Here is a 72,089-nt window from a genome sequence, read left to right as displayed (position 1 = left end):
CACAAACTCTGTCCAATTAAATATGATAAAAATTAATTATTTAATTTACAAAACAAACATACAAAATTATAAAAATATTTAAATTGACACACACAAGAATTCAGGATAGCTTGGTGCTACCGGGCCTCAAATATCGAGCCTGGAATCCATATGTATATACTCTGTCCATTTAAATATGATAAAAATTAATTATTTAATTTATAAAACAAATATACAAAATTATAAAAATATTAAAATTGACACACACAAGAATTCAGGATAGTTTATTGGGCCTCAAATATCGAGTCTAGAACCCATAGGTATATACTTTGTCCAATTAAATATGATAAAAATTAATTATTTAATTTATAAAACAAACATACAAAATTATAAAAATATTAAAATTGACACACACAAAAATTCAGGATAGTTTGGTGCTACTGGGCCTCAAATATCGAGCCTGGAATCCATATGTATATACTCTGTCCAATTAAATATGATAAAAATTAATTATTTAATTTACAAAACAAACATACAAAACTATAAAAATATTAAAATTGACACACACAAGAATTCAGGATAGGTTGGTGATTTGGTGCTACGGGGCCTCAAATATCGAGTCTGGAACCCATAGGTATATACTCTGTCCAATTAAATATGATAAAAATTAATTATTTAATTTATAAAACAAACATACAAAATTATAAAAATATTAAAATTGACACACACAAGAATTCAGGATAGCTTGGTGATACTGGGCCTCAAATATCGAGCCTGGAACCCATAGGTATATACTCTATCCAATTAAATATAATAAAAATTAATTATTTAATTTACAAAACAAGCATACAAAATTATGAAAATATTAAAATTGACACACACAAGAATTCAGGATAGCTTGGTGCTACTGGGTCTCAAATAAGAAATTACCCTGCTAGGAACAAACTCTAGAGAACCCCTCCATTCAACCTTCGGCAACCCCGGCATCGTCAACATCACAGTTTTTGCGTGATAGTCCAGAATAGCATGACATGGAGACAACCAATCCATACCCAGGATTACATCGAAATCAACCATACCAAATAATAAGAGATCAACCCTAGTCTCCAGTTCCCCAATAGATACCACACACGACCGATACATACGGTCCACAGTAATAATATCGCCCACCGATGTAGATACACAAACAGGTGAAACTAAGGACTAACAGGGCATATCCAGATAATGAGTAAAATATGATGATACATATGAATAAGTGGAACCAGGGTCAAATAAATAGAAGCCTCCATATGACACACTGAAACAATACCTGTGATCACTGCATCTGAAGCAACATCCAACCTGGCAGGAAAAGCATAGAATTGGGCATGACCGCCACCTGATCGGCCTCCCTCTCTTGGGCGACCCCTAGCTGTTGACCCCCACCCCGAGTTGGCTGGGCGGGTGGTGGAACTGCTGGTCTTGGTGCCATCAGCCGAGGACTCTACTGCGGAGCCCCACTCAACAGCCTAGGACACTCTCTCTTGAAATGACCAAATTCCCCACACTCGAAACAACCCCTCCTCTGACGGAACTGCTGCTCCTGATATCCCGAGGAATTACCTGTAGAAGCCTGAGCGGACGAGGCATGATGAGAATTCTGTGCTGGTAGTGCACTGAATGAAGACTGGCATGAATGAGCACTGTAAGAACTGTGGCTAGCTGATGCGCCACGATGAGTTGGATGACCCGCCTGAGTGTGTCTGTAAGAACGACCCCTACCGTGGTAAAACTGACTCCCTGAAGGAATACCGTTGTAATTACCTGGACCACGAGGCCTTTTAGCCTCCCCCTCTCCACATTCCTGGCTACGAACCATCTCTATCTGCCGAGCAATATCAACTACCTCATCAAAAGTAGCACCAGACACCCTCTCCCTAGTCATAAGTAACTGCAGCTGATATGTGAGGCCATCAATGAACCTCCTAATCCTCTCCCTATCAGTGGGAACCAACCAGACTGTGTGACGAGCCGACTCAGAAAATCTCATCTCATACTGCGTCACCAACATGCCATACTGACATAACTGCTCAAACTGTCTGCGCAGCTCCTCTCTGCGAGACTGTGGCACGAACTTCTCCAAAACGAGAATGGAGAATTCCTGCCATGTAAGTGGTACTGCACCAAATGGCCTGCGCCTCTCATAAGTCTCCCACCATCTGAAGGCAGTCCTAGAAAACTGGAAAGTAGTGAACGAAACCCCACTGGTCTCCAGAATACCCGATGTCCGAAGCATCCGCTGACACCTATCAAGAAAACCCTAAGCATCCTGTGACTTAGTACCGCGAAATGGTGGAGGTTGAAGCCTCTCAAATCTCTCAAGTCTCCTCTGCTCATCATCTGCCATAACAGGAACTACCGGGGCCTGAGCAGTTACAGTCGGTTGGGCTGGAAGTGCCCCCGGTATCTGAAGACCCTGTACTACCTGGTCTGGAGTATGCGCAACAGGGGTATGAGTACCTCCCCCGTCCGGAGAAGTGGCAGGTGCGGCTTGAGCCGAAACCACCTGAGCAAGACCAGTGCAAGCTACCAGTATCTGGGCCAAAGTCTCCTGAAGGCCTGGAATCTCAATGGGCACAACTGGTGCCTGAGCTGGTCCTGTCGGCTCAGCTATAACTGGAATCTGCTCCTAACCTGGAGCAACTGGTGGTACTACAGATGAGGATCCAACTGTGGTGCGAGCTACACCTCGATCTCTACCTCGGCCCCGGCCTATACCACGGCCCTGGCCTCTCACGGCTCTACCTGGTGGCACTGGTGGCTGACCGTCCGATCCGATAATACGTGTCCTCACCATCTGTGAGAGATTATAATAACAGAAATTTAGTTTTCGGAATCAACAAATTCGCACGACAGAATATAAGAAAGTGAAATTTTCCTAAGGGTTCTGCAACCTCTCGAAGATAAGTACAGACGTCTCCATACCGATCCGTAAGACTCTGCTAACCATGCTCATGACTCGTGAGACCTATGTAACCTAGGCTATGATACTAACTTGTCACGACCCAAAATATCAATCGGTCGTGATGGAGCCTATCTCAATACTAGGCAAACCAATAATCTCCATAAACCATAATTTCTCTTTAAGTTTGAAAATACAATAATTAAATACTATACAAAATCTCACAAATACTTATACGAACACACCCCAAAACCTGGTGTCACTGAGTACATGAGCATATAATTATGAATACAAGCTTGAGACCAAATACATTAAATAAGGAGATAGGGAAGGAGAAGCAAGGTCTGCGAAACACGGCAGCTACCTCAGGATCTTCGGAAAATCAGCTGTGCGGAAGAATCAACACCCGCTATGTCCAGGAACACCTGGGTCTGCACACGAAGTGCAGGGTGTAGTATGAGTACAACCAACTCAGCAAGTAACAATAATAAATAAGAAACTAAAGATAATGACGAGCTACACAGTTACAGTTCATTTCCAGCAATTCCAGCAAAGAATAGACATGCTTTCAAATACGGCAGTTTAAGTCAAATCAATTTTATACTGTTCAAGTTCATGTAATCCGGATATAAAATCTTTCAGAGAATTTCACAACAATGACAAATAGCAACTAGGTGTAACAACAAATGAAAAGCAAGTACAGCCTCTCATGCAACAGATACTCAACTTATCACAACAGCTCAACCACTCGACCCTCAGCCCTCAGCACTCACACTCAATTGGTACCCGCGCTCATTGGGGTGTACAGACTCCGAAGGGGCTCCTACAACCCAAGCGCTATAATCTGCACGGCCAACTCACGTGCCATAGTATCAATATCTGGATCTACACGGCCAACTCACGTGCTACACGGACAACTCACGTGCTATAGTATCAATATCTGGATACTGCACGACCAACTCACGTACTGCACGTCCAACTCATGTGCTATAGTATCAATATCTCACAATCAGGCCCTCGGCCTCACTCAGTCATAAATCTCTCCAGTCTCTCGGGCTCTCAATAATCATAAAATCAGCCCAAACAACAATGATATGATGCATCAATAATGAACAATAGAGACTGAGATAAAATAAACAAGTAAACTATGACTGAGTACCAAACAATAATTTAGCAAATAATTCAACATGTACACGACCTCTGTGGGTGCCAGCAATACCAACATATAGCCTAAACATGGTTTCTAACATGTCTTACAGTCAAATTTTCACAACACATAGAGAGCATATAGCTAACAACAAGTTATTCAACTTTACAGTTTCACGGGACAGACCAAGTCACAATCCCCTCGGTGCACGCCCACACACCTGTCCCTAGCATGTGCATCACCTCCAAAGTAATCGCATGATACAAAAGAATCCGGGGTTTCATACTCTCAGGACCAGATTTAAAACTGTTACTTACCTCAGAGCGTGAAATTCTTTATTCCGCTATCCCTTTGCCTCACAAATCGGCCTCCAAATATTTTGAATCTAGTCACAAATAATTCGTTTCAGTCAATAAAATTTATTGAAATTAATTCCATAAGAAAATACTAATTTTCCATAAAAATCCGAAATTTTGCACAAAACTCGCCCGTGGGGCCCACGTCTCGGAACCCGATAAAAGTTACCAAATATGAACCTCCATTCCACCACGAGTCTATCCATACCAAAATTACTAAATTCCGATAACAATTCGACCCTCAAATCCTCAAATTTATCCAAGAGGGTTTTCAAACTTTTCCAACTTAATTCACCAATTAAATGATAAAAACAACCACGGATTCGGGTAATTTAACCAATATTGAGTTAACAACACTTACCCTGTTATTTTCTATGAAAATCTCCCAAATATTGCCTCAATCCGAGCTCCAAATCGTTAAAAATGGTGAACTTAAATTTTCTGTCCAGACCTCTCTTCTTCGCGAACATGACAGGTCCCTCGCGTTCGCGAAACACAACTCGACTGCCCACAAATTTAACCCTTCGCGAACGCGACCGTGGCTTCGCGAACGCGAAGCTTTATGAATCTTACCCTTCGCGAACGCGACCACGGCTTTGCGAACGCGACCACAACTTCGCGAACGCGAAGCTTTACCATCTCAGACCTTCGCGAATGCGACCATCACTTCGGGAACACATAGAACAAGGACTTGGGGTCCCTAATAGCCTCACTCCTCTTCGCGAACGCGACACTATTCATGCGTTCGCGATGCACACACAGACCATACCTTCGCGTTCGTGTCTTCCCCTTCGCGAATGCGAAGAAAAAAACCTCACACTCAGGAAACACTCTTCGCGAACGTGAGGTCCCACTCGCGAACGTGAAAGAGAAAATCAGACAAATGCAGCAAATATCAGCAGCCTCACCAAGGCCAAAAATGATCTGTTACCCCATCCCCCAGAACTCACCCGAGCCCCCCGGGACCTCAACTAAACATACCATCAAGTCCTAAAATATCATACGAACTTAGTCGAACCCTCAAATCACCTCAAACAATGCTAAAACCATGAATTACACCCCAATTCAAGCCTAATGAACTTTGAAATTTCTAATTTCTACAAACGACTCCGGAACCTATCAAACCACGTCCGATTGACCTCAAATTTTGCACACAAGCCATAAATAACATAACGGAGGTATTCAAATTTACAGAATCAGATTCCAACCCCGATATCAAAAATTTACCCCCCCCTCCCCCCGGGTTAAACTTCCCATATATTCAACTTTCGGCATTTCAAGCCTAATTCCACCACAGATCTCCAAATAATTTTTCGGACATGCTCCTTAGTCCAAAATCACCACACGGAGATATTGAGATCATGAAATTTTAGATCCGAGGTCGTTTACACGTAAGTCCACATCCGAGCAACTTTTCTATCTTAAAATTTTTAATTATGAGACTAAGTGTCTCATTTCACTCCGAATTCCTTCCGGACCGAACCAACTAACCCGGTAAGTCATAAAATAACTGTAAAGCATAAATTGAGCAATAAATAGGGGAACAGAATTATAATACTCAAAACAACCGGTCGGGTCGTTACACTTGTTTTCCTTGTTGCTAATAGCTAACCATTATTTCGGATGAGTACATAAACATGCATTCAAACTTAGCCTCATCGGGTATGTACGCACTCCAACTTTAGGAGTGTACATATAGACACTTCAACTTGACACAGGTATATCTCGTAGATACTCGGATCTCACATGGCGCTATGTGTGTGTTGTCTTCACATTTGAGCGCGTGAGATGTTATTCTAAAGCCTTTTCCAGTTGAAAAAGTTAGTGATATTCTATTTTTACCCTTATAATCTACTTAGCGGGGTTTGATCATGACTCATGAGAGTGGGTTTGGGGTACTAAAAACAAGAATATAAGAGATATTCAATGACTGGATTTTGGGATGAACTTCGATTAAGAGGACCTATTGTTGCGGCCAAACGCACACGTAAGTATACGCTGTCGTCAAGTAATAAAATGACTAAAAGTCGGATGTCGAACCCACGAGGACTTGTGATTAACTATTAACTATATTAGACTATCCTAATTATCTAAACAAGAATTAAACCTAAAAATATTTGATTCTAAACTAATTAAATAAAAAAATATAAATAATGAACTTTGAACAGAGAAAGAGCAGATTTTTATGATATCAATGTAATGAAAACGATCTAGGGTTATGGGCTATCTAACAATCATATTGTATTCTTAAATTGAATTGACCGACTAATTTATCTAGCTTATTGGTTGACAGGGTTAATATTTCTCATAAGAATCTGTCGAGTTCTTACTCGCCTATTCAAGCTAACCTACCGCCTATATGTCTATGGAGTTAGAATCAACAAGAACGCATTTATAATTCCTGTAAATCAACCAAGCAAGGCAATTAGGTATATGTCTATCCTAATCACAAATCCGTTTCCCGATGCCCGAGTTCAAGAACTTGCCCTACTCAATCCTGTATGCAATATAGAATTCCCACTTTCGAGTTCAATTCTAGATTCGTAGATAATATTCAATTGGTGATCAAGCAATTAAATATTTAAGCGCAAGATTGAATAAATAAACTAATATGATAAATCAAGAAGGCAAAATCAATATCCGAATAACAATAGTCATGAAAGAACCACAACCCTAGAACGTGAAGTTTAGCTCCATATAGACATGATAGCAAAACAACAAATCATACAAAGAAACATAAAAATTACTAAGTTTGGTGGAAGAAAAGATGAAACCCGGCCTCCACAGCTTTATCGTGGCTTTTTTCCCCTTCCTAATATGTTAGATAACCTAAAGGAGAAGTTTTTTGCTTATATATTGCGTACAAAAGTTGTGGGCCAAAGCTCTCCTATTCCTAGTCCAAATCGGCTTCAGGGATTGATGCTAAGGTGGAGGCGACGCATCCACCTCGTCCTCCATTTCTCAGCTTCACATGCGAGGGTGGATGCGACGCATCCACCCTTTGTTCCTCCATCTCAGCTTTGCCCAGGTGCGGATGCTATGGCGGATGCTATGGGCCGACTTCACTGCTAAGGGTGCACGAAATCTGATCTTTTTCTAGATTGGATGCGATGCATCCAATCTCTCTTCCTCTACCTAGAGCACCTTTTCTTCATATTTTTGCACTCCAAACACCCTAATTCACCACACACAACTCAATTAGTCATAAAACTAATAATTAAACCATGTTGGGCATTTTAAAGATCAAATAACATCAAGAAGCGGTTAAAACATGGGTAAAGTAACATCAACACATATCGAAATATGCCAAACATCACTACCCCACACATAAACCTTTGTTCGTCCTCGCACAAACCATCCTATAGTAGACGAAACAAAATTAAGCTCTTATCATTCAAAGCACACTACACATATGACCATGGTTATTTGCTACAATTAGGCTCTAGAATATGCATCATATACACTTCCCTTTTCTTATGTCATTCTTTAAAAATATTTAAATAAAGACAACATGCTCACAACAACCCTAACCTCAAAAACTGACTTAATGTCACTATGCACTCATGGCTTGAACACCCAACATCATAGAGAAGTCTAATAACGTTACCTATCCCTCGTGAAACCATGTGCCCTCACAACAAGAACAATAGAGCGAGTTCAATCCACACATTCGAATCTCATGATCAAATATATTTTAATGACTCACATATATCAAAGAAAATCGCTCACTCTCACAAAGAAGTCACATGCATGCAATTGGTACCATAGGCTTGCCCTTAATGTAAATCTCTACTAATGTAAGCTCGCTCGATCTAAAATCAATTAGGACTTTTTCATGATTGTAATGTGGGCTAAGGGAAGGGTAGGATATATTTTAGGAATAGTGACTCAACCTCCTAAGCACTTTAACACATCATCAAATAACTTAAGCGCAAATTCTTCAACACCACTTTAATTTCACAAATAATATCACCCCCAACAATATTTTCTCTTTCTTTAAGCACTACTTTAATTCATACCCACTAGCAAGAACAAGACAACAATTTATTCATCTATATTTTTCTTTCTTTTTTTCCAGATTTTTCTCTTCTTTTTTTTTCTTTCAATTTCCGCTAGTGGTGTATTATTTTACAAAATAAGTGCACCCTTCTTTCTTTCATTGGTTCCACTCAAAAGTCACCTCACACTTAGTCCCTTCTTACTTCTTTTAGCGTTCATCTAACAATTAAAGTACTTTAAGAGGTAAAAGGATCAAAACAATATCAATTAAGAATAAAAAGGGTATAGACTTGTAATGTGGGTACCAAATAAAAGTCAATAGGCTCAAAATGGTTAACTAGGGATAAATTTTATTTGTGATAAGCAATAAACTCAAAAAGATCAAAGAAAGCCTAAAATTATTTTTCAAACCGAGCATCACCTCAAATTTCGCTTCAACTCACATACCGGGCAAGTTCTAGACACAAGTACAATACATGGACTACACAAACATTCTCACCACACATGGCACATGACTCACTAAGGGACGGTCCCATTCCGACCCTCAAATAATGCAAGTATTCACGGAGCCACGAGATATTAAGTATTAAGCGCAAAGTGAACACAAGTCAAGAAAACGAGAAATAGTCATCACAAAACATGCTATCCAATATATAAAGGCATCAAGATTAATATCAAAATATAGGGGAGATACTACGCATGCCAAAGCATAAATATGCTACTATCAAACAATTCAAGGGCGCTTAGGTTCATCATTCTTCCTCCTTTTATTTCCTAAATTCCTAATCTACTCGGAAAGAAAAAAACTACCCGATTCAAACTACATCCCATGGAAAAGAACCGAAGCACAAAGAAAAACCACGGGGGATTATTGCTACAAAAAAAAAACATGTTTTTGGATTTTTCTATTTTTTTATTTTTTTTTTTGTTTAGATTTTAATCCCTCAAGAAAATTGTCTAGGAGATCCATCGTCGGGAAAAGTCCAAAAACAAAATTTTAATTTTTTCTCAATTGTTTTTCTGTTTTTTTTTATATTTTTTAATTAAGGTACTAAAACTACTACTACTACTACTATACTACACCATTAATTCTACTAACTATGCTATTAAAAATAAGAAGCTAGCTAACAATAAAAAGATAAGAAACTAACAATATACTAATATAATACTATAGAAAGAATAGAGAATCATCCACCCCACACTTAAAATTTTGCAATGTCCTCAATGCACACTATAAATAACAAGAGGGTAAACGAGACTCCCTAGTAGGCCAAAAGCAGAAGCAATAGCGGCTCACGAGGTACTCAGACTTCCCCCAGGCATCGTCCTTTGTGTGGGCACCCCACACTTAGTCCTCACCATCTAGCTCGCTTTTGCACTCTTCTAATGGCTTTGCTTCCTATGCTCATAATCCTACAAAATAAATATAAATACTATAAAATAATAAAAATAAAATAAAATAAAAAGTAAACAAAAATAAAAGAAAGCAGTAAAGTTGGGTTGCCTCCCAACAAGCGCCTGATTTAACGTAGCGGCACGACGTGAACCACTTTTTGCCTCCACCTCGAACTTATGAATTGAGCCCCTAACATGGCATCCAGTTTGCGGCTATGCTCCAGTGCTGGGGCTACAAAGATAACCAGGCCAAGTAATAAATTTTTTACTCTACACTTCTCGGCCTTTAGATGAGGAATGTATTTTTTGCTTTTTGGCATGACAAATTCAAGAATACAAGCACTCTCATCCTCACTCTTTGACTCCCTCATAGGCTCAGATGGCTTGATTACTATCTTACTATCTAAACACAATGTGGAAAAATGATTGGAATGAGGACCAATACGCCCTAACTCTAGAATTGTATTACTCTTTACATCCTCATATTTACATACACAAGAATCTTCAAATATAACATTATCTACTTCCTCACATGGCTCTAGTGTACTTTTCTCAACATGGTCATCATCAACAAAAAGATGCTCGAGTGATTGGCTCTCCACTTTTAGCTCCTCAATTTGGCGTATAAGCTCATTTTCAGCTTTACACAACTCATTACTGTTTTGTTGGGCATTAGACGCATCAACCTTTGTATTCAATTGAGCCTCTAAGTCGTGAATAGTAGTGCCAAATTTATTGATCTCTTGTCCCAATTCTGCTCTTCCTTCTATAAAGTATCTCATCTCATTTGTAATTTCCTCACGTTGAGCCTCATATATTTCTAATCTTTCGGATTGTTCCACCAGCGACATATGGCTCAAAATCTCCACTTTTTCAAAATTATCTTCTTGCTGGTACTCGCTCTCTTTATTCAATTCTTCCATATTGGCCTTCATTCTTGTGATTGCTGCCCTCATTCTTTTCATATCTTTTTTGAGTTCATCATGTTGCTCTGCTACTTGCCTCAGAATATCCCTAGTATATGCATCAGGTTCCATATCCTGCACTTCATTGCCCCTATCAAACTCAGAAACATCATTAGAAAGATCATAATAAAGGCTCAGAGAAGGATGAACAGGATTAGGACAACCATCCCAATGGCTATCTTGACCACCACACATATTACAAATATTCCACTCAAAGGATTGAGATTGTGCGGACAAATCGATCCCAGAAATATTCTGATAATTTTTCCACCAGTGGGGTCCTCCACAATATGGACAAGGATCATCAAAATAGGAATAACCATCATTCGAATAATTTTCATTCTAAGATGCCATGTTAAAATAAATAACAAATACTAACTAAACTAAAAAAAAAATGAATAGATAAAAAAAATGTCTAATCTAGAAAAATAGCTAATTTCTATGTCCCCGGCAACGGCGCCAAAAACTTGTTGCAGCCAAACGCACACGCAAGTATACGCTGTCGTCAAGTAATAAAGTGACTAAAAGTCGGATGTCGAACCCACGAGGACTTGTGATTAACTATTAACTAAATTAGACTATCCTAATTATCTAAACAAGAATTAAACCTAAAAATATTTGATTCTAAACTAATTAAATAAAAAAAATATAAATAATGAACTTTAAACAGAGAAAGAGCATATTTTTATGATATCAATGTAATGAAAACGATCTAGAGTTATGGGCTATCTAACAATCATATTGTATTCTTAAATTGAATTGACCGACTAATTTATCTAGCTTATTGGTTGACAGGGTTAATATTGCTCATAAGAATCTGTCGAGTTCTTACTCGCCTATTCAAGCTAACCTACCGCCTATATGTCTATGGAGTTAGAATCAACAAGAACGCATTTATAATTCCTATAAATCAACCAAGCAAGGCAATTAGGTATATGTCTATCCTAACCACGAATCTGTTTCCCGATGCCTGAGTTCAAGAACTTGCCCTACTCAATCCTGTATGCAATATAGAATTTTCACTTTCGAGTTCAATTCTAGATTCGTAGATAATATTCAATTGGTTATCAAGAAATTAAATATTTAAGCGCAAGATTGAATAAATAAACTAATATGATAAATCAAGAAGGCAAAATCAATATCCGAATAACAATAGTCATGAAAGAACCACAACCCTAGAACGTGAAGTTTAGCTCCATATAGACATGATAGCAAAACAACAAATCATACAAAGAAACATAAAAATTACTAAGTTTGGTGGAAGAAAAGATGAAACCCGGCCTCCACAGCTTTGTCGTGGCTTTTTTCCCCTTCCAATATGTTCGATGACCTAAAGGAGGCGTTTTTTGCTTATATATTGCGTACAAAAGTCGTGGGCCAAAGCTCTCCTATTCCTAGTCCAAATCGGCTTCAGGGATTGATGCTAAGGTGGATGCGACGCATCCACCTCGTCCTCCATTTCTCAGCTTCACATGCGAGGGTGGATGCGACGCATCCACCCCTTGTTCCTCCATCTCAGCTTTGCCCAGGTGCGGATGCTATGGCGGATGCTATGGGCCGACTTCACTGCTAAGGGTGCACGAAATCTGATATTTTTCTAGATTGGATGCGATGCATCCAATCTCTCTTCCTCTACCTAGAGTACCTTTTCTTCATATTTTTGCACTCCAAACACCCTAATTCACCACACACAACTCAATTAGTCATAAAACCAATAATTAAACCATGTTGGGCATTTTAAAGATCAAATAACATCAAGAAGCGGTTAAAACATGGGTAAAGTAACATCAACACATATCGAAATATGTCAAACATCACCTATCTAAGCAACTTGTACTACGATTTGACTTTTTTTTAAAAAAAATTGTTATACAATGACTGGATTTAATAAAGCGTGTTTAGGATTAGTTAGCACTATTAAAGAAACAAAACATAACTGAAGATACAAAATAGAGATGGTGTATCTTTCATTTTGTAATTAGATAGCACTTCCCTTGTTTCATTTTATGTTTGATTGTGCACGATATTTAAGAAATAGAGAAATAACGTGTGATAGTGCTTTCTTCTCAGATTCTTTTAAATTCTGTTTGTTATTTTTACATGGATCATCTGCCAAAAGTTAAGAATCAGTAGTCGTAATCGTGTTAGATACTTAGATTTGCCTGTAGTTTGAAAATAAACAGTTCTTCACATTAAGATATTGATAGTAAACCCTTTTTCATGTTGGATGAGTTAGATGTGTACTTGAGTCATGTGTTAAATGACTTTTATTATTAAAAAATAAAATTTTAATATGACATGGCCAAAATCTCATCTTATGTGCTTTTTATTTTTTGGGTCTAGGCAATTATTGGTGATTTTGTTTACCTAAACAAAACAAAAGTGACTTTGATTTGATAGGATATCTCAATAACTTGGGTGAGCATCCAAGAAATTGATTCCACTATTCAATAGTGACGATTGTATAAATCTTCACACAAAGTGACAACTTAAAAAGGAGAAAATCGACGTTTAAAGAAAGTCCACAAGAGTAACGGAGTAAGATAAAATGAAAAATGTAACTCTTAAACATGGAAGCACAACTCCATTTCAAGTGTACCTCTATTTGTAATGCTATATAAAACATGGAAGTAGTTTTTGCCCTATTCGCAGTACAATTTCTCAAAAACAAAAAAAACAAAAAAAAACTTCAATTGAACCGCCTTCCTTGGCTTGTATAGGTGTATGTTTGGGGCAACTTCTATGGGGTACTAGTGATCCTCGTGTTTTCTGTTGTAACAGTACCAAAATCATTTATTTGTTAAATGAGAAATGTAGAATCGGATTTTTTCAGGTGGGAGTGTTGCGAAGTGATCTTTTAAACTTTCGTGATTGTAAGGAAATTCATTTACATGTTTGGATTATGAAGGAGTATGGGGTTAAAGAATCTTGGACAAAGAAGTTTACCATTAAGTCTCTTAATAATCCTGAAGAGAACGATTTTTCGTTTTTACTAACCTTATTCATGTCAAATAAAGGTGAAATTTTGATTGCATTTGGATAAGCTTTCATGATATACAATTCAAATGATAACTTGTTCAAACGTTATTGATATTAATGACCGGTTTGAGATGGAAATCTACGTAGAAGCCTAATTTGTCCTTTTTTCTACAGAAGTGACTAAGGTTGCAACAAAAACAAAGGTTGGAAAAGCTGAGACCAGGCATGTACTAATACACACGAAAAAGTGAATAGAATCATAAATTCGTATTACACTAAATACCAACAAATAAAAAATGAACCCAAAAGTTACGGTGAAGTAATGAGTATTAGTCATTAGGTCATTTCCTATGGACCCACGAAAAACCAGGCTAATCAGAGTTCGTTAAAGAAATTCTACAAAATCAGCATGTACAACTAATATACATGAAAAAGTGGATATAATCACAAATTCTTGTTGCATGACCATAAAATGCCATGAGTAAGGAGAAAGCATTTTCGAAAGCTTTTACAGTTAGACCTATCTATAACATCATCCCTATATAACAACACTTCTCTATAAAAGCCAAATTTTTTTGTAACCAATTTTTATGTTATGTTATAATATATGTTCTCTATAACAATACTTCGCTATAATATCCAAAAATATTCGGAACAAATAAGGTTGTTATAGAGAGGTTTGACTGTATAACCAAGATATATATTCTATTCAATGTAAAGGATATTTTGCTAATAATGAAGTTAAACAATACAACGAATCACTACACAATAGTGACGATTTGTATAAATCTTCACACAAAGTGATAACTTGAAAAGGAGATAATCGACATGTAAAGAAATCTACAAGAGTAACGGAGTAAGATAAAATGGAAATTTAATTTAATTTAATTTCTCTGCACTTTTCGTGTTGTTTTTATTATTTTTGCTTAGACTGTATTTTCTTGTAAAATTGACCAACAAGAGAAATTGCTGAGAAGTTTTTTGTATTGTCTTTCCCTTTAAAGCACAAACGTGAAAGATTGAAACGAAAATTTTGGAGTCTGGTCGATCAATAATGTTTTTTCGTAATGTAATTATTTAACTAGTACTATTTTCAGTTTTCATTTAATTAAAGAAAAAACAAAATACTACTCGCTACAGAAAAATTAAAACAAAACACAATAGTTAGGGAAAAAACCCTATACTGGTAGAAGAGGAACTCTCAAGATCAAAATTATAAGACCAAGTTTTTGACTTTAGCAGTCTTCTCTCCTTTACATAGCAAAAGTGAAACTCTGAAATTTGTTAAACACAAATGGAATCTGAAGCCTCCCATCAACACCCAAAGCACAACAAACTCACAAACCATGACTCAATCTTGACAATCTCAATTCTACCCGCAGAACTCGTTACTGAAATCCTCTCAAGGCTTCCAGTGAAGTCCCTCTTGCAATTCACGTGTGTATCGAAATCTTGGCTTTCATTTATCTCTAGCCCTGAATATATCAAAATCCATCTCAGTTTCTTTTGTAGGTTCTGTCAATGGATTGATTTGTCTTCTCATTCGGGACAATGACTATTTTATATTGAATCCATCAATCAGAAAGTACAAGAAATTGCCTAATCCTAGACCTACGAAGTTGGTTATTTACCGAAGAGTATCTGGTTTTGGATATGATGAGTTCCAATGACGATTATAAGGCGGTAGTGGTTAGTTTTTATAAGTGTGATGACGATGGTGAGGTCAAAATATATAATCTAAAGAGCGATTCTTGGAAAAGTGTTGATAATGGTGGCCGGGTGCTAGCAAATGATCGAGGGATGTTTGTGAATAGGAAACTTCATTGGGCTACTAGTGATGATTATTGTCCTAATCATAACAGCAAGAGCATCATGTCTTTCGATTTGTCCTTTTGCAACGAGAGGGGATTGAGGATGCAATGGAAAAGGCTTAGATCAAATTAATCGAGTAACAAATAACTTGTGAGAGTACTTTCTTCTCAAGTTCTTTTAAATTCCGTTTGTTATTTTAAATATAGAAAATACGTATAAGTAAAGGATATCTTAATAGGAGATCTTGTTAGTCAATTTTCTTTTATGCAGTATTTCATGGAACACTAATTTTGTGTTCAACTTCAAACTAAATGGCTCTAAACTTTTTTTGTATTCTTGAGTAGTGTTTTAAGGGAATGTTATGCCTCTAGATAGAGAAAAATAAAGAGCACCAGGAACATGAAACTTGTGGCAGCTAAATGGGCCAATAACTTTGTTTGGTTGGTTTGGTTGAAAATTTTGGTTTATCATTTTTTGGTAATTTTGTTTTCCTTGCTGCTAATAGCTAACCATTTATTATCCGCCAAATACATAAACAGACACTCAAATTTGACCTCAGCTGGCAAGTAAGCACTCCAACTTTCGGATTACATATATAGACACTTCAACTTGACACAGGTGTATTTCGTGGACACTTGAATATGATCACCTGGCACAATGCGTGTATTGTCTTCACATTTGAGGGCGTGAGATTTTATTCCAAAGCCTTTTCCAGCTGAAAAAGTTAGTGATATTCTATTTTTACCCTTATATTCTACCTCGATTCCCGATGCTCCTCTCCCATCTTTCTCCATTTTTTTATTCTTTCTCTCGACAATGCTATGTAAAGGACATCTTTTAAATATTAATAAAGGTTACAGTTTCAATACTTCATTTCAATTTAGCCCAACGACCCTACGGCCGGACATGAAAGCTCATTTAAATATAAGTCCCACAAACCACTCAAGAAAAATAAATAGCATCCAAACAAATAACACATCATGCAAAGTCACCGATTTATTTTAAATCCCAAATCGAGAAAATTTGACTATATTTGAAAGTCTTCGAAAACCAGAAGAGCAGGTAAGGAATTCTGTTAACCTAGGAGAAAGTGTGAGTCACTCCCGGATTCCGTAATTTTAGCACGGTCGCTTAACTATTAATAATTGACATAATTATCTGATTTGTTACATGTTTAAAACCTAACCTTCATTTTTAAATATTAATAAAGGTTACAGTTTCAATACTTCATTTCAATTTAGCCCAACGACCCTACGGCCGGACATGAAAGCTCATTTAAATATAAGTCCCACAAACCACTCAAGAAAAATAAATAGCATCCAAACAAATAACACATCATGCAAAGTCACCGATTTATTTTAAATCCCAAATCGAGAAAATTTGACTATATTTGAAAGTCTTCGAAAACCAGAAGAGCAGGTAAGGAATTCTGTTAACCTAGGAGAAAGTGTGAGTCACTCCCGGATTCCGTAATTTTAGCACGGTCGCTTAACTATTAATAATTGACATAATTATCTGATTTGTTACATGTTTAAAACCTAACCTTCATTTTTAAATATTAATAAAGGTTACAGTTTCAATACTTCATTTCAATTTAGCCCAACGACCCTACGGCCGGACATGAAAGCTCATTTAAATATAAGTCCCACAAACCACTCAAGAAAAATAAATAGCATCCAAACAAATAACACATCATGCAAAGTCACCGATTTATTTTAAATCCCAAATCGAGAAAATTTGACTATATTTGAAAGTCTTCGAAAACCAGAAGAGCAGGTAAGGAATTCTGTTAACCTAGGAGAAAGTGTGAGTCACTCCCGGATTCCGTAATTTTAGCACGGTCGCTTAACTATTAATAATTGACATAATTATCTGATTTGTTACATGTTTAAAACCTAACCTTCATTTTTAAATATTAATAAAGGTTACAGTTTCAATACTTCATTTCAATTTAGCCCAACGACCCTACGGCCGGACATGAAAGCTCATTTAAATATAAGTCCCACAAACCACTCAAGAAAAATAAATAGCATCCAAACAAATAACACATCATGCAAAGTCACCGATTTATTTTAAATCCCAAATCGAGAAAATTTGACTATATTTGAAAGTCTTCGAAAACCAGAAGAGCAGGTAAGGAATTCTGTTAACCTAGGAGAAAGTGTGAGTCACTCCCGGATTCCGTAATTTTAGCACGGTCGCTTAACTATTAATAATTGACATAATTATCTGATTTGTTACATGTTTAAAACCTAACCTTCATTTTTAAATATTAATAAAGGTTACAGTTTCAATACTTCATTTCAATTTAGCCCAACGACCCTACGGCCGGACATGAAAGCTCATTTAAATATAAGTCCCACAAACCACTCAAGAAAAATAAATAGCATCCAAACAAATAACACATCATGCAAAGTCACCGATTTATTTTAAATCCCAAATCGAGAAAATTTGACTATATTTGAAAGTCTTCGAAAACCAGAAGAGCAGGTAAGGAATTCTGTTAACCTAGGAGAAAGTGTGAGTCACTCCCGGATTCCGTAATTTTAGCACGGTCGCTTAACTATTAATAATTGACATAATTATCTGATTTGTTACATGTTTAAAACCTAACCTTCATTTTTAAATATTAATAAAGGTTACAGTTTCAATACTTCATTTCAATTTAGCCCAACGACCCTACGGCCGGACATGAAAGCTCATTTAAATATAAGTCCCACAAACCACTCAAGAAAAATAAATAGCATCCAAACAAATAACACATCATGCAACAAATTGCTCCTGCGATAACATAAGGTTATTTAAAACACGATTCTAGCCCACGAATAGACTAAACCAATCTATAGAAAATTTCAGAGGATTCAAGCCTAACATATCCAAACGGTTGAGTTCTATATTGTTGAACCCATTAATTAGAGAACTCAACCCAAACCCACTTTGTTACTTAAACAAAATTAATCCAAATCTTACTTCCAATTTTAAGACTTATACTTATCAAATGTGAAACTAGATTGAACAAACTAAAATTCCCTTCATCTTTGTTATCAAATGTCACTGCCCATTGAGAATGCTAAGCACAAATAATTAATTAATTATTCTTAAATATTTAAAAAAATATTAAATTACTTGTTTAAATATTAGAAAAATAATTTATGAATTCTATTTTAAAAGAGTAAAAAAGGCGATCGACTTTTTGTTATTTGTGCTTTTAATAAAAATATATTTTAAAATCAAAAAATATCAATGAATTTTGACTTATTCTATGAAAGAACAAAGAGATTAAAATATCTAAATAATTTTCATAAGAACGTGGCGTTGCACATTAAAATCAAGAATTTAAATAAATCAGTCCCATTAAATTAAAATTATCTAGATTTATTCTTATTTACACTCCAAGCAAGGATCACAAATATTTTAGACTAATTTTTAAATAAAAAGGGATATTAAATTAAAAATTATCTAAATAAGAATAAATCTATTTTTGTGTTGGTTTGATACAGTTTTCGTTTCGATCATTGGGGAATTAACACAAAACCTTTTTAGGACTCTCACAAATTAACACAAAACCTTTTTAGGACTCTCACCAATTAACACAAAACCTCGCCGAAAAGCTTCTCCATAGCAATAATCAAACTTCTTCTTCTTTTCTGGAATTATTAAACTTCAAGGGTTCGAATTTTTGCAACACAAATGGAATCCAATTTTCAATATCCACCAACTTCAAGCTTGACAATCCCTATTCTACCAGCAGAACTCGTTACTGAAATCCTCTCAAGGCTTCCTGTGAAATCCCTCTTGAGATTCAAGTGTGTTTCGGAATTATGGCTTGCTTTAATATGTAGTCCTGAATTTGTCAAAACCCATCTCAGCTTATCCGCTAATAACAAGGACTATAGCCGCCACAAGGTTATGATGTATCATGTTCCTAAGTATAGTTTTAAAGACTGTAGTCTTATGTCTTTATTTAATGAGTCTGTTACCGAGGCATTTGACTTGAATTTTCCTATGAAATTCAATGGATTGGACAGGAACAAGAAGAAGAAGTATCCTGTTTGGATTATGGGTTCTGTCAATGGATTGATTTATCTTGTCAATGAGGACGACATGTTTCTATGGAATCCATCAACTAGAAAATACAAGAAATTGCCTGATCCTAGGCTTACATTAAGATATATTTTCTTGAGAATGTGCGGTTTTGGATATGATGAGTTGCATGATGATTATAAGGTAGTGATTTTCATTAATAACAGTTCACATGATGAAGTCAAAATATATAGTTTGAAGAGTGATTCTTGGAAAAATGTTGATGCTTGTCCAAGTATGGTGCATTACGTTCCAGGTAAGTTTGTGAATGGAAAACTTCATTGGGTTACTTTTACACAAAACATCATTTCAATTGATTTGACTGGCGAGCGATGGGGAGAGATGGAAATCTACGTTGAAAGCCTAGTTTGTCCTTTTTCTAAAACAAAGGTTGGAAAAGCTAAGATCACAATCTTGCTACAAATAACTTGTAAGAGTACTTTTTTCTCAAGTTCTGTTAAATTCTATTTGTTATTCCAAAAGATAGAACAAGCCATGCACATGCAAAGGACATATAATTCTTAATTTGAACTATATTGTTAGGTGGTCTTGTTAGTCATTTTATCCTTTATGCACTATTTTGTGAGGAAAAATAATTTTCTCTTTAGTACTGTTTCAAGGGAATGTTAGGGCTCTTGGCAGAGAAAATAAAAAATACCAATTACATGGAACTTGTGCTTAAGTTGAATTACATTTTAAAAACTTAAGAGGTTGTTACTCTTTATAGTTTTAAGGTTATAATCTGTTTCTAAATTTTCATGTAACGGTACTTAGTGTTTGGAGGGGAGCAACCGGTAAAGTTGTTGTCAGGTGATCAAGAGCTCACAGGTTCGAGCAGTAGAAACAACCTCTTGTACAAAATGCAGGGTAAGACTGTGTACTATAGACCCTTGTAGTCCGGCACTTTTCAGACCCAGGGGCGGACCTAGAGCATTGACTACGGGTTCTCGGGAACCCAGTAACTTTTGCGTAGACCTTGTATTTATATTAAGAAATTCACTAAATATTTGTAAATATCTAAATGTGAACCCAGATATTATTGCATATTAATTTGAAATTACGGTAGGAACCCATAAGCTTCGAATCCTGGATCTGCCTCTGCCCAGACCCCGCTCATAACGGGAGTTTAGTACACCGGTACTTAGTGTTTGGGAAAATAGCATATTCCTTTCCGTTATTGTTTCTTCACATATGATACTGAAAGTGATTTGTTGCTTTAACAATGTTTTTTTTTACTTTTATTTAGTTGATATCTTTAACTTGGACATGCTCTGCTGTTCCCTTATGTAATGTTTTCTTCTGTTGTATGTAGGTATCTTGTTGTTGCTGGTAGTCCTGCTCTTGTATTTGGGAGAGGCGGATTTAGGATTTAAATTTAATGAGTTAAACTTTTAAGATTTTTATACATTAAACTCATTGTACTGTTAAATTTATGAGTTTAAATTTAATATGTGTTGAGGTTTTAGTAAGTTTTTACATATAAATTCATATTCCGTATTGAAAGTTATGAGTTCAGTTGAACCAGTAGCCGAAAAAGCTACCTCTGCCACTCGAGAGCCCATGGAACCTGCTAATTTTGAGAAACTTTACCGACGTCTTTTGTTCACTAGAGTACTTTAAGGATATAGTTAAGGTTGTTAGTATAATTTAGGGATGTTTTTGGTAAGCTTGGGCAAACAGTTTAATTGGCTGAACTAATCTTGTTTGGATTAGACACATTGGGCAAAAACTGTCAAAGCTTAATTGGTTGAACTGATCTTATTTAGCTCCCCCTATTTTTCTGTTTCTTAGATTGCTATTATTATCTTTCTGACTTTGTGGTTGATATTGTTTATTTGTTGTTATTGTTGCTTTTCTCTTCTTGAACCAAGGGTTTACGAAAAATAGTCTTTCTATTTTCCAAGAGTAGGAGTAAGACTTGCGTATATAGCACACACTATCTTTTTCAAACTGCACTCGTGGGACTCCACTCGTTTGCTGCTGTTGTTGGGAAAGTAATGGCAAAGTAGCTGAATGTTCAAAATGTTTAGATTAAGCTAGAGTTAGTGGTTTGATGATAGACATTATAAATCAAGAAAGAAAACCCATATCTTTTTAAGGTGTTACCTGTGCAATGCAGTTTTGTATCTACAATTTAAAACTTGTTTGGAATTGAGATATAATAAATGATGTTATCGTATTGAGGTTGTTTTTGCAAAAATCTTGGAATTTCAAATTTATTTTGCGTGGACGAGTATAAATACAAGACTTTTTAAGTATTCATTTGAGTTTACATCATACTTCATGTCATTCATATATAAGTGTTCGCATTAACCAAAATTTGTTGTTGACTCAACCAATTTCAATACACACTAATTTTGCTGCTGAAGATATATTATTGTCACGATCCGAAATTCTCATCTTCGGATTGTGATGGCGCCTAACATTTCACTTGTTAGGCAAGTCAACGTTAGAATAATATTATCCATTTTTAAAATAATTTATAACTTTATTAATAATAAAGAACAATTGTGGAAGTAAAGTCTGAAATATAGTGAATAATCCATAAAAATAACGGTGTCTAAATACCATCCCAGAATTGGTGTCACAAGTGCACGAGCTTCTAGAATAATTCAAATAAGGGCCTGAATAAAATAAAGCTGTCTGGAAATAAACATACAGCTAAAGTAAAATAGACAGAGACTTCAGAACTACGGACGTTGTGCAGTTATACTTCAAGTCTCCTCTGGGTAACTGATATCCGAGCAAGTCTATGGTACGCCGCTGGGACCAACTCCGAAATCTGCACAAGAAGTGCAGAGTGTTGTATCAGTACAACCGACCCCATGTACTAGTAAGTGCTGAGCCTAACCTTGACGAAGTAGTGACGAGGCTAAGACGGGTCACTTACATTAACCTGTACGCAATATTAGTAACAACAACAAATAATAGAAATAAATCGAGTAACTCATTTATGATAATTAAAGTCAACTCAGCAGTCATAACCAATTATCATTTCCATCAATTTTCTGTTGTAGCGTGCAACCCGCTCTCACAATATATTCATATTCCATTCTGTTGCGGCGTGCAACCCGCTCCTCCAATATATTTATTTTAATTAAGTTTGTTGCGGCATGCAACCCGATCCCCCAATATGTGTATGTGTGTGTGTGTGTGTGTGTGTATCGACTTTTAAATAAGTTTGTTGCGGCGTGCAACCCGATCCTCTAATATGGACTTTTAATAAGTCTGTTGCGGCGTGCAACATGATCCTCCAATATATCCATTTCAATCAATTCTATTGCGGCGTGCAACCCGCTCCTCCAATATATTCATTTACCAATTCTTGTAGAAGAAATTTCCCCAATAAATGTAACAATTAATATAAAATTATAAGACAACAAGCATACAATAATTATGATTTAATTATGAAACAAACAATGACAAATAGCAAATTATTATAAAAGTCATGGAGAAAATAGGCAGTTTAATATTTAATATGCTAAATATCAAATAACAATTAAGACACATAATTCAAATAGCATGTAATAATTAATGCAGGAATTCAAGAATTAATATTTGACAAACAATAGGAGAGAAATAATTATTATAATAATTAATTCATGATTTAAAATAATTTATGATTTTTCAAGTAATTATACAAACAATTAATTTGATGACGTATAGACACTCGTCACCTCGCCTATACGTCGTTCACATGCATTTCACATAACAAATAGTTTAAGGGTTCTATTCCCTCAAGTCAAGGTTAACCACGATACTTACGTCACTTCGAAAACAAATTTTAAGTTTTCAATATACCCTTGCCTCGCGAATTACTGTCCGAAATCCTCAAATCTAGTCATAAACAATTCAATATATTTAATATAAATTGTAGGAATTAATTCCATATGAATTTACTAATTTTCCGGATTAAAATCCGAAATTCATTTTAAAAATCGACAGTGGAACCCACGTTTCAAATCTCGGAAAAACTTACAAAATTCGAACACCCATTCCGAGATGAGTCCAACCATACAAAAATTATTCAATTCCGATGTCAAATGGACCTTCAAATCTAAATTTTTCGTTGTTGGAAGATTTTATAAAAATTTCAATTTCTTCCATCTAAATCCGAAATAAATGATGAATATAGACATGGATTTATGAAATATAATCACTTTGGGTTATAGAACACTTACCCAATTCAAAGTCGTGAAAAATCGCTTTGGAATCGCCAAAATCCGAGATTTAAAACTCAAAAATGAGTAAAAATAGCTAAAATATTTTTTTTATGTGTTCTGTCCAGCATTTCCGCTTCTGCAGAAATTTGACCGTGGGTGCGGTTCCGCTTCTGCGAAAAATTGACCGCGGGTGCGGTTCCGCTTCTGCGAAAAATGGACCGCGGGTGCGATTACACCAGAAGGCCAAAATTTCAGATTTTTCTTTAAGTCCAAATTTTGATCTGTTAACCATCCGAAAATCACCCGAGCCCCCGGGATCTCAACCAATTACACCAACAAGTCTCATAACATAATACGGACTTACACGGGGTCTAATATCACGTCAAGCAACGCTGAAATTATAATTCACACCTCGATTCGAACTTTGAGTTATAAACTTTTCAATTTGCAAATCTCGTGCCAATGGGTTCAATATTAAAAATTTTAAAATTGAACCCATATGATTTAAATCCTGAATCCGCCTCTGGTTGTCCCCTATACCTCATTATAGAAGTTTATGACTCAACAATATTACTTAAAAAAGTGCAACCCCGCAAGCTACAATTACATATTTATATATTCAATATTTTATTATACAACAATAATAGATCTTACGCAGTATAATCTCACAAGTGAGGTCTAAGAAAATAGTGCATACGCAGACCTTACATTTAATTTGCGAAGATGGAGAGGTTGTGTCCGAAGATCCTCGGCTCAAGGAAAACGAAAAAAAAGGGAAGAAATCAACAAGCAGTAACATATCAACAAGATAATAAGCTAACCGAAGCGAAAGAAACAATACGTAATAATAGAACTCTAAGAATACGAGAGTACAAGACTAATACTACTACCTACTGGTACAGCACAGAAATACGCCTCGACTACCCACTAACTTTCTACCCTAATTCGCGACCTCCATACCCTCATATCAAGGGTCATGTCTTTAGTAAGCTTAAGCCACACCATATTCAATATTTTATTATAACTACAAAAATGGTCAACAGTTGAACTCTGCGGGTAGTCTAAATTTTACCTTTAGCTGCTACTAAGGGTGTCAAATGGGCGGGCTAGGCGATTTTAGGCGGGTCTAAACGGGTTACTTGGGTTAAGATGGGTTGGGTCAAAATGGGCTAAAATTTGGGTCATAATCCAAACCGCCCAACCCTTATCAATCTTTAGTTAATATATGTTATTTTCTTATGAATTGTATAATTACTAAATAAGACTTTTTTTCTTTTTTTACGATCATATATAACATATCAAACAAAAATATAAATTTATTTCTAAAATATTTTGGCAAAGTTACTCATGGATAAATTTGGGCTAAAAATCAACCCAACTTTAAATGGGTTGAGATAGGTGGGTCAAGATAGGTTGAGTTCAATAAACGGAAAAGGGCCAACAATACCCCTAACATATTGAAAATGGTTCAAAAATACCCCCGTTAACCTTTTGGTCCACAAATGCCCATAACATTTATTTTGGGACTCAAACTTACCCCTATATCTAACAGAAGGGCCAACAATACCCCTAACGTCTTGAAAATGGCTCAAAAATACCCTCTGTTAACCTTTTGGTCCGCAAATGCCCCTAACGTTTGTTTTTGGGTTCAAACTTACCTATATATCTAACAGAATTAATCTGGTCAATTTTTTGACTTTAACTTCGCCATGTGGTATTTTCTTAACTCGTCACGTATATTATTTGTATTAAATAAACCCACATGTATATTTTAAAATACCCAACAACCCTGACCCGCTTCTATATATTTGGACAGTCGACTAAAAATAATTACATTCGCTAGTTAAATATATAAAAAATATACATTGATTATATATAAAAATATGTATATTATACATTAATATTTTAATATATATTTTACATGATATTATTTTTAGGAAAAATTATACGGTGTAGTTTTCCCTTCAAAATTTGGATAAGCTTTCATGATATACAATTCAAATGATAACTTGTTCAAACGTTATTGATATTAATGACCGGTTTGAGATGGAAATCTACGTAGAAGCCTAATTTGTCCTTTTTTCTACAGAAGTGACTAAGGTTGCAACAAAAACAAAGGTTGGGAAATTAGCATATTCCTTTCCGTTATTGTTTCTTCACATATGATACTGAAAGTGATTTGTTGCTTTAACAATGTTTTTTTTTACTTTTATTTAGTTGATATCTTTAACTTGGACATGCTCTGCTGTTACCTTATGTAATGTTTTCTTCTGTTGTATGTAGGTATCTTGTTGTTGCTGGTAGTCCTGCTCTTGTATTTGGGAGAGGCGGATTTAGAAATTGAATTTAATGAGTTTAGCTTTTAAGATTCTTATGCAATAAATTCATTGTAATGTTAAATTTATGGGTTCAAATTTAATACTTGTTGAGATTTTAGTAAGATTTTACATATAAATTCATACTCCGTGTTAAAAGTTATGGGTTCAATTGAATCCATTAACCAAAATTTGTAGTTGACTCAACCAATTTCAATACACACTAATTTTGCTGCTGAAGGTATATTATACTATGTTTAATTTCCAAGTTGCTTAGTTTCTGAACATCCCGTAGTTGCTTTATTCACATGTCTATTATTAAATTATTCAGTAAAGATCTTATGCAGCCAACAAAATCCAATTAGTCAAGACCTGGTTGTCCCCTATACCTCATTATAGAAGTTTATGACTCAACAATATTGCTTAAAAAAGAGCAACCCAGCAAGCTACAAATACATATTTATATATTCAATATTTTATTATACAACAATAATAGACCTTACGCAGTATAATCTCACAAGTGAGGTCTGAGGAAGATAGTGCATACTCAGACCTTTTCTTTAATTTGCGAAGATGGAGAGGTTGTGTCCGAAGACCCTCGGCTCAAGAAAAACGAAAAAAGGGAAAGAAATCAACAAGCAGTAACATATCAACAAGATAATAAGCTAACCGAAGCGAAAGAAACAACACGTAATAATAGAACTCTAAGAATACGAGAGTACAAGACTAATACTACTACCTACTGGTACAACACAGAAATACGCTCGACTACCCACTAACCTTCTACCCTAATTCGCGACCTTCATACCCTCACATCAAGGGTCATGTCCACAGTAAGCTTAAGCCGCACCATATTCAATATTTTATTATAACTACAAAAATGGTCAACAGTTGAACTCTGCGGGTAGTCTAAATTTTACCTTTAGCTGCTACTAGGGGTGTCAAATGGGCGGGCTGAGCGATTTTAGGCGGGTCTAAACGGGTTACTTGGGTTAAGATGGGTTGGATCAAAATGGGCTAAAATTTGGGTCATAACCCAACCTGCCCAACCCTTATCAATCTTTAGTTAATATATGTTGTTTTCTTTATGAATTGTATAATTACTAAATAAGATTTCTTTTCTTTTGTTATGATCATATATAACATATCAAACAAAAAAATAAATTTATTTCTAAGATATTTTTGGCAAAGTTACTCATGGATAAATTTGAGCTAAAAATCAACCCAACTTTAAATGGGTTGAGATAGGTAGGTCAAGATAGGTTGTGTTCAATAAACGAAAAAGGGCCAACAATACCCCTAACGTATTGAAAATGGTTCAAAAATATCCCTCATTAACCTTTTGGTCCGCAAATACCCCTAACGTTTATTTTTTGGCTCAAACTTACCCCTATATCTAACAGAAGAGCCAACAATACCCCTTAACGTATTGAAAATGACTCAAAAATATCCTCCGTTAACCTTTTGGTCCGCAAATACCCCTAACGTTTATTTTTGGGTTCAAACTTACCCATATATTTAACATAACTAACCTGGTCAATTTTTTGACTTTAACTTCGCCATGTGGCATTTTCTTAACCCGTCACGTATATTATTTGTATTAAATAAACCCACCTGTATCTTTTAAAATACCCAACGACCCTAACTCGCTCCTATATATTTGGACGGTCGGCTAAAAATAATTACATTCGCTAGTTAAATATATAAAAAAATATACATTGATTATATATAAAAATATGTATATTATACATTAATATTTTAATATATATTTTACATGATATTATTTTTAGGAGAAATTATACGGTGTAGTTTCTCCTATTAATTATGATCTATAACTCGAATTTATTGAGCAAATCTGACAATGGAACGACAGTTTTTGCTAATATTTTAGCTCTATCATTATATATTAAAATATTATTAGTTCTCATTGAAAAAGATCATGTGAAGTCCATTAATGTGTTAAGCAGTGGGATATGTATATAATTAAAGGTTTTAAATAATTTCCTTTCCATTTGTTTCTTTGCTTCTCCTTTAGAATCATATAAATAGATCATTATCATTTTTATGTTTGCAAATTAAAATTTATATTTGTTAAACTTGTTAAGATCTGTAAAATTTGAAAGGAAAACTACATTGTATAATTTCTCCTAAAAATAATATCATATAAAATATATATTAAAATATTAATGCATAATATACATATTTTTATATATAATCAATGTATATGTTTTATATATTTAACTAGCGAATGTAATTATTTTTAGCCTACCCTCCAAATATAAAGGAGCGGGTCAGGGTCGTTGGGTATTTTAAAAGATACAGGTGGGTTTATTTAATACAAATAATATACGTGGCGGGTTAAGAAAATGCCACATGACGAAATTAAAGTCAAAAAACTGACAAGGTTAGTTTTGTTAGATATAAGGGTAAGTTTGAGCCCAAAAACAAACGTTAGGGACATTTGCGGACCAAAAGATTAACAGAGGGTATTTTTGAGCCATTTTCAATACGTTAGAGGTATTGTTGGCCCTTCTGTTAGATATAGGGGTAAGTTTGAGCCAAAAACAAACGTTAGGGGCATTTGCGGACTAAAAGGTTAACAGAGATATTTTTTAATCATTTTCAATACGTTAGGGGTATTGTTGGTCATTTTTCATTCAATAAATGAGCGGGTCAATAACTAGCCCAACTTTGAGTGGATTATGCGGGTCATTTGGGCTTGGGCCAAATTTGATAGCTCTAACTGATACCGTTAGCCCATAAGGATAAAAGTGATCGACTTTGTTAACGGCAAGGGTAGGAACTAGATACTTTTTTATCGGAGGGCAAAATTATCAATTTCGCATAGTCTAGGTACAATTTTGACACTTTTTCGTTTTAACTACCAACCATCAATATACATGTGGATAGTTAATTAATAGCATAATCATAAATAATTAAAGAACGAATTAAACATATATCTTCTTGTTATATGTAATAAATATATAAACTCTAACCCATAAAGTAGTAACTGCTGACATAATTTCAATAGTAGTTTATTGGCATTTGGTGGTTTGTCAAATTGCCCTTTGCTCAACTTGTGATTTAAATAAAGTGGAACAGCCTAGATTAGGATGAACTATTTGACTAAAGTACTTATAAATCCCTTGTATCCATGTGTTAGTTCAAGTTAACCAATAATGAAATTGATAACTTCAGATAGAATATTTTACATGGTCATAACTTATATACATATTATTTAAACTTGAATTTAAATAACAAGGTAAAATTTTACTTAGGTAGTAGAGTAATAATAATTTAAGTATTATTATTATTATTATTATTATTATTATTATTATTATGACACTCTAAAATATTAAGGTAGCAATAAATTCCAATTATGAGGTGAACAAATACGTACCAAGGGAACAAAACCCCAGTTCATTTAATTTGTAAAGTTGATAAATGGTCATCTTTTGTTTGGACAATCCCAACTTTACTTCAATCATTAGGGGAAGGAATGTGGGTGGCAAGTGCGAAATTTATTACATAGTGGTCCAAAGGTATGAACATAAAAAAAATATATATGTCTAATTATTTATAATTGTCTAAATAATAGTTTTAAGTTGTACCTTTCATATTTCTTTTCACAACTTCTCCATCAACCGTCCATCTAGAAATTTTGGGTTCGATCTACGAGAATGAAAAAATCTTTAAAAGGGAACAATGGCGAAGCCAGAATTATTATCGACGGAGTCAAAATATTAAAAAGTAAATATACAAAAAAAAAAAGAGTCAATATATAATAAATATACACGTAAAAATATATATTTTACATATTTATGCAATGTAAATTTCTAATACATATTTAAGCAGTGTAAATTTCTAGCCAAGGAGTGTCAGTTACACCCCTTGACAAAGAGTGGTTCCGCCACTGACAGGGAGTGTTTTCCGCGGTGCAAATAATTTAAATTCAAAAAGAAGAAATAATAAATAAATAATTAAATAAATAAGAGAAGATAAAGTTCACATATAATTGTCTAAACAATAATTGTAAGTTGTACTTCCTATATTGCCTGTCACAAGTCACAACTTCTTTATAAACTACACTTCTCAACTGTAGGCCCAATACAAAGTATTCAATTCTAGCATATAAAATATGTTAATAGATTATTTTGTACTTTGGGTTGAATTTGATGAAGTGTTATCTTATGCTTTTTTTTTTTCTTGGATGAAGATTTTTGAAATTAATTGGAGTAATACAATATGCTAGCTGAATTTTAAACTATGCTATGTTTCTTTTGTTGTTAAAAAAGGTCACGAGTAGCTAGTGATTTAAATGCTGCTCTACTCTATACATCAACAAATATTTAATGAACTTAATTTTTTTTCTTTTAATAATTAAACATTTCATTATTTGAGCCGTAATGTAAGTTAATAATATTTTTATTTTTCGATAATGGACTTTCAAGGATAAAATAAATCTTTTTTATAATGGAAAAATATTCAAGAGTCCGTTGGCACACAGTTCGAAAACATATAAATAATGAACAAGCTCCTTTATTGAATTCATGACGGAAATAAAACTCGTGGTGTATGCTTAGGGCCCGTTTGGGCAAAACAATTGATGGAAGATTTTTCTAAAAAAAAAAATTACTTTTTTCGAAATCAGCGTTTGTTCATAAAATTTTTAATTTTTACTTGAAGATGCATTTTGAAAATTTTTGAAAATTTAAAAAACTGCAAAAAAATATTTTTCAAATTTTTTACTCAAATTACTAACAAAATTTCAAAAACAACCCAAACTAAAATTTATGTCCAAACACAACTCTAAGTAGGCGTTTGGACATAAAAATTGTAAAATTCGAAAAAATGGTGAAAAAAGTTTTCAAGTGAAAATTGTATTTGAAATTTAGAGTTGTGTTTGGACATAAATTTCAGTTTGGGTTGTTTTTGAAGTTTTGTGAGTGATTTGAGTGAAAATTTTGAAAAACACCTTTTTGCAGTTTTTTAAATTTTCGAAAATTTCCAAAATGCATTTTCAAGTGAAAATTAGAAATTTTATGAACAAACGCTGATTTCGAAAAAAAAAAAATTTAAAAAATCTTCCATCAAATTTTATGTCCAAACGGGCCCAAATTTCAAATACTATTTTCACTAAAAAAAAAAAATTCGCTATTTTTTCGAATTTTACAATTCTTATATCAAAACGCCTACTTAATCTCACACATTTTATATGCACTTTTACCACTGAATTAAAACCCTGAAGGCTAGACTAAAATTTTGAAAAAAAGGAAAAAAAATGTCTTGTCAATTTAAAAAATCAAAACCCCACTAGAAGAGTTTTGGGGCAGACTTTTTGTTACAAAACTTTTGGTCCTCTTTGCTCTTTGTCATATTTATTAGCATTGAGTTTTTCTTTTAATTTGAGCAAAAATATCAGAACTTGCCTCTATGGTGTCTATTACATTGTCCCAAGTTCCTTTCATCCAAAGCGACACATTCATAATTAGTTCTAACTCAATATTTAATTATTTCATTTGCAAATTAAATTCTAATTCTAACATAGTGTCTTGAAGATATAGAGTAAGTGATAACGAATTAATAAAATTCATAAATCTAATAACTATAACAAATATCAATATAGAGTACGTAGCATTCAAGAGTGTGACCTAGTGAATAATAAAGTGAGTTGAGAAATAAGAGGTCTTCTGTTTAAATTCCAATAAAGACAAAAATACGTAAGTGATTTCTTTTCATTTATCTAAGTTTTGGTGGACAAAATTAATCGTAACCTATGTTGGTGTGAATGATGTTGAAAGATAGCATGTACTCCATAAAATTAGTCGAGATGCACGCAAGCTGACCAAATACTATTGTTATTAAAATTCATATAGAGTGTGTATAAATGAACTCTACATTGAGAGAAAAAAATGAAACATAAAATGACTTTTAGAGTCCTAGCCTGACACTTTTTTTTGTGTTTTCCACTCGATGTCCGGTACTCATATTGAAGCCCGACTAAATTCGAATTGCACTGAAAAGTACCACGTTGGGAGTAAAGCGCTTAACAAAATGGCGTGACACTTGCACCAACCTAGTTGACGATATATTTCCTTTTTCCAAATAAGTTCAAAAATTATTTGTAGATATGACATTACAAAAATGTCTATGTCCTGTCTTGTTTAATGTCACATTGGCCAGGAGAAGGGGTCAAAAGAATAAAGTCTGGACTACTTTAATCAATTGGTGTATAGTTATTGACCTAAACTAAGTTAAATCTACTTACCTTACTTTAAAACAGGATAGAGACAACACACTAATAGTATTTGTTTTTTGAAAAAAAATTGAATTGAGAAACACGACGTTTCAGACTCTAAATTTTAGCGGTGACAAAAATATTAGGTAATTTATTTCTATTTGTTAAAGTCTTGGTAGTGTTATTCGGTATATGTGTTAGTAGGAGATAATAGATACGCACAAGCTGATCCGAAAAGCGCAATTATAAAATGATAAGATGAGCCACTAATCCAAGTCATTATTAAGACAAGATTGTCTCACTTAACTAATGCTTAGAGCGTACTTAAGTTTTAATTAATCCCACTAGGCACTAACGGACATGTTGGAGGCAATACAAAAGCAATTTCTTCATAATAATATTACTTGCTTTGAGTTGACAACTCTGCAATCATGGAGTTCAATCATTTGAAATTTATAAAAATTTGAGTTTACTATTTAATACTATCTTATTATCTCTCTTAATTTTGAAATGACATATATTTGCAATAATTTCAATTACAAAAGGCATTTATATGTGTAATTGAATAAATACATGTATTTTCTTTACTTATTATTGTTTCTTGACTTAACATGTCATGCCCTTTTTAATTAAGAACATTTTCATGTTTTTTTTTGTTTCTAATTTTTAGCTACAACGTAAGCTGAAAGAAAATAGACACTTTGACATATAATATTTTATCAAGAGAACTTGCATTGCGTTTAACTATACCATTATTTATGAATTATGATTAGGATTAATCTGCCCAATTGCTCATTATGATTATTAATATGGGAAATGGCTTTGTGTATGCTAATCTCACTCTCTCTCTACAAAGATATTTTATATGATCCAAAAAAAGAATATGGGCAACCGTTAGAGATAAAAGTAATTTAATAAAAAGCTAAAAGAAAGATATATTTTTGTATTTAGAAATAATTAAATTTTAAATGTTCTATTTTATCCTTGGTAGATTTAAATCACATACTATCATGCCTATCATTTGTTTTAAATCACAAGTTTTAAAAAATATTTTTTTTTAAATTTCGTATTTAGTCAAATACACCGTACATAAATTAGGACGAAGGCACTATAAAATATAAATATATGTCAAATTCACATAGAGCAACATAAAATTTTCTCGTTTAATCTATTTTTTTTCGAACTTGCTCTTTCTGAGAATGGACAATATTTTAAACTTTCTTTTGACTTCCTAGTTCCTTTGTTTCCTCTAGCTATCGAATAAAACCAGTAAATGTAAAAAAGATAAAACAAAATTAGGAACTTTTTCTCAAATCAAACTAATGAAAAACAAACGGAGAGGATTACCTTTGATCCCATAGAAGAAAAATATGGGATCAAAGTTCAATCCCTTCAATCTTCTTTCAATCAGAGATCATTTACGTAGTACCAAATAAATTGAAGTCGATTATATAAATTTATATATATTGATTATATAATAAAATATTTCTATTATATTTGTATTATATATTAATATAGAAAAAATATATATTTGCGGCTAGTATTTCGAAGGATGACTATGCTGTGTAAAAATTCATTTTTCATGAAAAAGTATTTCTACTGGACCCCCCAAAGAAAAGGTAAAAAGAAATTTACTACTTAAAGAGATAAAAACTTCCTATGCATTTTTGTTATTTTGTCAAATTACATGTTGTAGACACTGAAATTTTAGCAGATCAAGATAAATCTTAAATTTAAGACGACTCTTGAAATGTTAGGAGTCTATTAGGGCTACTTCGTGGCTACTCCACCGAAACCCTAATTCATGCTTATAAATAAGGCTACATATGTCCTTCAAAGACAATCTCAGAAATTCCATAAACTCCCGGAATATGCACTCAAATATACGATCTCCGAAATTCCATTAAAATCTTGGAATATTCATTAAGAGATCAAAGGCATGTCAAATGTATATGTTGATTAAAGTTCTAGCAACATTCAAGATCTAAATTGAGTGCTGCTACATGCTTATTGATCATCAAATATATCAAGGAGATGCATATCATTCTACGTTCGAGAAATACGCCGCTAAATCCCTCGAATTACGGATAACAAATGGGAGGAAAAAATCAAGGGATAAACAGATATAACCCGCAATGTTTATCAATAAAATTCTTTTTTCTTTATAGTTATTTTTTATTGCAGTTTTATTTTTCTGCAAAAATTTATTGCAAACAAATTGGCACGCCCAGTGGGACTAGTTCTGTCTTTCATCTCTTTCTCTTGCAAATCGAAAACTACAAGTTTCAAGATTATCTGTTGTGATGGTCAGGTACTTCAAGTCTCGTCTTCAAGTTTCAGCAAGCCTACAACTCGACAAACCTTGAAGTATAGGGCATCCTACGTTCGAGAAATACGCCGCTAAGGCTCTCGAATTACGGATAACAAATGGGAGAAAAAAATCAAGGGATAAACAGATATAACCCGCAATGTTTATCAATAAAATTCTTTTTTCTTTATAGTTGTTTGTGATTGCAATTTTTTTTCTGCAAAAATTTATTGCAAATAAATTGGCACGCCCAGTGGGACCAGTTCTGCCCTTCATCTCTTTCTCCTGCAAATCGAAAACTACAAGTTTCAAGATTATCTGTTATGATGGTTAGGTACTTCAAGTCTCGTCTTCAAGTTTCAGCAAGCCTACACCTCGACAAACCTTGAAGTATGAGGCATTTGTAGACAATGAAATTTTAGCAGATCAAGATAAATCTGAAATTCAAGACGACTCTTGAAATATTAGGAGTCTATTAGGGTTACTTGGTGGCTACTCCACCCAAACCCTAATTTATGCCTATAAATAAGGCTATATATGTCCTTCAAAAACGATCTCAGAAATTCCATAAACTCCCGGAATATGCACAATGAAATCAAATATACAATCTCCGAAATTCCATTAAAATCTTGGAATATTCATTTAAGAGATCAAAGGCATGTCAAATATGTCTTGCTTAAAGTTCTAGCAACATTCAAGATCCAAATGGAGTGTTGCTACGTGCTTCTTGATCATCAAATACATCAAGGAGATGCATATCATCCTACGTTCGAGAAATACGCCGTTAAGGCCCTCGAATTACGGATAACAAATGGTAGGGAAGAATTAAGGGATAAACAGAGTTGTAACCCGTAATGTTTATCAATAAAATCGTTTTTTCTTTATAGTTGTTTGTGATTGCAGTTTTATTTTTCTACACAAATTTATTGCAAACACATGTACTGCAGTCACACTTTATTACCTTTAAATTATTGGAGCACCCATAATTATAAATTATGTTGAACTTCAAATTAACGTGTGATTGTTTCAAGAGCACAAATTTATTGCAAACACATGTACTGCAGTCGCACTTTATTACCTTTAAATTATCAGTTTAATATTTGTTAGGGAGCACTTTAGTCTCAGTATGAAAGTTTTCGGTGCGAATCCAACTTTAGTTGAACACAAATATAAATATAAATACCAAATAACAAGCGAGAATTAAAAAAAAACAATATATAGGATCGCAAACATGATACGAAATCTCTATTTATTACCAAAAGGAGTAATATAAAAACAAGAAATGCCGCTCATACACACGTTGCTCCCTCTATTTTGCCTCCTCTATTACCTACATAATGACTATATATATAGTTTGCGCTCTTTCCCGAAATAAATCAAGAAAAAAGTATAATACAAGAATAGTTTTATTCGATGAAAGATAATATACTACTAGTTGTTATACAATATAGCATAATATCGTGACATGCAAAAATACTCACTTTAAAAGTATTTCCTATTTATATATTTCTTTCACGGGCTATTTTATATGTGTCATCGATTTAATTAGTTATTTGAGTTATTGAGTTTGAAATTTTATATATATATATATATATATATATATATATATATATATATATATATATATATATATATATATATATATAATTTGAATCAAAATTATTAAATTTAACCGAACCTACTTCTTTAATTGTACATTCACCGCTGTTGGTGTAGTGTTCCTTGTTCAATACCTAAAGCCAAACGATTTAGTATTATGTATGTGAAGTTTTATATTAATAATACTAAACCTCTATTAGTTATACAAAAACTTGACGTAAACATTACATTAGTTGTGAAATTTTATGTCAAAGCTATTTTTTAATGTGAACCAACTAAATGATCGTTGGACAAAGAAAAAGAAAGAACCACAAGGTAGTTGCAGTAGCCATACACTTCCACCTTTATTATTCCAAGTTACGTGGCACATTTTGGTTTTTAATATATTAAAATATAATACTATTACTCTATTATATTTAAATATATTATAAGTTTTGCTTCTCTGTATCTACTCACCTTAGACCCAATTTGTGAAAATTCACATAGTTTGTTGTTGTTGCTTTAATTATATTACTATAATTTTTACACAAATATCTAAAGTATATTTCAGACCACAAATTTTTAAATTTTTTTTTTATTTTTTTTAATTTCGTGCCCAATCAAATAATATCAGAGGAAATACAAACTCACAACTATCATTAAAGGTTGTTGTGAAATGATAAGTACTCCACTATTTTTAGCTAACGGTCTCGACTTGCACTTTAGGTATAAAATTGTCTTTTGGTAAGAAGCGTTTGGAATTAGTCGAGCCCTAAAATAAACACCGAACACAAGATAAAAAAGGGCAGCCTAATGTACTAATCTCTCGTTATGCGCGGGATCTAGGGAAGAGAAGAATTATAAGATTCTATTGTACGCAAGAGGCTATTTCTACGGTTCGAGCCCAATAAACTTTTTTTTTTTTTTTTTGGTTTTCTATACCGAACACAAGATAGAAACCAAAAAAAAACTCAACCCCCACCCACCCCCCAAGCTGCCCCACCCTACATACTGCTTAAACTCTGCACACAGAGGAAAACAGAGACAGAGACAGCAAAAAGAGACAAGAGAAGGACAGTACATAACAAGACAACTCTGTCTTGTTTGTCCTTCCCCCCACAACACCCCATCCCCCTCCCTTTTAACCCCCCCCCCCCCCCAAATCCCTCCATTGTTCTCCCCCCAAATTTTTCACATTTCTCTCATTTTTCCCCCACCACATAGTCTAACATCAAGATTCAGTATTTTTCTTCATTTTCAAGATTGTGGGTTTTTTTTTAATCTAGAAAAGAATGTACTCAACATTGCCTATAAGGAATTTAGGAGGAAGTGGTGATTATTTTAATAATATTCATAATTCAGTTTCAATAGATGGTACAAATTTACCAGGGGATGCTTGTTTAGTATTAACAACTGATCCTAAGCCTCGTCTTAGGTGGACTACTGAACTCCATGAACGCTTTGTTGATGCTGTTACTCAACTTGGTGGCCCTGATAGTAAGTCCCTCATTTTCCTCTTCTCTTGTTTTTTTTCCTTCTAATTTATCTGCATTTTCTTTTTCTTTTTTGGTAAAAATTATCTTAATTTTACTCTCTGTTTGAAAATCTGGTATGTATCATGAGCTACAACCTCAGGACGATTCTTGTAGCAACGGTAAAGTTGTCTCCGTGTAACCTGTAGGTCACGGATTCGAGCTATTAGGATAGGCTATCTGAATAACACCCTTTGGGGTGCGGTTTTTCCACGGACCTTGCGTGAACGCAATATGTTTTGTCGCATCGGGATGCCTTTCTGTCTTGAGCTACAACCTGAAACATAATGGAGGGTAATTTTAGTAGGCGTTTGGACATAAAAATTGTAATTTTTGGGGAAAACAGCAGTATTTGGAGCTAATTTGAAAAAAATGATATTTGTAATTTGAAATTTGAAATTATGTTTGTACATGCATTTCACTTGAAAAAATATTGCCGTATTGTGAACGGGTAAAAAAGTTTTTCTGAAAATTTTGAAAAGGTGGACAAAACTGCCTTGTGGTTTTTGAAAAACTCATTTTCGAAAAATTTCCAAAAGCTTGCAAAATTAAACGGACAAACACATTTTTGAAAATAAAAATTAAAAAAATAGAAAAAATATTTATAAACAAACGGGTCCTTGAACCTTAGTGAAAAATAGTAGAGGTAAATTTGGAATTTTTTTGAAGTATTTTAACACATGGAATTCGACTTAAGCTTGGAAGTATTTTGACACATGTAATGGAAGTGTCTTAATACTTTTTATTAATCTGCATTTTCTTTATTTAAGAAGGAGAAGGGTAAAAATTACCAAAATATCTTAATTTTACCATCAGTTATACTTTGGGTTGTTGGCATTATGAGGTTCTTAATCCTAAGAATGGTAGTTTTAGAGCATAGTCAAAAGTTGAGGCATAAAATTTGGACTTTTACCACGCAATATTTTGACACTAGGAATTCAGTAGCTACGACCTGAAGTATAATGGAGGGTAATTTTAAACTTTAGTAATAAAATAGGGGTAAATTTGGATTTTTTTCACAAATTATTTTGACTAGCGGAATTGACTTAAGCTCTGATAAAGTCGAGTACAAATGGGAAATGCAACATAGAATGAATGACCTTAAAGTATAATGGAGGGTTAAGTTAAATTAAGATATTTCGTATAATAGAGGGGGTATTTTGATCATTTTTCTTTCTTAATATTTTATTGCATGATTAAATTTTGATTTTGATTTTTTCCAGTAATATAATAATTTATTTTCTGTATTGTTTCTTTTTGAATTTATTGGGTACTTTATGCATTTATATGCTGTACATGAATTCTATATTGTGAATCTATATGCTGTACATTAGGCTTCTATAGTTGTTCCTTTTTTCATGGTCATAATTTTTGTATATTATATAGTTGTTCTTTATAAAGTTTTGACCTTTTCTTTTCTTCTAGACATTTGGACTAGTAAAAGCAAGCCATTTGATTTGCTGCTCTTTCCTTTCTTTGGTTTAACAAAAAAAGAAAGGGTCATAGTCCTATTATATTATTTTAAGGAACTTTTGTTTTTATTAAGTGTATTCTTTTTCTTTTTCCTTGTCAAAAGTGCATTCTTTTTCATGACAAAGCTTTTATGGTCTTAATTACCTAATTATTGTGAAGTATCATGATTATTGTGGGTCGTGTTGATAGAGATGTATATATGTAGCTTTTGACCCTCTCAATTGGGAAAAGTAGAAACTAGGCAATTAGGGAATCTGTTTATATGATGGCCTCTACATATTTTCTTGTGAAAAGGTCAATATAATGACCTCTACTTATTTTTTTGTGAAAAGGTTAATACAATGGCCTCTATGCGAATTTTTGGCCAATATTGTCCCTTATCTTTGAGTGTTGGTCTATTTTGGTTCTTCAAATATAGCCCTGAGCATATTTAGTCCCTTAAGTATGCTAAAGTGGACCACCTTTAGTCTCACTGACACAATGTGTTCAAAAACTAACAGTATTACCCAACTCTGATTCATGAAGCAAATCTTCTGCTCTGAATCAAAACGTTTCCTCTCTTTTTATTGAATAACGCAAATTATCACTTTAATTCCTCATTTTTAGATAATGTCTTCTAAAATTTTGACCTTGAAATATCCCCTTCTGTGCCAGTTTTCAATGAGAAAATGACACTATATAGCCGTTGTAAAAATAATAGCCGAAAAATGTATAAAATTTATATATTTTTTGTGTGTATATATATATATTGTATGTTAATATACAAAAATTATACAAATTTTATATACTTTTTCCGTTACCAGATGTAAATAGTTTCTGGCACGGGCTAAAAGTGATAATACAACTTGGTTATTCGTTTGCTTCAATAATATGCCTAGAAGTGATCGTGGCAGCTCTATTGTTTTTCAAATTTTAACTTTTCTTTTTGGAAAAATCAACCGAAATTTTTAAATGTATATATATATATATATATATATATATATATATATATACAAATTTTATACATTTTTTCGGCTATTATTTTTACAGCGGCTATACAGTGTCATTTTCTCATTGAAAACTGGCACAGAAGGGGATATTTTCAAGGTCAAAATTTTAGAAGACATTATCTAAAAATGAGGAATTAAAATGATAATTTATGTTATCCAATAAAAGGAGAGGAAACACTTTGCTGCAGAGCAGAAGATTTGTTTCATGAATCAGAGTTGGATAACACCGTTAGTTTTTGAACATATTGTGTCAGTGAGACTAAAGATGCTCCACTTTAGCATATTTAAGGCACTAAATATGCTCAGGGTTATATTCGAGGGACCAAAATAGACCTACCCTCAAAGATAAGGGACAATATTGGTCAAAAACTCGCCTATATTTTCGTATTTTTTTATAGTGCTATTTTCTGGCACTGTACAGGATTTCTACCTTCACTAAGTAGGGGTAAGGTTTCCTCAGACCCCACCTGTTGGGAATATACTGGGTCTGTTGGCTGTTGTTGTTTACTTGTACAGGATGTAAATTGTATAACATGTAAGAATATTATCATGTGAAGTAAATGGTGAAGAAATATTTGGTTGTTGCTAATATTTTCTGGAGGTAAACTTGCGCTTGGTACAATTCAATATTCTGAGGGGATACAACATCTCTCTAAACCCCGGAGGTGAAAACTTAGTGATATCCTCGAGATAGTTAATGAAGAGGGATAAAAAATTTAGACTTGAAAATTTGATAAAAACCATCAGAAGTCGAAGGAGGGAATCTTGAAAAGGTTACTTGGTTAAAAGTAGTTCTCTATATATTCTTAATCCAGTTCCCCAATCACTACATTTGCCTCTCGAGGCTCTTGTTTTGTTATGCCTATCTGAATTTTCTCTCGTCTTTAATAAATCATGTCGATAACTGGTAAAATTGTTGCCATGTAGTCAGGAGGTCACGGGTTCGAGCCGTGGAAACAACTTCTTACAGAAATGCAGGGTAAGACTGCATACAATAGACTCTTGTGGTCCGGCCCTTCCTCCCCCGCGCATTGCGGGAGCTTAGTGCACCAGACTGCCCTTTATTATATACTCCCTCCGTTCCAATTTATGTGAACCTGTTTGATTGGGCATGAAGTTTAAGAAAAAAATGAAGACTTTTTGAACTTGTGGTCCTAAACAAGTCAAAAAAGGGTCCAGACTATTTGTGTAATTATAAAAACTTTTCATTAAGGGTAAAATTGAAAGTTTAAGTTAAGTTGTTTCCAAATTTAGAAAGGGGTCATTCTTTTTGGAAGGAACCAAAAAAAAATAGGTTCAAATAAACTGGAACGGAGGGAGTAGCAAATATGCTTCTTAAGATTGTTAGGCACTAAAGAAGTGACCTCAAAGTTTGATGTTCAATGTGAAAATGAATTAGCAAGTTTAAGCACTCTTGCCCATAGAGGTATACGTTCTTAGGTGGGAGGTCAAACCTTGTGCGTGTTAGTAGGACTGTGTCATTAGTAGTAGGAGCGTGGCACATATCCGCCAGTGCTAGAACTTTATTCGTAGTGTTATTAGGATTCTAGCGGTTCTGTAAGTACTTGGTGCACATTCATGTAGCCATGATACAAAACAGGAGCTCGTCTTTGATGTTACAATTGCAACTTGATTGACCCTGTCGCTCTGGTTCCTTTTTGAAGGATTTCACTGCACTATAGATTAGGTTTTCTTTTAGTTTTTGCATCTGTCTTCTTTGGTAAAATAAGCTCTGAGTTTCTGCTGTCATTTGTTGAACTTCACCTCTTCTCTACAGGGTTTGTGTTTGTCAGTCAGTATATGTGATAGTAGCATTTTAAATTAGAAATACTCCTTCTGAGCTGCTCCTTTGGGGAAACATCACTCGTTATGGAAAAAGAAATAAAAAAGAGCCATCCCGATTTCTAAATGTATGCTAATTTAACTGTCTGAAGGCCCTAAGGGTCAAATAAAAGAATCGTGGTAGATTTGGAATGAGGGAACTATTAAATTGATCAATAAAGGAAATGTTCCATTTATTAGTATCTCATTGCATGATAATTTTTTTCATTAGCTGCTTGTACACTAAAGGGGAGCCTTGGCGTAACTGGTAAAGTTGCTGCCATGTGACCAGGAGGTCATTGGTTCAAGCCGTGGAAACAGCTTCTTGCAAAAATGCAGGGTAGACCCTTGTGGTCCGGCCCTTCCCCGGACCCCGTGCATAGCGAGAGCTTAGTGCACCGAGCTGCCCTTTTTAGCCTTCTTGTACACTGGTAGAATTATGCTGTTGTGATGTTGTGAGTGTTTATTTTTCTTGTAATAGTTGTGGTGTTTCCAGGAAATCTTTCTATGTGCAAATCTTAAGAAATATTTCTTTATTTCATTTGCGTGTTGCCTTCTCTTTACAGTTTACATGTACTCCTATGCATAATTTTAATTATGTGATGGTTGCTTCATTTTGCAGAAGCGACACCAAAAACAATTATGAGAACAATGGGGGTGAAAGGTCTGACCTTATACCATTTGAAGTCACATCTCCAGGTATGCTTTCTGATTGCAATCTGTGTTTGCTTCTTGGCTATATTCCGTGGACATTGAAACACGGTTTAAAGGGTAACAGTACGCTCCAACTACACAAGTTTACGGCCCTAGCCTAGTGTTTTACAAAATGAAGTAGGACCAACTTCATGCCACTTTCAAAATTATAGTTTCTATAACAATTTGATTTATTGCTTTTGCCATTTCAAAGCTTAATGCAAGTGAAAGAAGATTCAAATGATTCTAGGTTTTATTGATGAGACGGTATACTGTATTTTTAATTTTACATTCTGCATTTGATGTTAGCCAAACAAGGATGAAGTACAATTTGATTAAGCTCTCAGTTTTATCCAAAGAAGAAGTAAAAAAGGTCCTTTAAAAAAGGCATCACAAGTAATTGATTCGGAGAGTTGGATAAAACCTAGTAAGATGCTGTTTTTTTAAAGTTTTCAGGCAGATACTAAAGTCTGTATCCTTGTATTTCCTTTGCAGAAATACCGCCTGGGAAAGCAATCTGCAAAAGAGGCAACTGATAATTCTAAAGACGGTAATGAAGAACTTTTCATTAAATACTCCAGCTTCCTGCGAATTGCTCAGTGTCCTTGAAATTTCCATGTTTTTCTTATATCTGAAGAGTGTATATATAAGTTTAACTTCAAATTCAAGGAAAAGATTAGAGCTGCTGATGAGTTACTTCATCTATGCTAAAACTTAAATGTCAACCCCATTGAGTAACTTCCACATTTCTCATAAATACGACAAATCGACAATCATCACTATTGGTATTGGTTTAAGGTCAGAATTGCGCCCCCCCCCACCCAACCACTGTCCTATTATTTCGTCGTCTAGGATAGGTTGGATTGGTTTTTCTGATCCACTTCCACTCCTTAACCAAAATCATCTTATTGCAGCAAGTAGGTTGCACTTTTTCCATTTGTTGATACATACTTTGTAATTTTAGATGACTGATATCATCACATAAAAGTATGTACTGAATGTGGATAACACCTCTGAAGGGAGTATATAAGTGATAGAATTGTACATATAATATAAAGAAAGAGAAGAATAGTCTGTCGGAGCAAAAAAGGCTAAAATGGATGTGCTTCTCAGCCCTTTAGAAGACGTGAAACCGCAATCACTTTATAGTTACTGTCTTGTGTTTGCAGTGTCATGTCCAGCAGAGAGTCAAGATACGGGTTCCTCTACATCAGGTTCATCTAGAGTTATTGCGCAAGATATAAATGAGTATGTTATGTCTTTTAGAAATTTTCTGGTAAAAATGGTTCTGTCTGCTTTGCATCAACTTTGAACTCTTAAATTTATTTAACAGTGGTTTCCAAGTAACTGAGGCTTTGCGAGTACAGATGGAAGTCCAGCGAAGACTACATGAGCAGCTAGAGGTTTGTCTTGCCCCTCTTCTTGCTCAACTGATAGTGTTAGTGTACTCAGTGTCACAGCTTCCCATGTTGCAGTTCCTACATATTAGTACGCCTTTTTTGGTTTTGCAAAACTTAGACTGATAGCTTCACCTTCCATGAGCATATTATATTTGTAGATCTTCTGTCAATAAGCCACATTTACTACTAAGTTGTATTTGTTGGATGAATCTGATTTCCCAAAGTCTACTTTGATTCATAATCTCAATCTTGAATTCATTGAGAAAATGTGCTCGCATTAGACGTAATCATGAATCTCTTTTTTAGTCAGCTTTGCACTATGTGTTTTTTGTCCGATATTCCCTTTTCTCTCTTTTTTGTTTTCTTCTCTATAACGGGTTAGAGTGGTGAATAATTGCAGAGTAGTTTGCTCTAATGAGTGAATACATTGATAAGTAGCTAATGGCAGTTTCCAGACCAGGTTGAGGTCAGTGACTTTTGGCCATTTCTAGTGTAGTATGTGCTAGGGCTAACTTGCTTCCTCAACTCGGACCAACTGCAACTTTTGTCTTATCAAAGGTTCTTGGTTGAAGTTCTGCTGCTGGTCGTTGTTGTTTTATCACTGTCAATGACTTTTGGTTGTTTATCATGTGTCGTATGCGTAAGTGCAACTTGCTTTCTTAGCTAGGACAAAATGCAACATCAGCTTCTTATCAAGTCTTTATACATCAGTAACTTAGTGTCACATTCTTTATGTTCTAACAAAAATCTTTGCGGTTTGCCAAAGTAGGTACAGCGCCGTCTACAGCTTCGTATTGAAGCACAAGGAAAATATTTGCAATCAATTCTTGAAAAAGCTTGTAAAGCTTTTAGTAGCCAGTCCATTGAATCGAATGGCCTAGAAGTGAACAGGGAAGAACTTTCTGAATTAGCAATGAAGGTTGCAAACGACTGTGAAGGGATCGTTAATGTCCCTTCGTTACATGAGATTGCTCCAAGTATCGAAAACAAAAATGCTTGTCACGTGCCAGCCAGACTTGGCGACTGCTTGCTTGATGACTGCTTTCCGTCGAATGGAATTGGTGATCTAAAGAAGAGACCGCGAGCTTTTGCCAACGCGAATGGATTGCCTATGGAAAGCAATACAAGGCAGGTGGAATGGATGATGAGTAATACATGAACAAAAGCAGGAACAAAATTCTCTCTGGAAACAAATCAGTGTATTTTTTACCACATTTTCTGTGATGTTTCCCCCTTTCTACATATGTTTGATCCAAGATTAAACAATGTTGCAAATGTATGTTCTCTAAGTTATATCACCTTTTAAGTACCCGAAGTTCCCGCTATGCACGAGGTCCGAGGAAGGGCCAGATTGTACGCGGCCTTACCCTGCATTTCATCACCTTTTAAGTACCCTTTATCAGAAATGAAGATCCTTGTGTACTAACAGTATAGTTGGACTCTAATCACTACTGTTTTCTGATACATTTTACTGCATTCCTGCTTGTAGTGGGCTTCACAATGTTGTAAATGAAGGTTTACTGTCTCTTTCTTTTACTACAACAATTACGTCTCAATCCAAGCAAGTTGGGCCTTATTTTGTTGTGCTGTTTCATCTCAATTTAACAAGTTTTACATTTATTGTTAACCTTTGCAACCCTCTTCTTTTATTTGTGCTTGTGATTCGCAATGTGAGCAAGCGCATACATGCGGATTCATCACAAATTGACTAGTTTTACCTTGGTTACCTATTACAATATTTTTTCTTTATCCATGCTTGGAATTGGTAATGCAAGGGGTCATTTGGTATATGAGATAAAGATAATAATTCCGGGGTAAAATTGAGATTATATTTATTTCATGTTTGGTTATTTATTGGCATTAGCGAATTATGAGATAAATTTTACACTAAAATAGTAGGAATATTATTGAAATATAACTTGTTTTATGTTGTCTTCTCTACGAATAGGGATTTTTGGAGAAAGAAAACAACTCTGCCTATATTACAGCAAAGCCTCCCTATAGCTAGTTTCCAAACTAGGAAGCTCATATTTGTGTTGTCATGGAATTAGCACAGAAGGTTGTGTATATTGGTCTATGAATCAAAAACTTGACCAATATATAGGTAAAACTTCTACATTATATACTTTGACGTGAAGTCAAATGAGCCGAAGGAACTTCCAACACTACCCTATTGCCCCCCCCCCCCCCCACCCCCCAAACCCTCCCTCTTCTGATATTTCCGGTTATCCGGAAAAAAAAAACATACTTTGGAGGGACATCTATACGTATTGTTGAAGTATAGTGAGACCTCTTTATAACAGCCATCCTCTATAACAACACTTTTCTATAACGGCCAAGTTTTCTTTGGAACTACTCTTCATGTTATTTAATAATATATGTTTTCTATAACAGCACTTCACTATAGCAGTCAAGAAATATCGGAACAAACGAGAGGTTTGATTGTATAGGTGTCTCGTTTAATTTAACTTCCGGATGTAAATAAAATCAGGAGAATGAGTTGATAGATTTTATCAATTCAATACATGAATAGTCCTTATTGTACCGAGGTATTTTGCACAAACACAAAATCAGTGTTTGGTGTTTTTCATTCCGTCAATGTAGTCTTATCTTACATTGATTGAAGCAGCTGTTAGAGAGAACACACCAGTCAAACCTGCAAGCCACGGGTAGGCGGGTAGCATGCAGCGGCCGTTTTCAATCATACAATATGTACTCTTACTTCTTTTATGACAATCCATTCATTCTTTGTTCTCCCTACAATAATTTTCCATCAACTTCTTTTATGGCATTATTTATGCTGCAGCCGGGGTATTAGCACTGAAGTTTGTGTATATTGGACTCTTGATAAATAACTTGATCAATATGTGCGTAAAGCTTCTACAACCATACACCTTGATGTGAAGTCAGACGAATTGAAGGAGCTTCCAACGCCGAATTTTGTAGGTGAAAATGAGTTGTTTCGTTTGTCTACTTTAAAAGGTTGGCTTAGTTTATATGGTGGCAAAGGAAATGGTATCGAATTGGACATTTGGATCATGGAATATGATGGCTGGAAATGGTTGATGAAACTTAGTAACTCTTGTGATTTTGTAGATACTAGGCTTTTGTGTTGCATAGGATATGGTAAATTTATATCAGGGCAATTTGAGATGTAGAATGCATTGATTAACATAACAGTATGTCGCATGACATGTATTCATTGAATTGGTGTAAAAACAAAGGTTAATAACGTTTTTACTTGAGACCAAGCGTGATCCTCTCCTTCTCTACTATATTTTTTTTTTTTTGGAAACTCTCACTTTTTAGTTGAACTTTTTCTTTCTTTTTCTTTTCCTATATTATAAAAACGCCAAAAATTTTAACCAACACAAGAAGAAGGAAAACTAATGCATACAGAAGCACAATGACTATCTTGAAGTAGAGTGAAAAACAAGTTTGTCTAAAGCTTTACTCAACAATTCAACTTATTCTTGATTGAGGTGAATTATTAGATGAATTTGTGTTGCATGGTCGTACCAACATTGTGTACACACAGCTTACCCAAGGGCGAATCTACGTTGCAAGTTAGGGGTACCACGGCACCTGTTCGCTTCTCTAAAATTTCTAGAATGGCACCCAAAAGTCACAAAGTGGAAGTGGGTGCCATTGGTTTAGCCTTCCCTTAGAAAGCTTTTCTTGGCCTCAGGAATGCAAGTTCGATTCCCTGTTGGAGCAGCTCTTTTGATTTTTCCTTTTTTCTACTTATTAAGATTTCTTTTATTTTTAGTTGAACCGGCCTCATATATTTTCCTTCTTTTTCGGTTTTTTTCCTCCTTTTATTACTTGTTAAGTCTCTCTTCTTCATTATTTTAACTTTCAATCCTTATTTTGTTTCTATCATTATACCTTACTTTATAAACAATTATTTTCTATAGTAATTTTAATTAGAATATAATTTTTTTTATTTTTAATGAAACGATATTGATTTATATATTGAAATATAATTTGAGCAATATCTTCTATTGGGTTTTGAAAAAAAATCAAATGGCTTGATTGATAGTCGTTTTGAGTTGAATATCATAGGTTGAATGTTGAAGGTTTTTCTTTGAAAATAATTATCATATAACTCAACAATTAGATGGAAAAATAAACAAAGAATAATACAAGTAAATTAATCTAGTCAAACAAAGAATATAGTGTAGTTAAGGTACCCTTTAAGCAAATATTTATATTGGAGGCGTTATTTTTTTTTTGCATTTTTATTTAGAATGTGTTTAAATTAAGCGTTAAAAATTTGAATTAAAATCGAATTTATTTGCTTTGTGTGAATGAAAGGCCTATTCAAATTAACCAAAAAATAACCGAACCGACCCATTATTCCTAATCTGTCTTTGTAGCTACTGACATGTATACTGTATGCATAATATGGTGGCACCCGCAATCTTCGAATCCCCTGTCTTGGTAGGACACCCTGTCTTGGTAGGACAGAGATGTTGTTTCCGATAGAGCAAGGCTAAAGACAAAATAAAAAGAAGCATTGGCAATATTTTTGATGTAATAACTAAACAACGGATTCAGAAGCCATTGCGCGCTAGCCTAGCTATAGCTAATGTTTTTCGGCTGGCTGTTATGTTAGTTGTAGCCTTCTCTTTTTTTGGAACCGTATTTTTGTATTTTCTTATAATTATCTGGTCGAGAGAGACAATACATCGATGTATAGAACCTGTTCCCTAGACATAATGCTTTCGGGCAGTGGCCGTTTAGTCTTAATTCAAACAGAATTATAGCTGTATGTTTTATACTGGAAAATGTATAGGAAGGGAATAGATCAATGGAAGCTTATAGTCAAAGCAATGATGGTATTTTCTGCTAGTGGAAGAGAAAGAAAGAAGGAAAGAAAGTTCCATTCTATTGAAAAAAGCATAATGGGATTTCTACTTTACTTTTCTAATACTCTTTTCCTCGTTGCCACCTCTCCACTTCACCCCTTTTCTATTCCCCTTTTATACTCTTACCTGTATATATTTATAGAATCTGCTCCATGTTAAAGGAATCAGCAGCAGACCCTTTTGATTTCTTGAGCTCTTTTTTACTCCTTGTTAAAGGAATCAGTAGCAGACCCTTTTTGGTGTGTTGAGCTCTTTTTCATCATCAAAGCCATGAAAGATTCAGTAGGTATGTTTCTTGGTTCTTGTCAGAATTCATATATTGCCTTTTCCTTTTTCACCTTTTTTTTCCCCTTGTAATGGAAGGGGAGCCTTGGTGTAACCGGTAAAGGTGTAACCGGGAGGTCACGGGTTCGAGCCGTGGAAACAACGTCTTACAGAAATGCAGGGTAAGACTGCGCACAATAGAACATTGTGGTTCGGCCCTTTCTCGGACCCCGCACATAGCGGGAGCTTAGTGCACCCAGCTGCCATTTTTTCCCTGTTGTAATTGCCTTTTGGATACATTTATTTGCAATGCTAGTTTCTTGAATTGTGTATTTAGAGGTGGTGAAAAGAACTTTGCAGCATGTAATTTTGCTAATGTGGCCTATTTTGAAACTTGAAATTTGGATAGAATGGAAAATATGATTCAGAATTGTATGTTTTAATGTTAATGCTTCAAGTCTTTTGCAGTTATTATAATATGAGAATCTACCTGTCTGTAGAATCTTCTGTATTTGGACTTGGATTCAGATAACGTCTATGTGGTTGAAGTTGTGATATAGTTGAGAAAGGTAAAAGATGTAGAAAACTATCATCTTGTTTCTAGGAGTATGCAGTAGTCAATCAGCCCTACGATCAATGCATCAAATTTTATCGAGGCTAATCATGAGAAGTCCCGTGATTACATGAGTTGAGCTTAAATAGAGAAGTGAGAATACATATAGCCGACCCCAACTTGTTTGGGACTGAGGTTTAGTTGTTGTAAATTATGAGAAGTTTCGGGATGAATGATAGGCAGAATTTAAGATAGTCCTAGACTCGTATACATATTTTTTTTAAAATTACTTAGCTAAACAATGTAATTTTCCGACGAAGACGCCCCTTGGGTGCATGTGGCTCCGCCACTGCTAACATAGCGTTGGCTAGTATCTTGAGTCATGCTTATTATAGCATGGTAATTGTGATATATTTTGAAGCAGAAAACTACAGTATACTAGTGCTACCTGTAAGCTAGTTCGTGTTTTTCTTTTGGTAAGAGGGGAAACCCGCAGCCGCTACAATCTCTGCCCTTCGGTTGAGCACTCTGTAGTGAGCACTTTGTGCGCACTAGGTAAACCTCCCCATGTGTAATAGCCTGCAAACAAGCTAGTTCATGTTGAAGCAGGTAAAATTCACATAAACACAAATACAATCACTGGTTGTGACGAGTTGTCCATCATGTTCTGTAGTTACAGCTATATATCAATGTCTAAGATATAGAACCAACTGAAATGCTGATTGTTCTTGATCATGTCCGCCGTTAACTTGAAGTCTTTCTTTGGTTTTAAGGCTCAGCTCAGTCATGTCCAGTACTCAAGTTATTATCCAACAAGGTCGGAAACATACTGTGTTTTCGGAATGCGCCAAAGAAGTACAGAAGATTGGATGCTAAGCTTGAAACAAAAATGATAGAACTTAAGAGAAGTTCATCAGGGCAAACCAACTTCAGGTCAATCAATAGCATAATCTTGAAATTTCCTCAGTTTAGAGAGGGGTTGAAGGAGATAAAAGCCGTCTTTGAACAGTTCGGTGAGTATCTTCTTTATATGCTGAGTTTTGAGTTTTTCCTACAGTTTACTATGCAAGATAATTGCCAATGGATTTCCTCTTGTTCTATTTCCTAAGATGAAGATTCGAATGGGACTATTGACCGGGAAGAACTAAAGAAATGCGTAAAGAAACTGCAATTTCATGTTAAAGAGGAAGAAATTAATGATCTTTTCCACTCGTGTGATGTGGATGAAAACGAAGGGATTCAATTCAATGAGTTCATTGTTCTTCTATGTCTTATCTATCTCTTGACGGATTCATCCTCCTCCTCTCGCAATGTACGTGAAAAAAGGGCTCCTCTCTATTCTTTTTTTCAGTATTTTAAAAGATATTTATTTACAGTGGCGGAGCCACATAGCTCCAAGGGGTGTCGCCGAAAAATTAAGTAGAAGTTATTTTTATGTATATATATACTCTGTATTGAACCCCCACTTATTTGTGTTTTTACTTCTTTAAATTTTGACACCCCTAAATCCTGGCTCTGCTGCTGTTTACTTATCATGTGAAGTTATATTCATTAGGATCATATTTATTTCAGACGCCGAAGATTGGCTCACCAGAGCTAGAAGCAACATTCAATACAATAGTTGAGGCATTCTTGTTTCTTGATAAAAATGGTGATGGGAAGCTGCACAAGAAAGAAGTAGTCAAGGCATTAAACGACGATTGTCCTTCCGAGAAATCCCCTTCTCATGTCACTCGGATTCGATTCAGTACTGTCATTCACCTCCTAAAGTGTGTAAAATCAACTTAACTCGCTGTGATAAATTCTGACATGATAATGTGATTAATAATTGCAGAAGAAATGGACTGGGACAGGAGTGGCAAGGTCAGCTTCCGGCAATTTCTTTTCGCATTTCTTGATTGGATTGGTGTAAACACAGATGATGAGAATCACGCGACTGAAAGGTAGACCGAGTGCTCAAGGCCAAAGACAAGCAACGAAAGAAAGTGAAGCGAGGTCAGACTAGTATCTGTACATATACATTGTTGCATTTCTGAAAATATGTTACAAATAAGCTTTCATGTTAAAGTTATATTCTGCTATTGTATCAAAAAAAAAAAAAAAAAAAAACTCATGATCAAATTCACAATGCATTCAAAGTCGCCGACATTAAATTACAGAATGTTCTGTTGAAGCAACATAATCACACAACTCAAAACTTGATACATGTAATAGACTTTCATGAATAAATAGCAGAACAAAGGGATAATGTTCATATCTATCTACATGTAAACTATTTTACATCTTAGGGGAGTGATCATTGTATACCAAGAGCTTGAATTCTCCTGACAAGGGAAAGAGCAGAAGCATTTCTTGTTCTCCATTCTTCCGGTTTCTCCTTCTTTCGTCCATTTTCCAGTAAACATTTATCATGTCCGTCGAGAATGTTCACTATCTGCCTCATGCTCGGTCTTGATTCGGGGTCAGATTTTGTACAAGCCATTCCTAATTTGACTAGCCTCACCAGTTCCCTTGAGTTAAAGTTTCCATTCAACCTCCAATCTGCCAATTGTTCATATGGCCTTTTCTGGACCTCAAATTCGTGTACTCTATTAACCAATAGAGCCTCAGGCTGGCGGAAATCTACTGCCTTCTGACCACTAACTACCTCAAGAAGCACTACACCAAAGCTATAAACATCAGCCATTGTTGTTGCTTCACCAGAATCCATATGCTCCGGTGACATGTAACCGAAAATTCCTCTAATAGAGGTATTTTTATCAACAACAACATGATGGCCATTCTCATTCCGAGTCAAGAACTCAGCAAGAGCAAAGCAGCCAAGCCTTGGGTTCATATCTGGATCAAGAATGATGGCAGATGATGTGATGCATCTGTGTATGACCTGTTCATCCCATTCCTCATGCAGATATCGAATCGCTGAGGCAAGCGATTTAACAATGTTATACCGATTTCGCCATTTTATGATGGTGGCATTGTTCCTAGGATTCTGATGGAAAAGGAGGTGACTTAGAAGACGACTTTGGGAGTAATCATAAACAACAAGCATTTCACCTTGCTCAGTGCACCATCCGCGGAGTTGGACAAGGTTTCTGTGGCGTAGTCGTCCCAAATTCTGAAGCTCATTCGAGAACCTCACTCTTAAAGCAGGACATGTCTTCATTCCTAGTCTTTTCACTAGGATATGCTGGTTGTTGTCAAGGAAACCATGGTAAGCAGTTCCAAAATCAATCTCAGCAACTCTTCTTGAATCTGAAAAGTTATTCGTCGCAGCCACAATCTCCTTAAATGCGATCTCCCTCGGAGTTTCAACCATCAAGAAATTACTCGATTGGCGTCTGCTGCTACTATTTCCAGACTCATTCTGACTGCTTCCACTCTCAGCACTAAGATACATAGTTTCTCCTGTGGCTGTAATGAAGACAGTGGAGTTGAAACCGGGCGTCGCGCTGCTACTGGTTGTGACACTAGACCTTGTGGTGATTGTGTTGCTAGTTGTACTATTGCTTGGAGATGACAATGAGATATAAAGAGGGTGTGACTTAAAACAAGGAAGATCAGGCAATTTACCATAAATATGACCAGAAAGTGCTTCGACAATCCACTTCATATTAGGCCTTGATTGAGGTTCTTGTAGTGTACAAAGAAGACCAATATGTATTAGCCTCTCCATATCAGAAAGCTTATAAGAACCATCAATAAGTCTACTATCTCCAGCTTGTAAAGCCATTTTTTCATCAGATAGTCTCCTGATATAATCAAGAAGAATGATTTGATCATCCGGGGACGCCAGATCAAGAGCGCGCCTACCCGAGACAATCTCAAGAACAACAATCCCAAAGCTAAAGACATCAGATTTTGCAGTTGCAAAACCTTTTTTCTGAAAACTTTCAGGAGGTAAGTACCCTATAGTTCCACCAATTCTTGTTGTCTCAGCCAATCTAAACTGCTGGTTTTTCATTGAAGGCGTCCTCGTTTGATACTCGAGTTCATGTTCAAGCCACCTAGCTAAGCCAAAATCGCCAAGACGCGCGTTGAAATGGGAATCAAGCATCACATTACTTGTCTTAACATCTCTATGAATGATTTGAGTCTCCAATTGTTCATGCAGATAAAACAGTGCAGCTGCTAAACCATTAACTATCTTTTTTCGACGTTCAAAATCAAGAACAGGGGACCCTGTATTGTCCTGTTTTCGGAACAAAATCCGATCAAGGCTTCTATTAGGCATATAATCATACACAAGAAACAGTTGATCATCATATACACACCATCCTCTTAGCCTTACAAGATTCCGATGGCGAAGATGAGCAACGGCTACTAATTCAGCAGCAAATGTTTTCTCAAATTTCTCACCTTTTTCAGCTAAACATTTCACAGCAACAACTGTTCCATCACTTGGTAAAACAGCTCTAAAAACCTTCCCAAATCCACCACTTCCTAAAACTTCATCTTCACTAAATCCATTGGATCCTATAAACAGCTCAGAATAGCTGAAAATCCTTGGATTATGATTATGATTATGATCACCACCACCTTTTTCACCTAATTGCATACCTTCTGTATCATGAAAAACACCAGAAAATTGGTTTTTTCCAAAATCTTGATGACAACAAGTTGTCCATTTGGAATCAACTAATTTCGACAACGATTCTTGAAAAAAATCAAGAATTTGAGCCCCACAACTTCTTTTAGAACAAGACTCATTTTTTTCCTTTGGTTTGTGTACAACTTGTTGTTTTTGATCAATTTTGTCAATTTCATCAATTTCTGTAGGCAAAACAAAGCAAAGGCGTTTGAGTTCCATAGTTAGGATAAGAATAGCATTTAGTTGGGAAGATGGAAGAGTAGTAGTTGTTGAAATTGAATGCAAAAAAAGAGAGGTGTTTATAATAGTTTTTGTTTGTATTTTTTGTGAATGGAGTGGTTTTATTCAAACAAAATTAGGTTGCATGGTTTGAAATGTAAGCACACCTATAACATGAACTGGCCAACAACAAAAACACAACCATTTTTGCCCTTTTTATTATTAATAATGGAGTATAATAAATAAAGACAGATTTGGTTTCTGGAAAGAAATTACACATATAATTTCGTCAGCAGATGTTCACACTTGGTTGGAGAATTGTTCTTATTAAAACAGCGTTCACACTTTTGAGAAGTCTTTGGCCTTATCTGTGTATAATCCACTTTGTAAAAAAAAGTATAGAGTACAATATATAATTTGATTTATATGCGGTGATTGTTTATAAGAAGTGTAAAAAGTACTTCCTTCATTTTAATTTATGTGACACTATTTAAGAAAGAAATAAATATTTTGTGATCTAATACAAACTTTAGATATTTGAGTGGCTATACATTATTTATTAAATAAAAAATAAAAAATTATTATTTGTAAATATAAAAATATAATATTCTTTTTTAGGACACAAAAATTGAAAGTGCGTCCACATAAATTGTGATTGACGGAGTAATAAATTTAACTTTTATGCATTGGAGGTATACAATTAGTATGAAGTCACAAGTTCAACTTCAAAGCACGGATAATATACAGTTTTAACTTCTATACAATAATCTAAGTAAACAGTGAAGAATTAGTTTTAAAGAATTGGTTTTGATTTCATTTTCTGTAAAACAAGTAGTAGAAGATATGGTTGGTAAGATGATGGAAAAAGTAAGAACGAAAAAAATAAACGTAAAAAATTGCTATAAATTTTCCACATAAAAGTGACTTTATCAAGATAAAGTCTTGGTTGATCTAATTTGATTTTAAAAAGTTATGGTGGAATAATAAGCACTCTTTCATTTTTTAACTATAGGTGTCGAGTTCATGCCTGAAAATTGAGTCTTCTTTGGTAGCACTTTACCCCAAAAGTGATTCTCTAAAAAAATTCAATCTTTTATAAAGCTTTTTTTGTAAAAAAGAAGAATTACATTTGTTTTTCTCTGTTATTTATTACAGCGACAAAAAATCAAATTATCACTATATATCCTTTTTTTCATTTTATTTCACACTTTTTTTTTTCTTTTTGATGGACTAAGCATTCCAGTATTAGATCTACTCTTTCCCCGGGATACCAATATTTATAACGCTATGGTAGTTCAACACCGAAATAGTGTAAATCAACCAGTGGTCTACCATGGTTGAAATGTCTATATTGATGTATATTTCAGTATTGAAATAATTGAATTGTTCCAAGGGTTAAAATTAAATTAGTAGTACAAGTCATTACATTTATAGAAACTTCTTTTCGAAAAACAAAAACATCTACGTGTGTTTTCTTTTGGGAAAAATTCTTGAGTCATCAGTCTTATAGGAGAATGCTTTGGAAAAACAAAAACAAAAACAAACAAAAAAAAAGGAAAAAGGATACACGTTTTCTGTGAAACACGTGGTATGAAAAATTGACCCCATGACTTCTTCATTATTAAATAATTATATGTCAAGATTTCTAAAAATAGTTATCTTAAATTATATGTCATTTTAAAAGTTAACACAAACTTAACTACTTTTTTTTTTTTACCCTTAATAGTAATAATTTTTAAAGACTACAAACACCTCACATAAGGGGTAATATTATGATTGTTCAAATACTATTAAGACATAAATAAGGTAAAATAGTCAAAAAGATCTCCTAATTATTATTTTCTTAAGGGCAGCGTAAAATAAAAACACGACGGATAATTTAAAATGGAGGGAATAAAGAGTTAGCAATAACAACAATAACAAAAAATCTAGTGTGATCCCACAATATATGTGGATGATAGTATGTAAGCAAATTTTACTTCTACCGTATAAAGATATAGAAGATATTTCCAATAGACCTTCAACTCAATAAAACTTGTAACGACTCGGCTGGTCGTTTTGAGTATTATAATCCCATTTTCCCGTTTACTGCTCAATTTATGCTTACAATTGATTTATGACTTATCGGGTTAGTCGGTTCGGGTCCGAAAGGAATTCGGGGTGAAATGAGACACATAGTCTCATAATTAAAAATTTTAATTTAGAAAAATGACGGATATGGACCGATGTTTAAACGACCTCAGATTTGAATTTTTATGATTCCAATAGCTCCGTATGATAATTTTGGGCTTAGGAGCGTGTCCGGAATATTATTTGGAGGCCCGTAGTAGAATTAGGCTTGAAATGCCGAAAGTTTAATTTTTGGAAAGTTTGACCGGGGGTTAACTTTTTGATATCGGGGTCGAAATCCGATTATGAAAATTGGAGTACCTCCGTTATGTCATTTATGACTTGTGTGCAAAATTTGAGGTCAATCAGACGTGATTTGATAGGTTCCGGAGTCATTTGTAGAAATTAGAAATTTCAAAGTTCATTAGGTTTGAATTGGGGTGTAATTCAAGATTTTAGCGTTGTTTGAGGTGATTTGAGGATTCGACTAAGTTCGTATGATGTTTAAGGACTTGTTGATATATTTGGTTGAGGTCCCGAGGGGCTCGGGTGAGTTTTGGATGGTTAACGGATCATTTGTGGCCTTGGTGAGATTACTGATATCTATTGCTGCATTTTTCGGATTTTCTCTATCGCGTTCGCGAGTGGGCCCTCGCGTTCGCGAAGAGGAATTTCAGGCAGGCATGATTTACTCTTCGCATTCGCAAGAGGGTCTCGCGTTCGCGAAGAAGAACTGGGTTGTGCATCGTGTTCGCGTTTGGGGTATCGCGTTCGCGAAGGGAAAAATAATGGGCATGGATTTTTGCCTTCGTGTCCGCGAAGAAGGGCTCCGTAAAGCATCGCGTTCGCGAGCAGTGTTTTTGTGCTTCGCGAACACGAGGGACCTGTCGCGTTCGCGAAGAAGAGAGGTCTGGACATAAAGTTTAAGTTCAGAAATGGGACTTCGTCCCATTTTCTATTTTTAACGATTTGGAACTCGGATTGAGGCGAGTTTTGGGTGATTTTCAGAGGAAACAATGGGGTAAGTGTTCTTAACTCATTATTGGTTAAATTACCCGAATCCATAGTTGTTTTTATCATTTAATTGGTGAATTGAGTTGAAAATATTTGAAAACCCTCTTGGTTTAAATTGAAGATTTGAGGGTCGAGTTGGAGTCGGATTTTGATAAAATTGGTATAGTTAGACTTGTGGTTGAATGAGCTTCCGGATTTTATAACTTTTGTCGAGTTCCGAGAAGCGATTTTTGAGTTAATTTTTGGTTTTTTATGGAAAATTATTATTTTCTTATGGAATTAATTCCAATAAATTTTATTGACTGAAACGAATATTTATGGCTAGATTCGAGGCGTTTGGAGACCAATTCACGAGGAAAGTACATTACAGAATAAGAATTTCACGGCTTGAGGTAAGTAAGAGTTTTAAATCTGGTCTTGAGGGTATGAAACCCCGAAATTTGGTATCATATGATTATTTTGGAGGTGATGCGCATGCTAGGTGACGAACGTGTGGGCGTGCACCGAGGGAATTGTGACTTGGTCCGTCCCGTGGAAATTATAAAGTTGAATGACTTGTTGATAGCTATGTGCTCTCTATGTGTTGTGGAGATTTGACTATAAACCATGTTTAGGCTACTTCTGAAGAGTCTAGTTGATTTCGTTCTTCTATATCTACACTTACTATAGAGTATATACTTTCATTGTCTGACATATATTCGTCTACATTTATTAAGGTTTCTTGAAAATCTTCTATTAATTGTGAGTTTCTTGTCTTATTATTAATTCTTTTTGGACATGTATTTGCTAAGTGTTCTATACTTCTAAGTGCTCTAATATATTCTTTTTCTCGAGATTTCTTTTGTTTTATGATTGTCTTTGTCATAACTTTGAGTTGTATATATTACACTCTTACAGAAACTCATATCATTTTATTTTAGTTGTTTTTGTATTTGTATATGTGTAATTTACACATAATCTTATTACTTTCCCAATGTTTTAAAGGTTTTTCTCCTATTATTTCTATTTTGTCTAATATTTTTATTGTAAACTCCTTGAATTTCTCCAATAAGAAAACTTTTATAATTAAACCAACTATTTCTATTGATTACTCCTAGATCAACTTCTTCTGGACTACTAAGATATTCTTCTAGTTCTGTCGACAGATAATTTAAAATGGAGGGAATAAAGAGTTAGCAATAACAACAATAATAAAAAATCTAGTGTGATCCCACAATATATGAGGAGGATAGTATGTAAGCAAATTTTACTTCTACCGTATAAAGGTATAACAGATATTTCCAATAGAACTTCAGTTCAATAAAAGCATAGTGTGTGTGTGTGTGTGTGTGTGTGTGTGTGTGTGTGTGTGTGTGTGTGTGTATATATATATATATATATATATATATATATATATATATATATATATATATATATATATATATATATATATATATATATACACACACACACACACACACACACACACAACAGGCTCGGAACATGACAATGCAAGACTGAAGATCGGCCTTGAGTCACACCGGACTAGAACCCGCCGAGAATATTGAGTCCGAGACCCCGGAGTTGACCCTAGTCCCGAACGGGCCCAGAAAAATATTGTTAGAATAATCAACGGAAGAAAAAAATATTCGTAACCGGACAGATGTTGCAGCGAAAATCTCGGCGCATATCGGTAAGGAACCGGCAATCAACAAATCAAGGGATTTTTACCTTTTATAGAATTATACCTAAAGTAAGACTCATCTACTATATAAAGGGGAGTCTAATAATTCATTGGATACATTGTAACACGCATTCCAAAGCAATAAATCATTATTATTTCTCTTTAAGCTCTTGTTCTTTTATGTCCTGATATCGATCGAAGCGTATCTGGTTCGAGGGTTATTAACCTTCCAAGGCTAAGACTGTTCAATTCATGTGGTTTGCATTTACTTTACCATTATTTATTTCAATTACAATCTAATTTATTATTTTGTGTCAAGTTAGTTCACCTATCCTTAAAACCACCTACAAATTCAATTGTTATCCGATTTAGAGGGTAAACAGTTTGGCGCCCACTGTGGGGCTAAGGATAATAGTGGTTATTTGATAGAAATCTCCATAACACACTCTACTTTACACTTGTTCTTTGAAGTGTTTCTAATTTCAGGTTAAAACTTGAAATGTTGAACTCTCAATTAGCACCCCTACATGTTGGCAAAGAGTCCGGTCATCACAGTGAAAATAACAACGTAGTGCCCGGTGACGAAGTACCGCCCGTTGATCCCATTAGAATTCTGGTAGCATACCCAATTGACGCTAATTCACATGTGGCTATTAACACAAACCTGCCTACCGATCCCTAGAATACCGTCCGTGGTGGAGCCTAATCGGCGGCTCAAAATACCCCAAATATTGGAGGAGACGAGATTAGTTTACGGGTGATTTTCGAAATGTTGCAGGCTCAACAGGCGGCGATAGCTCAGTTACAGAACCAAAGCCATGCACCGAGCAGAGTTGAACTTGATCCACCCCGGGAAGTCACCCGTAGGGATGAACCGGTCGCAAAAAGATCAAATGAAAATGAACCGGGGGCTAACCCCGAGATCATAAAGATGCTCGAAGAACTGACAAAGCAAGTAGAATTAGGGGAGAAAAAAATCAAAGCTAATGACAAAAAAGTGAAAACCTACAATTCCAGAGTAGACCAAATCCCAGGAGCTCCGCCAATATTGAAAGGTCTGGATTTCAAGAAGTTCGTGCAAAAACCTTTTCCTCCAAGCGCGGCTCCAAAGTCGATCCCCAAGAAATTCCGCATGCCCAAGATTGCTAAGTATAACGGAACGACCGACCCAAATGAGCACATAACCTCTTACACATGTGCCATCAAAGGGAACGACTTGGATAATGATGAGATCGAGTCTGTCCTGTTAAAGAAGTTCGGGGAGACCCTGTCAAAGAGAGCTATGATATGGTACCACAACTTACCTCCTAATTCTATTGAATCGTTTGCTATGCTTGCAGATGTTTTCATAAAAGCACACGTCGTGGACATCAAGGTCGAGACCAGGAAATTAGACCTTTTCAAAGTAAAATAGAAAGATAACGAGATGCTCAGAGAGTTCGTGTACGGGTTTCAAATGGAACGAATGGACCTTCCACCTGTCGCTGATGATTGGGCCATTCAGACTTTCACCTAAGGGCTCAATGTTCGAAGCTCGGTGGCATCACATCAGTTAAAACAAAACATGACAGAATATCCGGCCGTTACTTGGGCCGACATGCATAACCGGTATCAATCAAAAATTAGAGTCGAAGATGATCAACTCGGGGCCCCTTCCAGATCCGTATATCCCATCAGAACCATTGACAGAGTCAAAAGAGACATCGACTGTGAACCGAGATCAAACAGGGATCGGTATCAGCCATATAATGGAGATAGAAGAAGTAGTGGGCCCGGGCGGAACGCTATGAAAAATGAAATGAGAAGTGATGGAGGTCAGAGCAGCTGGGGACTTATGAGGAAACAATAGCTTCGACAGGCCCATCGGGCCTAAAGAAGCACCGAGGTTATCGGAATACAACTTTAACGTCGATGTTGCCACCATTGTGTCATCTATCGGACGAATCAAAGATACCAAATGGCCTCGACCTCTACAATCCGATCCAACCCAAAGGGATCCTAACCAGATGTGTAAATATCACGACACTCACGGCTACAAAACGGAGGGTTGCCGACAGTTGAGAGAGGAAGTAGCCCGACTATTTAACAACGGGCATCTTCGAGAATTCCTGAGCGACCGAGCCAAAAATCATTTCAGGAATAGGGATTCTAACAAACAAACCGAACAAGAAGAACCTCAACACGTCATTAACATGATCATTGGTGGGGTCGATGTCCCTCAGAGGCCGATGTTGAAGCGCACCAAAGTGTCCATCACGGGGGAAAAACAAACTCGAGATTACATACCGGAAGAAACCTTGTCTTTTAACGAGGAGGACATGGAAGGGATCGTGAAGCCCCACAATGATGCACTAGTAATATTTGTACTCGTAAATAAATTTTGTGTTTAGCGTGTGTTAATTGATCCAGGTAGCTCGGCCAATATCATCTGATCGAGGGTCGTGGAGCAGCTCGGTCTTACAAGATCAAATCGTGCATGCAGTCCGAGTTCTAAACGGATTTGACATGGCATGTGAAACCACTAGTGGGGAGATATCATTACCGGTGAACACCACCGGGACCATCCAGGAAGTTAAGTTTTATGTGATCGAAGGAGACATGAGGCGCAACGCTTTGTTCGGGAGGCCATGGATCTACAACATGAGGGCAGTACCCTCGACTCTACACCAAGTGTTAAAATTTCCAACACCAGGTGAGATTAAAACAGTTTATGGGGAACAACTGACTGTTAAGGAAATGTTCGCGGTCGATGAAGTAATCTCGGCATCCCCAATCTCAACATCGGATCTGAATCGGATGGTCAAAGATGGGGCCAAATAGCAATCATTGTTACCAGCCTCGACAGAATCGGAGGAACGAGGGGTAGACGAGGACGATGACTATGGGGTCCCCAGATCGTTCATAGCCCCCGACCAAAAGGTATACCTGGGCATGGGGTTAAGCCCCGAGCTCAGGAAAAAATTCATTCAAGTTCTTATAGCTAATGACGATTGTTTCGCTTGGTCCCACCTTGATGTGATAGGGATCCCGTCGGAGATAACCACTCACAAACTGAGCTTGGACCCGAAGTTCCATCCGGTCAAGAAGAAGATGAGGCCCCAGTCCGAGGTCAAACATGATTTCATCAAGGATGAGGTATCTAAACTCCTTAAAATAGGGTCTATTCGGGAGGTCAAATACCTAGATTGGTTAGCAAATATAGTGGTAGTGTAACAACCCAACCAGTCATTTAATCATTTGCACTTCGCTCGGTAGTTTACGGACGCCAGTAGCTTCATATGATGTATTTTCATTCATGTGAATCGCCGGTTTTGGTTTTCAATTTATTCAGGACTGATTTGGAAGAATGATTCTCAACTAGGGAGCTTTAAATTGAAAGAGTTGACCAAGTTTGACTTTTTAGTATTTGACCTAGGATTTGAATTTTGATGGTTCTGTTAGCTCCGTTGGGTGATTTTGGACTTAGGAGCGCGTCCGGATTGTGATTTGGAGGTCCGTGGTTGAATATGGCTCGAAATGGCGAATATTGAAATTTTTGAAAAGTTTGACCGGGAGTAGACTTTTTGATGTAGAGGTCGGATTTTGATTCCGGAAGTTAGAGCAGGTCCGTAATGTCGAATGTGAATTGTGTGAAAAATTTGAGATCAATCGGACGTGATCTGATAGATTTCGGCATCGGTTGTGGAAGTTTGAAATTCAAAGTTCATAGATTTCGATTTGAGATGTGATTCGTCGTTTTGATATTATTATGTGTGTTTTGAGGCCTCGAATAGGTCCGTATTGTGTAATAAAACTTGTTGGTATGTTTGGATGGGGTCCCGAGGGGATCGAGTGTGTTTCAAATTGATATTGGATATTTTTCTTTAATGTTGCTATTGCTGGTTCTGGTGTGACCGCACATGCAACTGGTTTGTGCAGGTGCGATGGTCGCAGAAGCTACGAAGGGGTCGCAGGAGCAGAAATATTGCTGGGAGCAGGGTTCCGCAGAAGCGGAGATTGCTTCGCATCTGCGAAGGCGCAGATGCAGTGAGTTGAGCGCAGAAGTGGTTGGCAGTGTAGAAACGGCATTTTGGCGTGCACCTGCGAGTGCGCAGATGCGGGTATTTTACCGCAGGTGCGAAGGCAGGCTCCAGTGCTTCTTCGCATAAGCGTGATTTTGGTCGCAAAAGCGACGCCGCAGAAGCAGCTAATGTGTCGCAGGTGCGAAAGTGCTGGGCAGAATGATAAATACAATGGTTCGCGATTTTGGCTTCATTCTAACATTTCCAAGCTTGGATTGAGGCGATTTTTGAAGTAAATGTCACCATATGAATTGGGGTAAGTGTTCTCTACTCGGTTTTAGTTATATTTCATGAATCTACCTTCGTTTTGGTAATTGGATTGTGAATTTAAAGAGGAAATTAGGGGTTTTGGCCTAAAGTTTCATAATATGAATTATTGAGTTTTGAACATCAAAATGGAGTCGGATTTGAGTGAAACTAGTATGGTTGGACTCGTAATTAAACGGGTTATCGAATTTTGTGAGATTTGTTGGGTTCCGAGGCGTGGGTGTGATTTTTGGCCGATTTTGGGTTTTGATTAAGGATTCGATCTTTATCATTTGGAATTGTTTTCTTGGGCTTTATTTGATGTATTTGAGTTGCTTTTGGCTAGTTTTGAGCCGTTCGGAGGTCGGAACGCGCGTGATATCATTTTGGAGCATCACTTGGCTTGCTCGGTGATGGAATTGGCTTGTTCAAGGTAAGTAACTCTTCTAAACTTAGTACTAAGGGTATGAAAACCCGAAATACGTGTTGTGTGATTGGTATTGAGGTGACGCACATGCTAGGTGACAGGCGTGTGGGTGTGCACCAAGTGATTTGGGACTCTGTTGTTTTCATGGCACTGTATAGTAGTCCTATTTTGTTAATATCCGTGTTTTCACTATGTGATAAAGTAATTGAGCTGTCAAACATGCTATATATCACGTTATGCTTTCTGCCGATACTATTGGGGACCCATAGTGGTCGTTTCTTACTGTTATCTCACTAATTTTATTGATATTTCGTACTTAGTCATATTCATGCATTCATATCATATCTCAGTCTTAATTGTTATTTATTGATACATCATATCATTGTTGTCAAGGTAATTTCATGACATTGTGAGCATGTGAGTGAGACTGGAGAGATTGATGACTGAGTGAGGCCGAGAGCCTGATTATGAGTGATAACTCTGGGATTGGGCCGCACGCCGCAACATGCTATATTGATTTATGCTTGGATCTAGCTTATAATAGTGCTTGGGCTGTAGGAGCCCCTCCGGAGTCTGCACACCCCCAGTGAACGCGGTTGATTATATTGAGGGATGGATCTTCCCTGGACATGGATCTTGTCCGAAGCATTTATATACCTGGAGATGGATTTTCTCCATGGGGCCGGATTGGCCTTCCTCGGTACTGAGTGACTAATGGCCAGAGATGTATATATTCCGGGATGGATCTTCCCTGGGCCGTATGGGCCATATACAATATCGAGTGGTTGAGCATGATGACTAGAAGTGTGAGATTGAGTACTCTAAGAGTGTGCGTACACAATTCATCTCTGAGATATATGGCATTGGCATGCGCACATGACATACAGGCATAAAGATGCATTTTCCTCATTGCTGTATAGTATCACGTCATTTATGACTTCTCATACATTTTTACATATGGGCATAAAGAGGCATCTTACACTTGCTATCTGAAAGGAAATATGGAACACCTTATTTATTGTTGGAAGGATTTTTGGGAAAAATCACACCTTTCAAACTTACTCGTATTTTGGCTTTTTCGGTAAAAGATTTAGATTTTTCACTGAGATACGTGAAAAGAAATGCCTATTTTTCTGGAACTGAGAACGAACTGAGCCCTTTTATTTTTGAGATACTCGTTTGTTACTTGTACTATGTTGTTATGAACTGTTATAGAATATTGGTATTGGACCCGACCCCTTTTTGTTATCTCGTCACTACCTTCAACCTAAGGTTAGGTTTGTTGCTTATTGAGTACATGGGGTCGGTTATACTCATACTACACTTCTGCACCTTATGTGCAGATGTTGGCTACTGATATTGATGTGTTCGATGGGAGCTGGATTGAAGATGTACATGTGTCCTGGTTGTAGCTGCCTCTTGTTCGTGGTAGCCTTAGATCTATAAAATCCTGTTTATGTACTATTCAAACAGACTATGTATTTATTTTATTTCAGCTTTGTAAACTCTATTTTTAGAAGCTCATGATTTGTACTACCAGTCATTGGGAAGTGTATAAGATTGAGATAGTTTCTTTTGATTAATTGTCCTGTTAAATATTATTGAAATTGAATAGTTATTAGTTGGCTTACCTAGCGGATTGTGTTAGGTGCCATCACGACTAGTGAATTTTGGATCGTGACAGGTAGTCCCTAAAAAAGGAAATAAATTAAGAATGTGTGTAGACTATAAGTATTTGAATAAGGCATGTCCCAAGGATGCCCTTTGCCCAACATCGATCGCATGATCGATGCCACGGCCGGCCACGAGATCCTCAGTTTTATCGATGCCTACTATGGGTACAACCAAATACGGATGAACATGGATGATCAGAAAAAAACCTCCTTCATCACTAAGTACGGCACATACTGCTATAATGTGAAGCCATTCGGATTAAAAAAATGCTGGTATCACTTACCAACGCCTAGTAAACCGGATGTTCGAGGAACAAATAGGAAAATAAATGCAGGTTTACATTGACGATATGTTGGTTAAGCCCTACAAACAGAGGACCATTTAAAATATTTGCAGGAAACCTTCAGCATATTGAAGAAATACAATATGAAACTGAACCTGGAGAAATGTGAGTTTGGAGTTGGATCAGGTAAATTCCTCTGGTTCATGGTATCCAACTGAGGAATCGAGATCAACCCTGACAAGATCAAATCCATCGAAGATATCATGGTTGTGGACAACGTGAAGGCCGTGCAAAGATTAACCGGGCGCATAGCCGCCCCGAGGCGATTCATTTCAGTTTCCTCCAACAAGAGCCACCGGTTCATCACACTTAAAGAAAAAGAATAACTTCTCATGGACCCCGTAGTGCCAACGGGCCTTGGAGGAGCTCAAGCAGTATCTATCGAGCCCATCGCTGCTTCACACGCCGAAGACAGACGAACAACTATACTTGTACTTGGCAGTACCAGAGATAGCGGTAAGTGGAGTCCTGGTCCGGGAAGAGCAAGGTACACAATTTCTAATTTACTATGTTAGTAGGACCCTAGGTGAGGCCGAAACTAGGTACCCTCACCTAGAAAAGCTGGCGCTCGCTTTGCTAAGCGCCTCTAGAAAGCTAAAACCATACTTCTAGTGTCACCCCATATGTGTCGTGACTACTTACCTATTGAGAAATGTTATGCATAAGCCCAAGTTCTCGGGCCAGTTGGCCAAATGGGTCGTGGAAATCAGTGGGTACGATATTGAATATCAACCCCGGACTTCCATTAAATCTCAACTTTTGGCAGACTTTGTGGTCGACTTTACGCCGACCCTAATACCCGAGGTTGAAAGAGAGTTATTAATCAACTTAGGGACCTCCTCGGGGATCTGGGTTCTCTTTACGGACGACGCTTCGAATGCAAAAGGGTCCGGACCTGGCATCGTATTGAAGCCACCAACAAGCAATGTAGTTAGACAATCTATTAGAACTGTGAAATTGACTAACAACGAGGCCGAATATGAGGCCATGATTGCAGGTCTCGAACTAGCCAAAAGCTTGGGGGAATATGTGATTGAAGCCAAGTGTGAATCCCTCCTCGTGGTAAACCAAGTTAATGGGATGTTCGAGGTCAGAGAAGAACGAATGCAATGGTACCTGGATAAGTTGCAGGTAACGTTACGTTGATTCAAAGAATGGACTTTGCAACACATACCTCGAGATGAAAACAGTGAGGCCGATGCCCTTGCTAACTTAGGATCATCAGTCGAGGATGACGAATCTAATTCGGGGGCAGTCATACAACTTTTGAAATCGGTAGTGGAAGAAGGCCATGCCGAGATTAACTCAACAAGCCTAACTTGGGACTGGAGAAATAAATACACAGAATATCTGAAGACCGAAAAAATTCCCTCGAATACAAAAAAATCGAGGGCCCTGCGTACAAAGGCAGCCCGATTTAGCCTATCCGAAGACGGAACCCTGTTCAGAAGAAAATTCGATGGCCCAATCGCGATATGTCTAGGACCGAGGGATACCGAGTACATATTGGTTGGAAAAATAATCGGAGTTGGCTACTACTGGATAGATATGGAAAAGGACGCGAAGGAGTTCATACGAAAATGTGATGAATGTCAAAGACACGCTTTGATGATTCATCAGCCCGGGGAGCCCTTGCATTCGGTTTTGTCACCATGGTCGTTCATGAAGTGGGGAATGGATATCATTGGCCCTCTTCCATGGGCACCCGGTAGGGCTCAATTTATATTGTTTATGACTGACTATTTTTCTAAGTGGGTTAAAGCCCACACATACGAAAAGGTCAGGGACAAAGAAGTAATCGATTTCATTTAGGACCACATCATATACTGGTTCGGAATGCCGGCCGAGATCGTATGCGACAACGGGAAACAATTCATCGACAGCAAAGTAAGCAAGTTTCTCGAAGATCATAAGATCAAAAGGATCCTATCGACACCCAACCACCCTAGTAGGAACGGACAAGCAGAATCGACCAACAAAATCATACTCCAAAACCTCAAAAAGAGGTTGACCAACGCCAAAGAAAAATGGAAGGAAATTCTGCCCGAAGTCTTATGGGCATACCGTACGACATCAAAGTCCAGTACCGGGGCCACCCCATTCTTACTGGTTTACGGCGCCGAAGCTTTGATACCGGTATAAGTCAGATAACAAAGTCTTAGGTTCCGATATGCAACCAATGAATCAAACGATGAGGCTATGAATACGAGCCTAGATCTATTAGATGAAAGGCGCGAAGCAACACTTGTCCGGTTGGTCGCCCAAAAAGAGCGGATCGAGAGATATTACAATCGAAGGGCCAACATTCGACATTTCAATATCGGGGAATTGGTGCTAAGGAAGGTCACGCTAAATACCCGAAACCAGAAAGAAAGGGGAGTTGGGACAAAATTGGGAAAGCCCTTATTAAATTATCGAGATCACTAGTAAAGGATTGTACAAACTTGGAATAATGAATGGTGAGCAACTACCGAACAACTGGAACATAACTCACTTGAAGTGATACTACTATTAAGGTACGACCCCATTCATTTCTATCATTTTGAACTAACACTTGCAGATAACAAACAAGGAGCGGAATAATTTTTAGGCCTGAAAGCACGCGTTGTACTTTTTTTTCCTTGAACCAGTTTTGTCCTAAATGGGTTTTTCGGCAAGGTTTTTAATGAGACAGTAAATTGTGCTAACTTAGAATTGAAAGCAGGTAACTAACCGATATCGAAGATCACGACAAAAGTATTCGAGGCCTCTCTACGATCGGCCCCGAGCATTGGGGGCATTACCCTCGGTTAACAACTTTAGCAAGGAAAGAAACTTTATGATTGAATGGTCTCGGCGCGATCAATAGGATTTGTTGTAAGGGCCAAACGGTCAAATGAACCGTGCCCGCATAGACTGCTCGATCCCTGGCACAAAACTTGTATACATGTGTGACTATTACGCACAGGAATAACAAGAAATTTCTACCTCGCGGATAAATATCTTGTCCCTTAAGAATTTCTCTTTTTTCTTTCCTCTTAAGGAATTTCCTACATTCGATCCCCTAAAGGTATCGAGCCCAAGGGACTCCTTTATCCGGGTTCAAACGATCACTCCCAATCGGGGACTGCCGTCCAAAAACAAACTCGGACGGCTCGGGCTATCGAAGCCCCGGGGCACAAGACCTATTAGGTAGCGCCCCGGCCTTAAAGGCTATGGTCATCCCCATTCGGGGACTGTTATATAAGGCAAGCCCGGATAACTCGAGGTGACAAGCCCACTAGGCAACACCCAAACTAAAAAGGGCTACGACCATAATAAAATGGATCAGAGACATCCGTGACCCGTAATAAAAAAATAAGGCCTTGAAAAATTTCTAAACCGGTTCTAAAGGCTACCCTCGGCAAACTATAATCTAAAAACTTATAAGTACCTTGGGAAAATTTTTTATTCATACCGAACCCCCATGATGCCTTACGCAAAATAATGTCAAAGGCAAGGCCTATTCGAACCTCCGAACATGACCGAACTAGTTCATGCTAAGGCATGAATAATAAAGCAAAGTACACAACAAAACCTAGAGATTGTCGAAGGGAAAAACAAGCCTTATATTATATATACAGTCTTTACAAAGGTCAAATGGCCTTGACAAAAGTACAAAAGTACACAAGTACAAAAGTACAAGAAATGTACAAGGCACTTAAACGACCTGGTCTCCACTAGAGCCAACCTCGTTGCCAGGGTCTCCAGAGTCATCTACGCCCTTGTAACCGCTCGAACTCTCGGAGTCTTCCTCGGGATAAGCCAACCTTTTGACCTCGACTTTGAGCCCCTTAGCACTCTCAATTTCTACTGACGAGTTAAAACCCCGAGCATGAATCTCCTCGAGGGCCTCCCTTCGGGGTTGCCGCTTCGCATACTCGACGATATCTTTCATTCGGGCCTGGGACGCCTCAGCATCGGCATTATATTGGGCCATCATTTTGTCGGCATCGGCCTTAACAACATCGACCACCGACTTGGCCATTTCCAACTCCTTGGCAAGATTTCCTCGATCGGAGACGGCTACACTTAGCTGAGACTGGAGCTTCTCAACCCATTTGGCCTGCACCTCGGCCTTTTCTTTTGCTTCTCGAAGTTGGGCCTCAGCCAAAGCCAGCTGCGCTCGATCGTTTTCTTTTTCTGAGGCCATACGATTCATCCTAACCCTCCATTCGTCAGTATCGGCCTTGGCAACATCCATCTTAGCTCGCAATTGATCGATCCGATCGATTTTTTGTTGGACCTACGGATTTCGACCATTAGTCACCGAGCCTAGCTCATCGTCACTAACCTCAAATATTTTTACCTGCTCTACCAAATCGGCATGCTCCTTCCGAACCACCTCCAGCTCAGCTCGGAGGCTCTTAACCTCCGCCTCACGCTGCTCGCTCAGAAGTTTGTAAGAATCTTTCTTCTCAGTGAGCCCTCGGACCTCGGCTTCAAGCTGGTTTAGCTCGTCCCGATATCGGAGAAAGGTCTCACGATGAAGTACCGAGGCCTGCAGACACAAAGACAAATGTTAAGATTATCTATAAATTAGTCTACGCATGAATTGAAATCATCAAGAGATATTTGAAGTTACCCGGTTTAGCATATGTTGTGCTTCATTGAATAGGTGGGACGCATATACCTCATTCATCTTAGCTTGTTCCTCCTCGGTCACCAAGAGCCGAAGATAGATGTCCACCCCTACGGGGGCGAAAAGGATTCGGACATCCTCCGGAACTGAGATGACGATCGATCGCTTCCGATCGGGATCCACACTCAGATCAGGAAACCGGTTGACCAGCTTCGGGCTTGAAGAAGGCCCGATTGTTCCCGAAGACAGACTTTTCTTTGGCACCTCTAAGTCACCCAACCCGGTGACGTCCTCCGTGGTGGTAGATCCACGCCATTGAAAAAGTCCGCCCTGAGGATCCCCTCGTTAGGATGTTCTTTCACCGTCTGAGCCTCATTGTACATAGACGCAGAGAATGGAGGCTACTCGGTGATGTCGATCACACTATGTTCTTCCTTGGGACTGTCGCCCACATCTCGAGACGCTTCGGCCACGGCCTCCTCGTCGTCCTTCCTAACTTGAGGCACATAGACATCATCTTTCTCCGGTTCGGATGCCCCTTTCCCTTCGAGTCACAATGACATGCGGGCCATCAGATCGAAGGTTTCATCTTCTTCTTCGGATTCATCCCTCAACTGATAGAGTGAATTCGAAGACGGTGCTCAAGCGTTGGTTCTTTCTTTAGACTTGCGCACCAGCCTGCTCTTTATTTTGTTTTCTTCTCTCAGCTTGGAGTACTCACAACCCTTTTTATTTTATTCTCTTCGGCATGTCTCGGAGCAGGGGACTCGGCAGGGAGGTACTTTCCACCGGATGGAGGCTTCAGTATGACATCCTTGGGTAAACCTGCAAAATAAAGTAAAACAAGTAAGAACTTAATGAAGCAAAAAGGAAATCAAGTATTATTTACCCGTGAAAGGGATCTCACCATGGGAACGGGCCTCCCATCGACCCTTTGAATGTTCGCGCCATGAGTGCTCGGAATAGGGCCTTTGTAGTACGATGCCCTCAACCCATTCCTTGAGTCGAGGCATTGTATTCGGGATCCGGGCAACAACTGCAACACCACAGAACACCGATAAGAAGAAAGGGAAAAAAGCGATAAATGAAATCTTGGAAGCAAAATTATACTTACGTGACATGTTCAACTTCTCAGGGAATGGCATGTTCTCGACCGGGATCAAGTCTGAGGTCCTTACTCGGACGAAATGGCCTAGCAGCCTCGATCTCGATATTCATCGATACTCAAGAACGAGGCCTTACTGGCCCGACGGGCGAGCTTGATCAGCCTCTCCCCCACCCCCGGTAGAGT

General features: G+C 36.3%; 4 protein-coding genes across 7 annotated transcripts; 3 read left to right on the top strand and 1 right to left on the bottom strand.

Moving 5' to 3' along the window:
- The first annotated feature begins 19,146 nt into the window (after positions 1-19,146).
- On the top strand, positions 19,147-20,650 carry LOC107790658 (F-box/kelch-repeat protein At3g06240-like). Its single transcript, XM_075230362.1, has one exon. It carries the CDS (start codon positions 19,264-19,266, stop codon positions 20,179-20,181), a length of 918 nt encoding a protein of 305 aa, XP_075086463.1. The 5' UTR covers positions 19,147-19,263; the 3' UTR covers positions 20,182-20,650.
- Positions 20,651-37,426: 16,776 nt separating this feature from the next.
- LOC107790657 (protein PHR1-LIKE 3-like) lies at positions 37,427-45,708 on the top strand. Its single transcript, XM_075229301.1, has 6 exons — positions 37,427-37,755; positions 42,696-42,772; positions 43,262-43,316; positions 43,936-44,014; positions 44,100-44,169; positions 44,936-45,708. The coding sequence occupies exons 1-6, from the start codon at positions 37,551-37,553 to the stop codon at positions 45,323-45,325; spliced, it is 876 nt and encodes a 291-aa protein (XP_075085402.1). The 5' UTR covers positions 37,427-37,550; the 3' UTR covers positions 45,326-45,708.
- Positions 45,709-49,242: 3,534 nt separating this feature from the next.
- LOC107790660 (putative calcium-binding protein CML22) lies at positions 49,243-54,785 on the top strand. Of its 4 annotated transcripts, none has more exons than XM_016612614.2 (5): positions 49,243-49,323; positions 50,628-50,867; positions 50,970-51,166; positions 51,427-51,601; positions 51,689-54,785. In XM_016612614.2, exons 1-5 carry the CDS (start codon positions 49,308-49,310, stop codon positions 51,799-51,801), a joined length of 741 nt encoding a protein of 246 aa, XP_016468100.1. In that variant the 5' UTR covers positions 49,243-49,307; the 3' UTR covers positions 51,802-54,785. The 4 variants fall into 4 exon arrangements, with proteins under 4 accessions (XP_016468100.1, XP_016468099.1, XP_075085400.1 ...); XM_016612613.2 differs by having other exon boundaries at positions 50,964-51,166; XM_075229299.1 differs by having other exon boundaries at positions 49,246-49,323; positions 50,634-50,867; positions 50,964-51,166.
- LOC107790659 (receptor like protein kinase S.2-like) lies at positions 51,968-54,876 on the bottom strand. Its single transcript, XM_016612612.2, has one exon. The coding sequence runs from the start codon at positions 54,659-54,661 to the stop codon at positions 52,151-52,153; it is 2,511 nt and encodes an 836-aa protein (XP_016468098.1). The 5' UTR covers positions 54,662-54,876; the 3' UTR covers positions 51,968-52,150.
- Positions 54,877-72,089: the final 17,213 nt, after the last annotated feature.

This window comes from Nicotiana tabacum, chromosome 14, assembly GCF_000715075.1.
Source record: "Nicotiana tabacum cultivar K326 chromosome 14, ASM71507v2, whole genome shotgun sequence".
Lineage (NCBI taxonomy): Eukaryota > Viridiplantae > Streptophyta > Magnoliopsida > Solanales > Solanaceae > Nicotiana > Nicotiana tabacum.
The sequence above is the reverse complement of the archived record's forward strand: the minus strand, read 5'-3'. Positions and strand labels throughout refer to the sequence as shown.

Bases quoted from the DNA above. Each gene is read 5' to 3' on its own strand.
- LOC107790657 (XM_075229301.1), top strand. From the start codon at position 37,551: ATGTACTCAACATTGCCTATAAGGAATTTAGGAGGAAGTGGTGATTAT. The intron at 37,756-42,695 runs GTAAGTCCCTCA...TTCATTTTGCAG, and splicing joins TCAACTTGGTGGCCCTGATA to AAGCGACACCAAAAACAATT. The intron at 44,015-44,099 runs GTATGTTATGTC...TTTATTTAACAG, and splicing joins ATTGCGCAAGATATAAATGA to TGGTTTCCAAGTAACTGAGG.
- LOC107790659 (XM_016612612.2), bottom strand. From the start codon at position 54,661: ATGGAACTCAAACGCCTTTGCTTTGTTTTGCCTACAGAAATTGATGAA.
- LOC107790660 (XM_016612613.2), top strand. The intron at 50,868-50,963 runs GTGAGTATCTTC...CTATTTCCTAAG, and splicing joins AGCCGTCTTTGAACAGTTCG to ATGAAGATTCGAATGGGACT. The intron at 51,167-51,426 runs GTACGTGAAAAA...TATTTATTTCAG, and splicing joins CATCCTCCTCCTCTCGCAAT to ACGCCGAAGATTGGCTCACC.
- LOC107790658 (XM_075230362.1), top strand. From the start codon at position 19,264: ATGGAATCCAATTTTCAATATCCACCAACTTCAAGCTTGACAATCCCT.